The sequence below is a fragment of the Diceros bicornis genome, chromosome 2, assembly GCF_020826845.1.
Source record: "Diceros bicornis minor isolate mBicDic1 chromosome 2, mDicBic1.mat.cur, whole genome shotgun sequence".
Lineage (NCBI taxonomy): Eukaryota > Metazoa > Chordata > Mammalia > Perissodactyla > Rhinocerotidae > Diceros > Diceros bicornis.
Window position 1 is genome coordinate 7,972,674 of NC_080741.1, and position 72,089 is coordinate 8,044,762.

At 36.8% G+C, this 72,089-nt stretch overlaps 2 protein-coding genes and 1 long non-coding RNA gene across 3 annotated transcripts in view; 2 read left to right on the forward strand and 1 right to left on the reverse strand.

Moving 5' to 3' along the window:
• The first annotated feature begins 7,810 nt into the window (after positions 1-7,810).
• On the forward strand, positions 7,811-24,866 carry PLSCR5 (phospholipid scramblase family member 5). The gene is made up of 7 exons (XM_058551267.1): positions 7,811-8,147; positions 12,998-13,161; positions 17,604-17,646; positions 18,609-18,829; positions 20,611-20,772; positions 22,391-22,552; positions 24,784-24,866. The coding sequence occupies exons 1-7, from the start codon at positions 8,135-8,137 to the stop codon at positions 24,820-24,822; spliced, it is 804 nt and encodes a 267-aa protein (XP_058407250.1). The 5' UTR covers positions 7,811-8,134; the 3' UTR covers positions 24,823-24,866.
• Positions 16,809-57,950, reverse strand: LOC131411978 (uncharacterized). The gene is made up of 3 exons (XR_009221681.1): positions 57,589-57,950; positions 19,549-19,641; positions 16,809-17,209 (listed from the first exon to the last, which is right to left on the reverse strand). It is a non-coding gene; the product is annotated as an uncharacterized LOC131411978 (long non-coding RNA).
• A 5,066-nt stretch (positions 57,951-63,016) lies between these two features.
• Positions 63,017-72,089, forward strand: part of LOC131411984 (phospholipid scramblase 1-like) — a 24,734-nt gene continuing 15,661 nt past the window's right edge. Inside the window, exons 1-4 of the mRNA XM_058551288.1 lie at positions 63,017-63,443; positions 64,545-64,571; positions 67,237-67,299; positions 71,569-71,834. Coding sequence (XP_058407271.1) covers positions 64,559-64,571; positions 67,237-67,299; positions 71,569-71,834 — 342 coding nt within the window. The 5' untranslated portion in view covers positions 63,017-63,443; positions 64,545-64,558. The remainder of the gene's footprint in view (positions 63,444-64,544; positions 64,572-67,236; positions 67,300-71,568; positions 71,835-72,089) is intronic.

Here is a 72,089-nt window from a genome sequence, read left to right on the forward strand (position 1 = left end):
TTTTAAAAGTAGGCTGAGGTTGAATAGGAAACAGGGTCACTGGAGGAAAGTAAAAAGGCATGGCATTGTTGGGATCATTTATGTGTATATTATATTTTCCAAGAGTTATGATAAAAGTAGCATTGGAAAAGGTGACAGAGAGCCAAGGTCTAAAATTATTGAGAAGTGAAAGCAATGTCAGTAGATACCAACAAGTGAGTAAACTTTGTTCTGTTCTTCTCTTTCTAATAAATACTTCTGCCACTATGTATACAGGTTAATGTGTGGACATCAAGTAAATGATTTCTAATAGCTGTGTGCTCTTCCGCAGCAGCACCCACACTTTGCTTCTCCATTGCCCCAGTTATGCACACCTAAGTTGCCTACAACTCTTCCCTACCATTAACTATCACGAGTGTCCTTTATGGATCTGCGGAAGAACTTCACTGAGGTATGTACCCTCTCTGCCAGATTACTCTCCAGAGTGGCAGCACCGATCTACACACCACATCAGTTATAAATTAGAACGTTGCCAGGACCTAAGGATTCACTTGTAGGTCCCTACCCATTCACATATTTTCCTCTCCTCCCTAAAGGTAACTACCAATCTGATATTCCCTTTATTTAAAAAAAAAAGTAAAGGTTTAGTATCTATGTATGCCTTTGGTTTAGCCTATTTCAGACTTCCTAGATATGGAATCACTCTATATAAGCATTATTCTGCAACTTGCTTCTCTCATTCAATATCATGATTGTAAGAAATACCCATACTGCATACAGGTTGTAGTTTATTTATGTTCATTTATGTGTAGTATTTCATTATATAAGTATGCAACTGTTTATCAAACTTTTTGTGAGTGGATATTTTGGTTGTGTTGGAGGAGGTAATCAAGAGGATGTGTCCACCGGTTGACCCGCGAGCTAGATCAGAGCAATCGGAGGCTCCTCCCCTGTCCTGTCCTTGGAACGTGCAGTCCGCTTGCCTTCCTGGCACTAGGAACTGCCCCAAGGACACAGCTTTAAGATAGCCAGGCATTATTGAGACCATCTGGAGGGCAATATGTGACTGAACCCAGTTGAGGCCTCTCTATGAACTTTTAAGATTCTGGCGGGCAGGTTCAGAGATCTAGTCTTGCGGCGCCCAAGACAAGCCTCCTAAGTAAGTCCTCTTGCTTACTAAAACTATCACCTCCCAATCTGGAGTGTCTGCCTCTTTCTTCAGGCTCTCCTTGCCCTCTGTGTAGCGGTCAGTTTGCAAACCAACAGGTTGTTTCCTATTTTGGGTTATACTGATCAATGCTTCTATGAGTATTCTAACATATTTCTCATGGTGGAGACATGCAAGTGTTTCTTTAGGGTATATACCTAAAAGTGGAATTGCTAGGGCATTGAGTATGTGTCTCTTCAAATATACTAATTAATGCCAAACTGTTTTCAACATTATTATAGCAATACACACACTCACCAGCAGTGTATAAGAGCTAACATTGCTCCATGTCCTGCCAACACTTGGTATTGTCAGTCCTTTTAATTTTTCCCAGTCTAGTAAGTGTGTAATTGCATCTCATTTAATTTTTCTTTGTTTAATCTTGAAGCGGAGCACAGTACAGGTCTGTTTCTATAAGATTTCATATGAGTAGAAATTCTAAATATATATTCTCATATTATAAGTATATTTTTTGACCTGAAAATATATACATGAGAGCTCACTAGTTATTTTGGAGAAAAGGAACTGGTGTTGGGGAGAAGATAATCTTTTACTTTTCATTTATCATTTTCAGTATAATTTCTGTTCATTTTCTATACCAGTGTGTTACTTTTATTTAAAAAAATATAAATTAAAAATTGAAGTGCAAAACGATTTTAAAGCACATATATATTTAAACAAACACATAAGATTAACAAACAACTTTTAATCTGCAACCAGCCAAGTCTTCTGCTGGATAAATACACTGGGATTTTCATGCCCAATACAGCAGCCACCAGCCACACGTGGATATTGAGCACTTGAAAACTGGCTAGTGCCACATGTTGAAATTATAATATGTTTGCAATAGTTGGTTGAATAAAATATATTATTTAAATTAATTTCACCTGTTTCTTATAGTTTACCGTGGCTCCTAGAAAGTTTTAAGTTATGTATGTGGCTCCTCAAAATATATTTCTATTGACAACACTGCGCTAGAATCTATTTAGTAACTTGAGAAAACATGACTAAGGACATTTCAAAAGAAGAAATAAAACTTTCCAAAACATAAATATACCTCACTTTAAGCAAACAAAGAATTATTTCTAGTTATGCCAAAATTATGCCAAAAACATAATAGCATACTTGTATACATCTTATTCAAATCACAATTAACTATAATTTTAAGTCAGGAGCAAGATCATAATTCTCATGCATTTTTCACAGTTCATACATTTGCTTATAGGCAAAATAACGAAAAGAAAACCCAAACAAGAAACAACGCTTTTGGTGACATCCATTCCGTCATTATTTCAGTTACCACCTCACGAAGGGCTCCAATGGTCATGACATGCATTAGGCAACAACAAGGAAAAGAATTTACAGAGATAACAACCACAGGCCTTCCTCTTCCATTCCCATTCAGTGAAGCCACGTTCTCCATGGCGTATGGGACACGTCCCACTCTTGCAGGCACCGCTTTGCAAAGCATGCATTCAAATGCAGTAACGTTTTCTGGATGATCTAGCCTATAAACAGCACCAAAGGAAAACACTAAACATGCACAATTAAGCATAAATTCACTCTAATGTACTTTGTCTATATGTTTAATGTATATTTGTTACAATAATTATCTCAATTTCTTGGGAACTTGGCTCGTGGGGGATCCAAGCTTGGAGACGCTTATTTTCAATGCCAGAAATGTGAAGAAAATGTGCTGCAGCAAACAATTGGTGTGCTCGGGCTGCACGAGTGCAGCTGCACCACCGCGCGTGCTATGGCTGCTGCCAAGGAGAGCAGCTGTCTGCAGAGCACTGCTGGGCTGTCGGCTGCAGCTACCCAGGGCTGGCGCAGTATTTTGGTGATGTCTGAAGATGCAGGCAGATGTTGGGAAGACAGAGTGACCACACTGAGCAAGCCACAAGGTAAGTATATTTAAAATAATGGTAGAAACAAAGAGATTTTCAAAACGGTAAAGTAGTTCTTGGTGGGGAGCATTGGAGTCTCTGAAGATTTTTAACGTCTTCTTAATTCTCCCTCTCCATTACTTAGTAGCTCCAATTTCATTTCTCTCTCTCTGTCTCTCATTCTCTCTCTCTCTCTCTCTCTCTCTCCCTGTCTCTCAGATACACACATAAACATACACCCTGAAGGACATCTAAATAAATAGTTGTTGATATGTCATATGCTTGTAGAGTACAGTTTTCTGCTTGTGATTTCCATTTCTTTTTCTAGTAATATAGCCTGGAATGAGCCAGAGCCTCTCAGAATATTCCCTCTACTTTTAGCATTTTTAAAGGAAAATACCATTACAAACTATTAAAATTTGCATTACACATAACAGATCAGGCAAACACCAGAAGACAAAGCACAATAAAAACAGATTACTTCAAAGAATTCCATTCAACCTGTTTGTCTTACCTGAAAAAAATGCATAAGGCTGAAAATTAAAAAGAACTTCTATACACAAACTAAACTTTAGCTTCTGCCTTGGGCTTTACAATCTACTGAGTATGGGATACCATTTGTCCCGTGGAGTCTGTGCACAGGACTGTAAATTAGGAGGGTTTTCCATGTCATCTTGGTGAATGGGGGCCCCTCTAAACATATTTGCTCCAGAATCAGCTTTTTCTTAGTGTCAGATAGATTCTTTTCTGTATGTTTGATTCTTTTCCTTTATTTCTAGTCCTTTGGATCAATATCTTTTTAAGTAGGCAGAAAGAGAGAGGGTAAGAAATCCATCTTTTATAAGCAGCTAAGAAACGTGATCCAGTTTACTATCCTTTCATTATTTAAGAAAGACTGTCTCAACAGTTATTATTTTCCTGTTTTAAAAGAACAGAAGAAAGGAAAATTAGACATATATGTATGAAACAAAGAACTGGTCATTTGAATGATGCATTACTAATTCTAATTAGTTTTGCTTTTCAGAGAAGAGATGAGTTACATCACCTTATTTTCAGAAGGGGTAACTTACTCAGTTTTAAAAAATAAAAAGAATATTGCATCCCTGCATTGTGATGTTCCACTGCAGCTCACACTCCCCCAGAGTGGAGGCCATATCATTACATCTCAGTAGGGTGTATAATGCTATGCACAGAGTAAAAAGTTAATAAATGGTTACTGAATGAATGAATGAAGCACTGTATCAAAAGGGCAGGTTTGAATAAGACAGTAAAGAAATGCACTTTGATAGGAGGTTTGCAAAGTGTGGATAAATGGCTGCTGAAATAGGAGTTGCACATTACCAGGGAAACATCCAAGTTTCTATTAAGGGATTAGACATTTTACATTTAATAGTCTGGTTATAAATCAAATGACTCTGGAAAAAACATTATAATAGTGATATTTCTCCCCATATTTGTATTATTTCCTTTATTAATTTATTTATACACATTCTGCCTTGGTCCACAACAAATTTTAGTATGGGAAATTATAAATCCAGGGATAAGATTTATGCATAGAAATGCATGCTTTAAGTGCCCCATGGTTGCTAGAAGTGGATTCACATTTCAGCAGATTCATGCCATGAGACTCGCTGAATGAAAGGAGCTACTTTATCATTAAATTATAGTCCATTTATACAAGATTGCCCACCTGTCACAGTCACTTTTATAACCAGCTATTCATAAGATTTGCTATCAATTGTTCTTACATGATACAGTATGATAGGAACAGCTGAAAGCATAAATACACAAAGGTATTGACATTACTCAGATTATAATGTAATTAAGACCTCTGGATGCTGCCATCTCATAAGTTAATATTTAGGAGTCCCCTAATTAATTCCTCACTCTACTGACAAAGCCAGTGTTGGAAGGGATATGAGGAAATGGGAACTCTTACCCATTACTATTGGGACTGTAAATTGGTATAAGCACACTGGAGATCAATTCAGTGACACCTAGTAAAGATGAAGGTCTTCATATCCCATAAGTCAGCATTTCCATTTCTGGATGTATACTTTCAAAGGACTGCTACACCTGTGCATAAGAATGCAATGCCTTACATAATGGAACCAATCAAAATGCCTATTAAAAGGGCAATGACCAAAAATTGTATTCATTATATTCATAAAATATAATAATATACATTGGCTGAAAACAAATGTAATTTTATGCACTGTCATGAATTTAAAAAAAACAATTTTAAGTGAATAATATGTGTTTTAGAATTATATTTGAAATAATATTTGTATAAATCAATAAAAATGAATAATTCTCTCTCATTCCATATAAATATATATTTGATTATATATATACATATGTATATGTTTATATATGTGTCTATATAATTTTTAGGGACACATACTTTTGTAGTAAAACCAGAGGCAGACTAAGCATAAAGCTAATGAAATATTCCCAAAGCCAGTCCATCCCAGTCCTTGGTCCTTAGTCCTGCCCCAGACCTGTAGGCTTACATCTCACTCTATCTCCCATTTACAGACATGCCGTCTGGAGCACATTGCTGTTTCTCTGTTTTGTTTTGTTTTATAACAGGTAGCATTTCTTTTCTGTCACTTTATAGATTTAAATCAATTGGCAGTCTCCACCTTTGTACTGAGAGAGACTATTTTGGTGAACCTTTCCAGTAATGAAAATTTGAGTCAAATATCTAACCATTAATAATTAAATAACAGAGAAAGTTCTCAACAATGATGTAAAACTGAATGAACGACCTTCCAAAACAGCTGTGATATGTCCTGTCTAAAGGCCGTGGGAAGGGGTGACTGTACCGAGATTAGGATGCAATTTTTTTCGATTTCCTTTTGGCTGAAACTGAAGACAGGGGATATAGAGGCTGTTCTTTCAGGGGGTGAAGGAGAAGCGAGACAGAGCATCCTGAGCACGTGAGCGTGCCCAAGCAGCAGAGCAGCAGAGCAGAGGCTCAGGAGAGAGAGGGCTAGTAGGGAGTTTCCTGGGAAGGGACAGGGCCATTGACCCTAGGTTTTCTGATATTCATTTTTAAGCCTCCTTCTTTGTACTGCAATCCCACTATGTAATCATCAGGCCTTGGGTTATGTCTGTTAGACACACCCACTTTCTATTGTCTGTATTTCATGGAATCAAGGAGTGGACCAGAAAACTGCAGCCTGATGGCAAAGTGAAACTGATGCTGCTTGAAAAAGTCCAGGGCTTCGTAGCACAGGGCTGAGAAGATAGTGTGACCATTTTGAGTAATAAATGGGGGTCCTGGTTCTTCCGTAGAGGCAGCAGGTGTTAGGAGAGGCAACTGAGAGTACTGTGAAGGTGGGGTCGAATGGTAGCAGCAACAGCAGCAGGAGAGGAGGTGAGGCCAGCTAGTGGAGCAAGACCACCTGGCTGCATAGGCTCCTGTAATAGGACACTTGAAACATCAGAGAGGTCCATTAAGGAGGGTTTGTGAGCATCTCCTTGAGAAAGGCTGCGGAACAGAAAGGAGTAGAGAGAAGGTGAGACTTCAGGTTGGTATCTGCTGGGCCTTTAAAAAGAAAAAACAATGTTGGTGCTGTCTTTGGCAGGACAGAGGAAGATGTGAAGGAAGAAATGGGCAGTACCTACACTTCACCAGGTCAGATGGCCTGGAAAGTCTCTGTTGCAGGTTAAATGTTGGAAGATTCCATCAGTCATATGGCCATGTCCAAATACCTCAATGGTTGGCCTTGTATAGACCAAAGTATATGTTTAATTCACTTAGATTTGTATATTTTATTTCAAAATTGGTGCTCTCTTGAAAGTAAAAATTAACTGGTCCATTATGACCATAATTTAAAATACCATGTTTGATAGTGTTAATAACAATTTTGTTTCTTTGGATTAAAGTTTTTCCAAAGGCCCATGACAAACATTAAGAAATTTAGAACACATACAATTTAATTTTAAAATACTAACAATATTTACACCTTTTCCGCCAAATGACAATTCAAATAACTGCAGCTCTTTTTAATCTCGAACATTTCAAAACAACAACGAGAAAAAGAAAGCTCTCCTTGCCAAATAAGGAGAACTCAAATTTTTGGCTATGTATAACTTGTGAGCTGACTTTATAACTTTTCATCATTATCTACGTCTTCTCAGGCCCCTGAACTATTTCAGTGTTGCTGATAATGCAGTATATCCTGCAAGTTCAACCTTTGCAAATCATGCCATCCAGGGCAACCGACTTGGTGAGCAAAATCTCCGTGGTCACCCGGTCAGCTCCACTGAGAAAAATGAGCTGTCTAGTCAAGGTTATGGTGCTTTCTTTTGCCCAGAGTGTAAATGAAGTTAAATATAACCTGTACGTTTCGATTAACTTGGTGAGGTTATTGAAGGTTTATATTTTCAAATGCCTCTGATTAATCAAATTTACTTAAAAATGAAAATAAAGATTTATTTATGTGTATAAATCGTGGGGAATACATCCTCTTCTTGTTTGTTTGTTAGAGGGAGAGACAGTGGGGAGAAATCTTGAAATAAAAATAAGAATATTGATGTTCAAACATTTTCAAAATATAAGAAAATTGTATTTGGAACTGTCAGAAACTTACACATGATAGAATGTTTTATCACAGTCTCTGACACAGGAGAGTCCTAGAAATTAGAATAATAGAATATTTCTGGTGTAATAGTGAATGCGAAAGAATATATTTCAAGAAATAGTTTTTTTTAAAAACTAAGTGGAAACAAGACTCCTGAATTGAGCGTTGTATATTTTCCTTTCTGGTTTTTATTATTTGTAAATTGTTTCTTCAGCCACCAAGTGATAACAACTGTTTCTGAGCAGTGTTTACCTTGGTGATAACTTCATCTCCCCCCCGTTGTTCAAAGTGATAAAATACAGCCCTCTGGACGTGGGCAAGGTGCTCCCTTCCTGTTATTCGTAAGCTGATATGAAGTAGACAGGCACCTTCTGAAGTTTTCTGCATGCTGTGTTTTCTCTCCTCACTGCAACAAGAAAAGCCTTTTCTTTTAACCTGGCTGCCTTTGAAGAAGTGACTCAGACATCTTCATGGCCTCTAAAGGTAAGAGTAAACATAGGCAGCTAATAAATTTTTCCTTATATTATGACTAAAAATATACAGTTGTAGGGGTGTTACAATCAGTGAGGTTGATACTTTAAAACCTGTCATTTATTGCTTTTGAACATCGGAATTTTTAAATTTTAACTCCAAGGAGCATGCTGCATTAAACGAAAAATAAACACTATCTGATAGAATGTAAAAGTTAAGATGTAAACAATGTTTTAGTTATCATGAGTAGAAACATAGTGAATTAATAAGAAAAGCGGCAGAGCAAAATTTAGAGAGGGAATATTTAATGCCAAACACAAGGAGAAGTTGATATTCCAAAATTTGAAGAAAACTTTTCACACATAAGCTAAAAAGTGTTAAAGTATGGTTCAATATTTTTTAATTCCCCACTAGTAGTTTAAAACATGTGATATAGCCATTTATTATAAAGAATTCAGCATGTATTATTAGTAAATCCTAGTAAATTTATTGGACTATAAGTAAATATTTCTGAACTATGAAGTAAAAATCCTTCAAAATTTCTTTGATAGTAAATTATATATAAAAAAGCAAACAGAAAATAACTAATTTAAGCAAGCAGATTAATTAAAGACTTTGGTGGGGGAACTGGTAAGTTTTTCCTCAAATCCCTAAAACTGTATAAATATCATCAGCGCTGTCTCGCTTTAAAGATCTTCTCAAAAGACAAGGGATGTGGTTGTTTTCTAAGGTAATGAGTTGCAATCTCACTAAAAACACTTGTGAAATTATATTAAAAAAATAAAATTATAATGTGTTTTTATTCCATTATCAGAGCAAACCATTAAACTCTAGGCTATAATGGAAAGTTTTAGCATGAAGAATTATGATTAGTATAATTGGTGGAAACCTTTTAACCTAATTACAAATAGGATAATAGAGTCCACCAATTTAAAATATCTTGAATTAAATTAATGACCCATTCAAAGAAACGTGTATGCTCATTTGCTTTCTTTATCAAAATACACTTTTGGACGTCATTTAATATGGAAAAATGAGGTAATCTTTTCATTTTTCATCAACACCTTATGTACACCAGTCCCTGAGTATCATTGGGAAAGCTCAAACAAATTGTAAAATACAGACGTGAAACATCAAAATCATGAATTTTAATATATGTGTGCTTCATTTTTATATTTGAAGACAAACAAAAAAACCTTGACAAGTCTTTTCTTTCATTTAAGACTGAGCTAACACCTAGTCCAAAACACTTCATCACTTTATAAAACAGGAGTTACAGCAACAACTGTAGCCTGTTAGGTAAAGAGTTGCAGAGAACGTGAAATATTTATAAGCTACTTATACATTTTTAAAAGAGTAGATAGAAATTCAAAGCCAGATAGAAATTCAAAGGAGTTCCTTCTTCATCAAGTGGTCTGAGTCTTTGAAGAAACTTGTGACTAGAAAGCAATATTATGATCAAAATATGATTAATGTACCAAAGAAGCAGTGATGTTCAGTAATGATAAGGATTCAAGACTAAACTTAGAGGTAAAACTTCAAGTGGAAAACTAACACTCCTGCAACCTACTCAAAATATTTAACAGACAACGTGGGTAAAACGTCTCCAAAAGAACTAGGCCACTTAAAAGAAGTGAAAATAAAGTTTCCTTTTGAATTAGAAATCTGGTGTGAGGGGGCAAGTCGGGTTACCTAAAACATTTTTGTGGGCAGTTTTCTTCAAATATATTTAAAGACATGATTTATAACATCATGATGTTCTCTGGCCCTGAAACTGTTGGCGACTAGCATTTTCCGGGGGAATAGAGGCTGTCTGGACGTTTCACACATTTGGAAGGCAGTTCAATCAGCACCACTGAACCAAAGCACAGTCTGAACACTGGATGCCATTAGAACTGAAGAAATATTTGTGTGGGCTGGAGGGCCCTGTTTGTATAAATAAACACAATTTAAGAACAGGTTGTTCTCCAACTTTGTTTGAAGTTTGAGAAAAATGAGACTTTCCAGGATTGAACAGGAGTGATTTCCAAAGGCTGCTCCAATGTGAACTGAAATCCCAGAAAAGGAAGCAAGTAACCTCAGAATGTGAGTCCAACAGTCTCTGACTGCGACTCTACGCCTGAAAGACATTGGACATGACCTGCTCTGGCCCCAAGTGCATGAATGCCTCTGTACCTGCTGTGAGTCTAGGGACCTAAAGGCCTGAGTCAGGAATGTAGAGCCACTTGCCAGACACTCAGTAATCTACTGCATTTTGCGAGAGCAAATACAGTTTACAAGATAAAATTGGAGTAATTTGCTAATCTTTTTAACAATAAAATTGACGAGAGAGAATCTAATAATCTTTTACCAGCTCTTATTTGAAATTGATCTCTACATGAGTTTTTTTTAAGTGAAGGATAACATGTGTACAGTAAAGTGCAGAAAGAGCACCAAACTTAAGCTCCATGATTTTTTAAATCAGGATTCACTTGTGTAACCCACCAAGATCAAGATATGGAACATTTCTGGCACCTCATAAAGTTCCCTTTATGGTCAATAGCCATGCACCTTCACCCCCCAGATGAACCCCTATTCTGAATTTTATCATTATGAACTAGTTTTCCCTAGATCACGATTTTGCCTCTATGTTTCTCTGAAAGTCAATGACAACAGGGCTTTTGGCACTCATACTGAAGAAAGGATGTTAGCTGCATTTTATTACATTCAAGTTGATGTTGCTATATTGGCCATTAGTTCCTCTCCCAAATCTGAAATAGTGTTACATAGCCTTCCTCAGTTTACTGCCTGGGGTCCCCCATTCGGGCCCCCTCTCAAGAACAAGAAGAGTTGTAAAGGCTGTGTGCCTGCTCAGATCTGAGAGAGGTTCAGGACGGGGTCCTTGTGGGAAGCAAACTGCTATCATATTGTCAATATGGAGCTCTGTTTTAGCGGGGTCAAATGACAAGTTTGTTTCCATGTGGTCCTAACCCTAAAGCATGTCCAAATTCTAAATGTCACAGACCAGAATAAACTTAGGAATCCATCTCGGTCCATTCCTACAGCCTTAGGGTTAAATAAATTAATGAATCATCTGGCAATTAGCACCACATGTACACCAACCTTAATAATCCTGTCAGTACTACAAACAGTTTATGTCAGAGTCCAAAGGACCACTCCTTCAAAGCCTATGTTCCCTCACCAGCTTTTTTTTAAATCCATCTCTAGGTGCTCATCCAGGCTATGTTTGAATACTCTTAATGATGGGGCACTTACTATCTCTAAAGGAAATTCAGTTCTTTTCTCAAATTTATTTTTTTAGAGATTTAAAAGATTCAGAAGAATAACCTACACACACACACACTTGACATAAATATGGGTGTCAGCGCTGGAGAGATACCATTCTAATCTATTGTGAATTACATGGATGCATATGTTCAAGGAGTACTTTGTGCAGCTGTTGTAAATGTCTTCCTTACATTAATCCAGAACCAGTTTCCTTGTCCTTCCCATTCATTTGTCTTTGGAACAGTCTGAATTATTTGTCCTCACAATGGCCCCTTTATTATTTGAAAATGCCTGTCACAAACCTTGCTCCACACCTACACTCCATCTAAAACAGCATAGAGGTAGTCAACTAAATGAATGCACGTATGACAACTCTGATAATTTATGGATTAACAAAGATCAGAAGTAAAAACACTGATAGTCTTTGAGAAAAATATTGATATCTAATGAAAGAGATATTGAAATGGCAGTCATGTGGGAAGAAAAAGGAAAATAATAGTAGAAAGGCTATAAATTTATATTTTTAACAAGAAGGTTTTGCATGCACCACTTATTAGGGCTTATGCGTAATATTACACAGGCTCCAGACTAATGCAGGGTAAATAGCAAATCTTCAAATTTCAATCTAAGAGATAACTGAGATAGTAACATTTTTACCTAGCAAGATTATAGAAAACAAGTGATTCTCTAAAAAAATCAAAGCCAAATATAGAATTCTGTAATTATTTTATCTTTTGTAATATTGGGTGAGCTACAAAGGGACTCATACTTGCAAAAACTTTTGGATGTTTTTATATAAAATACTGAGAAATCAAAGCTAAATGAGATATTATACTGCCCTTAAAAAGCCCATAAATTTGTTGTGAATATTCTCATAGTATACAGAATTAAATCATTAGTTCTCAAAGTATATCCTCAGACCAACAGCATTGGCTTACCCGGGAACTTATTAGAAACGCAAATTCGCAAGCCCCACTCCAACCCCAATTACTGAATCAGAAACTCTGGAGTGGGGCCCAGCAATCTGTGTTTCAACAACCCCTCCAGGTGGTTCTGATGCAGGGTAAAGTACAAGAACCATTGAATTAAACCTAGCCATAGCAGTACGATTGACAAAAAGAGACAAAATATTCTTGGAAATTATAAGGCACCCTCATAATATTTGGGGAAGGGAGAATATGCCTTGAAAGTCATAACTGTGATTCAAAACCTACGTCTAAGGTTATCCTGTTACGAGAAGAGAATATCTAGTTCCTTTTACCATTTATTTTCCTTTTCTAATTTATAATTTTTCAGCTTTTAAAACAGAAGTTTTACTTGCCTTCAAAAAATATGTTTTCTCAAATCATTTATTTTGCCCAAATTATCCAACTTTTTCTGACAACTGCTACTAGCAGTCTTCCACATTCCTTTTTCTCTGGCTTAGGGATCCAGTGGTGATGACTGTGAGTAGGGAAAATGAAAGATAGGGCACTAACGTGAGGGGCAGCAGGAGATACTCTACCCTCTGAATTAAGAAGTGACAAATCTTATAAGACAAACTACAGGCAATGCCCTAAATTTAAATACGGGCTGGGATTTTCATTCTCTTGCAGATGCACAGAACCAAAGAAGCAGAGGTCTGCCTGGTTTTCTTCCTGGAGCTCCAGACCCAGACCACAGCCTTCAGGTCTCACCTCCCAATCCAGGGCACCGAGCGTGGCAGCCGGGTCTCCGTCCGCCAGGCAGTCTCCCTCCTGGTCTAGAACATTTAAGCCAGGTGTTTTTCTCTCTCTAGTTCTACAAAAGTTTTCCACTTAAGATGAATACAAACTTGGCGTCTTGCTTTTCAACCAAGGTTGAAGGATTTCAATGAATAACTTACTGAAATAAGAAAAGCATTATAAATCATGAAATTATAAAATTTGTCTTTTATTTACTTCTTTATTACTTGGGAAGAAATTTATTTCTATTATAATCATTTCTATTTTCCTTATTTATATGACAGAGTGATGAGACTAAACATTTTTGATTGAGCCATTTAGCACATTTATCCTCCTTCTGCTCATTACTCACGGTGTCAGCAAATTCATCCTCGAGGAATTGAATAATATGTCTAGTCACCTACAGCTATTGAATTAAAGAATATTTATTGAGTACTTGCTATAATCAAGGCATATAAAAAGCATAAAACTTAGTCCCTCTCACTCAAACATTCTGCAACCTAATTGGCAAAGACAAAAAATGTTGACGAAAAGTGCAAGGCTGTGTACTAAAGACAGATAAGCACTCAATTTAAATTTGTGCAGGTGTACAGAGGAGAGAAAGGGTGTTAAGGATCAAAGTTCTCAGGAGACACTTCCACAATGAGCCGAGAGTTCAATGTCTTCGACTGAATCTCAAAAGCCGGATAGAAATCCAAGAGGAAGCAAGTTATCAAGTTAGCATTTCTGTCCTCTGATACTGTTGCATCTCCAGGCCAGTCTGCTTGAAAGATCATATTATTATTATCAGATATAGTCACTGTTCTAGTCATTGGAGAGCAAGCGGTGATTTAAGCCTTAAAATAAATCAATCAAGAAATATCATCATCTAACTCATATGGCACATAAATAGCTATTGATATTTATGTATATTATAGTTGTTTTTGTATTTTATCTTACGAAAGATTAGAAATACACTAATATTGAGATGTCAGCACATCTGCTGCAATTTTCAGCCTGTTTGGCATTCTTTCAAAATATAAAGTCTATCTCCTTTATCAAAATCAAATCTCTGTGTTAATTCCCTTAAGGTACAAGAGATTTCTGTTATGCCTGATAGGGTTTAAGCTGCATGCAGCATATGTTCCTGGGAAAATGTTTATAATTGCAGATGCCTTCTCCAGAAACCCACTGGCAGACAAATGTACTTTAGAGACTGGAGAGCTCAGGGAGATATGTAAAAGAGCTGTAAGAGCTAACCCACCATCTTCCATCTGCAGAAAGGATCAGCTGTAATAGCTGCCTAGAGTTGATTAACTGCTGCAAGCTGTTTGGGAATGTTGTCAGACAAGGTTTTGCCAAGTATAAAAGTGATATACCAGTGCCAGAGGGCTGAGGTTTGATGATCACATATGGTCATCACATCTTCCTCTTCCATCCATGAGTGATGACACACCCGGAGCCAGATGCTTGACATGAATACATTGTTTCTGTATTCAAGAAATAGAGATATGAACCCACTGGCTTCACTTCCAAAATGAAGTCAATTCCCAAAAATATACCTTCGGTAATCTTTTTCAGAAAACAAAAATATGCCACAAATTGTTGAATATTTTACTTCAAAGGGAAAGATAATTTATACTCTCTATAGTAAAAGAACACATTTGCTTTAAAGCAGTGCACATATAATAGGACGAATGAGCATTTTAAAAGTTTTATACCATGAGTCAGTAAGAGACATATGTAAAATGAATTTTTATATGTTAACTTTTATCTAAAAAACATAAGAATTAAATAAAATTATGAATATTTGGAAATAGTACATTCTTCAACAAATAAACAGAAAAATATACAATAGAAATTCTTCTAAATTAAAAAAAGTAAAATTTTAAAAAATCATTTATTCTCTTTTAATCAAGTCCATCCAATGACTATTGAAAATCTTGTTTTCATTAACAATTTAAAAGTAAACTCCCAGGTATGTATATAAATATATATATATATACACACACATATGTATGTTTTTACAGACATAAATGTATATACATATATATGTATTATGTATATACATATGTGTTGTTTATGTAGGTTACACCTAAGAACAAAACTAATACATTCTCTTTCCAGATTGAATTAACATGTTCATAATAGTCAATAACATTTTATCGTATAGGTGTCAAAGGATAATTATTATAATTTAGTCACCTATAGTTAAGAGTAGTGAGTTAAAGCATACAAAGACACATGTAAAGATCCAATTTATTTTGAAGTACGTATATTAAATGGAATCACTGATACCTGTAAACCTGATATATTATATGTAAGAATTGATTCTTAGGCTATGGATCCAAGGCTGTCATTGGATTTCCATTCTATAGCTTTCATACTTGAGTGCTTTACCTGTCCTGGCACCTGAATATATGATTTAATCTGTTTAAAGTTTCCAACAATTCCTAGTCCATCAGTTAATAGCAAAGGATGGAAAGGGCTCTTTTGGACCATAGTTTATAAGTGGCCCAGGGCTATTTAAAAGAAACTACAAGAACAACCAAAAACAAGACCCTCAAATCCAGGAGGTTTGCCCACAGAGATAGATCATATCAAATGTTCTTACAGAGGATGGGGTGAGTATAAGACCAGAGAAAATGGGGAGGAAAGGTATTCAGAAGTCCCATGGTGTCACTTAAGAATTGTCTCTCCCAGTTCCTAAGATTAGTTTAGTGAGCCTGGTACACAGAGTAGAAAGCATGTCAAAATTGGCGGCAATATGGCCTGGGTTCCAGTCCTGGCCGAACAACTTACAAGCTCTGTGATCTTGAGCAAGCTACTTAATCTCTCTAGGATTATTTCCTCATATGTAAAATGTAATGATGTCTATCTTTCTGAGTTTTGTGAGGATTCAGTCAGACTCCATGTCAAAATATCTAGCACTAGTCACTACGTGACTACCTCACGTAGTCATTAAATAAACAACTGCGATTACTAGATATTAGAAAGGCACAACTTACCTTGTCATTGTGGAATGGATCTCAACTGAAAGTCACTAAATTTCAAGACTAAAAGTTGATCCATGACACTGATATTCAAAGTTCCTAAACGCAAACCTTGGGCTTCCCCCACGGTTCTTCTCCATCCCTAAGTTCCTTCTACATAGATCCACTGCCAAATAATCGTGGATATCCTTTTTGAGGCTGACCTCTCCTCTTCCCACAACCCTTCATTTTCCTCAAAAGAGGAGAACAGAACTAACAAAAGCACACTGGAAAAACTGATTCTAGTTTTTTTAAAGCTTTTGCCATACTTGTTAAAATAGGTTTTAGAATATCTTAAATCATAAATTGTTTTGGGAAAAATGCTTTTCGTGAATCTTAAAAAAAAGAGGCCACGTGCACTCTTTTATCATTAATAAGATTTAAATAGAGGAAATGATATTAGTTTTACCTCCACCTCAGAATATACAAGGAAAAGGAAGGAAATAATACAACTTCAAATTTCCTGGGCCTGTGATGCCAAATCAATACCACATATTGGTCATGAATACATCGGTTTAACAGTTCCCAGTAAGTTTAGTACTGTGACGGGAGAACAATGTGAAGAAAACTTTGAGGGGAAACAGAATGAAGCGTTAGAAAAGACAATGATCGCACTGTATTCAGTGCTCATGACTTGACCTGAGTGGATCTTCGAGTACTGAATACCAAATTTAAAATATACACAGAGAAAATTCATTCTAAGAACACATTTTTAATATTTCCTTTACAAAAACAATTTGCGATGTATACTTTTTGATACAGTCATTTCTCAACTATCTGTGGATACTTTATCTCTGTAAATTAACTTTATTTTTAATTCTATAAAGCAAATTTTATGATGTCATGCATTTAGTGGCATAACTCTTATTCTGCTTAAACTGGTATTTTGTTGGCATCAGCAGGATTTCTGGGGTTTTTTTCTAGTCCAAAGGAAGGTGTGAATGGGAAAAACTTATAGAATAACCTCTTTGAGCTTCAACAAAGACATTCCATCACGGTGAGGAGTGAGTTGCAGCACTGTCGACAAGTGAAAGGGGAGTTAGGCTGGGCTAAGAGGACAGGCCAGGCACTCAGGTCATTGTTGTTTTGTTTCCTTTCGTAAAAAAATAAAATGAGCATTTTAAAACCTCTTAGGCATTATTATTCAGAGATTGTTTAAAAATCTTCTCCAAGTCTTGTTTCTGGGTGCTACATTTTTATCCCATTACCACAGAAAGAACACAGAGTTCACCACAAATCCTATTATTATTCTGGGAATTCTACTTTGGAATTTTTAGGGTTTTTGTCCTTTTTAATATTTACTTGAATAAAAAAACATGTCATCATCTTTTTCATATAAAATGTGAGCTGTTTTCAACCCTAATAGAGAACATGGAAATCACCTAATTGCACATGATCTAGTAAACAGGTCCATACTAATATTTCCAAAGGTGTTCCAAGAGCTGTGATGTAATACTTTTTCTTTCCTTTTTCTCATCCTTTAACAGTTAGACCTGATAATTATACATCAGCAAGTGGAGCTTCTTGGAAGTAAGTATATGATATTCTGTACTTAATAAAACTGTTGAAAATACTTTAGGTTCAGCAGTTTCTCTACATCTAGATATTTTATCAACAATAAAGTTAAATGTTTAGGATAGAATTAGATCAAAAAGAGCACTAGGTCTATTTTTTTAAATAAATGTTCAAAGTAAAATTATTAGTCTGATATAAATAAACCCAAAAGTATACAACTCTCCAAGTCTTTGAGGATATTGTCATTAGGAATCTAACATTATTTTTAATCTTGAAATAATAAAAGATATTTGATCATTTCCATGGTTGATAATAATTTAAATTTTCTTAATAATTGCAGAAATGGAAATCAAGGCTGAGACTAAAAACCTAAAACCCGTCAAAACAAAATTCCACTGTTTTATCATTTCATCAACGATTTATCAGACAGGCAAATTATTTAACAATACACAAATTTACAATGATGACTAACTGAAGACAAATTACTTGAGTACTTTTTGTCCTTAATATTCTATTTTATTCCTAAAGTGTCAAAATTGCAATAAATAGATAGCAGGATAGCATGCAGCTGTAGCTACATTACCAGATAGAGACTTTGGACAGAATCATTACTATCAGTGTGAGTTGTCCCAGGAAATCCCATAACAATGACAGAATTATTCTTTGAGGGCTAGATTCCTCTTTACAGCATTGCCTCCTTGGTTGAAAAGTAGTTATACATGTTTCCAAGTAGGCCATATACCTGGAATCAACATTTATTAATCTCACAGCTTTGTTCTCAGAATTTGTTTTGATTTCTATGGCCAAGCTCTCAAATTTTAGAGCACAGAAGTAGATTTGTGTAAAGAGGAGACCATATAATTAATAATTAATCAGTCACTCTGTTTTCTTTTAATAACACTACCCCTTTTAGTTATTTAAAGGTTTTGGTACTAAGCAACAGCATTATTTTGATGAATTTTTTTTTGTGCCATTAGTGATACTTGGGACTGAGACCTCCAACAAATATGAGATCAAAAACAGCTTGGGACAAAGAATTTACTTTGCAGTGGAAGAAAGCATCTGCTTCAATCGTACTTTCTGCTCCACACTGCGCGCTTGCTCTCTGAAGGTCACAGACAACTCTGGTCGGGAGGTGATGACAGTAAACAGGCCCCTGAGGTGTAGCAGCTGCTGGTGCCCTTGCTCCCTACAAGAGGTCCGTCATTGCTTTGAGTCTGCTTTTTTCCCCACATTGGAAATGATTAGCAATGATTTCTTTAATAAATAGCATTCCTCTGAATCTGTGGGGCAATTAACCTTTCAATTGTTTGAATTAGTACATTGCTCCTTTAGAATCAGAATAGCTTGAGGATTCAGTGAGTCACTAAGTTTTTTTCCTTTCCAACCAAAAACTATAGTGGCTTCCCTGATGTTAACTGGTGAAGACAGCTCATTCATCATGCAAATGAGGCACATCCTCCTGAATCTCTATGTTAGCCATGTAATCGTAATATCTATAGGTTCCACCATTAAGCAATTCTACCCCTCGCCTTCTCTAACTGGAGCAAAGTTCAGGAAGTGCTGAGTGATACTGAACTCTTCCATGGGGTTCTCTTGGTTAGTCTGTATTTTTAGTATTGAATCTCACACTCCATTCACCCATTTATGACAAACTTCAAGGTTTGGCAAAGACAATGCTATTGTCCTAGAGGAAATCATTCAATTATATTATTTTAATACATAATAGATTTTCATGACTGTTTAATGGACCTATAACAATGACTTACACAGACATAATGCAGTTAAGTTGATACAGAACGTTTACTTACTTTGATGTCTTTGACATCATGGCATCTCTATGAGCTAGAAAGAATAGGTTCTACTCTACCCATTTTGCAAGAGGAAACTGGAGCTTAGAGAGTGGAAGCAACTTACCTGTGATCACACATCCAGGAAACGCCAAAAATGGGACTTGATCCAGGTGTCCTTAATACAGCCCTACTGAGTGCCCATGTAGAAGTCCTCTCCCTAGCACAATGGGAAATAAATGTTAATATGGAAGGAGGTTAATTTAAATCAATCATTTTCAAAGTGATCACAGAACAAATCTATATAATTCTAAGCAGTCTTATTGAAACCACCTTTGCCTATCCAAGAACACTCCAGACATGCCCTTAAGACTATGAACTTAATACATAAAATAAATAAGAAAAGACAAAATAAGATCAGATGATGGAGAGTTGGATTGATTTAAAAGCAAACAATTTTCATTATTTGCACCCACCTCCAGCTTATTTTACAAAGCATTTGATTTGACTACATAAATTCGTTGAAATACAATATGATGGAAAATAAATAAATTAGGAGAATGAAGGATAGTGGGGTAAAATCTAAAGTAAAGCCTGAAAATGCAATTGCTAGTTGTTAACACTTTGGAAGAAGTGAACCAGAAATCACACTAGTGTGTAATAACTGTAACTCTGCAAGAAGTATTTGTTTTTAATTGAACACACAGAAGCTGGAAGTCGACAATCCGAAGAGAAAAAAATTCATGAATACTTAATAATTGGTAAATGAGGCTTAAAAATAGATGTGTGTTGGTGGCAACAACTGAGAGAGTAGATATGAGGTCCCTGAAGAGAAGCAGCTTCAAGGCTTGACCAACTGTCGTACTTGGAACAAAAATGGCAGAGGCCAGTGCCCCAGGGTCAGAGAGGAGTTCTGGGATGGGTTCTCTGGAGGGAAATAAGATCGAAGACATGGACTTTTACTGTGTAGAGCCAAACATATATCTATACAGTGAATTTCTTTGTTTCTATAAAATATGAAAAAAAAAAACCACTGCGTTTCTTCCTTAGAAGCATATATTTAGAATGATTTGTAGAATACGGAAATAATTTCATAACAGTATGCTACTTAGAAGTAAATTGTCATTATAGTAAAATTAAAATATAATAACCTTAGAAAATCTTATTTTATTATTATCTCTTCTTATAGTTACAAATCCAAGCTCCTCCTGGTACTATAGTTGGTTATGTTACACAGAAGTGGGATCCCTTTCTGCCTAAATTCACAATCCAAAATGCAAACAAAGAAGATATTTTGAAAATTGTTGGTCCTTGTGCAACATGTGGCTGTTTTGGTGATGTGGATTTTGAGGTATGATTAACAACATTAAGGTAGTTTTCACGTAGGTCCTGACTTTTTGCAACATAATTCAGTTTTTTAAATGTGCAAATGAAATATCTCTGAAATAAATTTAGAAAATAATATATTTGTGAAGTAATGTAATAAGCCCATATTGTACATGCCAATAATAACTCATAATTCCAGAGATAACAAAGTCCAAGAACTTTTTTAAAAACCTACTACAAAAATTTGATGTATGTGGAATTACAACACCCATGGTATAAAGCAAACATATATACTTTAGAATTACCTAAATTATTTCTTCTTTCCTACAGCCCTGATGGTAATATATCCCAGTTCAGATCTCATCTCAGAAGCACACTCCATTAAAATATCACTAATTTAAAAGCTATGTTCACAGGACTTGGTAACTTTGTTTTGTAAAACAATCTGCTCTCATATAAACATATTTGTATAAATTGAACGCCAAAAAAAAAATAGGTAGTTGCAAATTCAATCTGTATCAATATGAACTATCTCAACAGCTTTTCATAGAAATACATCTTAGACAGAGGAGATGGTCTAATTTAAAGTGTATATTTATTTTTCATTCATTCATGTATATCCCACCTAAGACATTCAGTTTGTGGGAGTTTAGGGAACACTATTCACATAAAACACAACATAAATTTTGCAAAATGAGCTGTCCTAACTCCACCCCACTCGGAAAGGACTTGGCCTGGCTTTCCTAAGAGTAAAGTATGAAAATATGCCCTATGATTGAGGAGAACTTAAACATAAGAATTTTAGTATTCATTGTATAGGGATGTCCCAAGTAACTTTCTCTGTTTTCTATATTCTACTGCCATACGTAAAGTGAAAGTTTACATTGAATCACTTTCAGCCTTTGAATGGGAAACAGGTCAAGCAAATGAATAGTTGATAAAGTTTACCTATAGACTCCTAGCTGAGAAGGACTATAGACTTTTGATGTCAAATTAGTCTGAATTTCCTGTGTGGTGCATTAGGGCTTTTTTAATACAAAAATAGGATTTAGGTTTAGTTATAAAGAAATGATCTAGTAAATGTCTGAGTATAATATAAAAATGAGATTAAGCAATGGCTGATAATATTTAAATTTTTTTGTAATTATAAAATCTTAGCAATAAAAATTTAAAAGTTAACAAATTGTACCTAGAAATGAAGTTAATTCCTTCTAAAATCTTTCTCAAACATATTTTCTTTTTCTTTTTCTTTTTTTCAATCAAGAATTCAGGTTTAAAATCTGGAGCTCAGGTAAAGGAATTACCTTCATGATTAGACCGTATAATTGAAACTATGTACCTGCTGCCATCTTGTGGTAGCCTGGCCTTAATTATTTATTGCTATTATATTTTCCTTCTGCATACAAAAAGCAAAGAAAAAAAAGGAATTATGTTGGATTACAAAAGTGTCAGAAAAGCAAAATTCCTGAAGAGTGAACTGGAAAGTTAAATCTACAAACCTGTGTTTACATACAGGAATGAATAACACTGAATTGTCATTTAGAGATGATGAATAAAATAATTCGTCTCTCTCATGAAGTCAACATACAAAGAAATGTAAAACCATCTGTTTCACCTTCAAATGTAACATTTTCTTGTCGAAGGTGAAGACCATTAATGAGAAGCTCACAATCGGGAAGATTTCAAAGTACTGGTCAGGATTTGTAAACAACGTCTTCACCAACGCTGACAACTTTGGAATTCACGTTCCTGTGGATCTGGATGTGACGGTCAAAGCCGCCATGATTGGTGCTTGTTTCCTCTTTGTAAGTAGGGTCTTAAGAAGCGTAGGGGATTTACGTCTCTCCTTTTTGTTTGTCAATTACTACAGCACCAACTCCATTTTACACAGCGTTTACCCCAAAGAGTAAGTTTTATGCGTAGAAGGCTGGTTGGGGACCAACAGTCTTCAGAAGTCAGAATGTAGGAGCTTGCATTTCCATCAGGCAGCCGTTCTCCAGTGGTCCTCATACCCCCTCTTCCGCAGGGATTGATGCCACATCCTACACATCGTTTCTTCAAAATCTGAGCTACCCTTCTCTTTCAACTTCCATTTAGATTTTTGGCTTATTTTCACTTTCACTGAAAAATATGTAAACATAAATATCACATTATTTATCCTGGGTAAAGTTCAGGACTGTTTCATTGTTTAACAAAGAGCTAGGCAATATTCAGAGTGTGAGAAGTGCAGTTTTCTTGCCCTTCCAAATGTGCAATGAGTGGGATGAGTTAATATGTACCAGTTTCTATTATTACAAAGATATTATGTCTTCGTTTTTTCTTTCCAACTTACAATTGCATTAAAAACAGTTTTTTCTTGGTGCAGAGATTGGTGATACAATAGAAGTTAGGTAATACTTGTGCCAAATGCTCGGCCATCTCCTTCCTGTTCCTGATGTCCCCCCAGTATCTCCCTTACTGCTTATCATTCTCAATGCACTCCACAAAAACCCATGGAATTTTAAAACAAACCTACATTCTACCTCTCATATTTTGTAGTTCTTCAGGGCCTTAGAATGCAATCTTATGGTTATATTAGTGTGTGCTGCTGTGGGGGGAAGAAATTGGCCCTATTTATTCAGTCTCATCTAAAGACACTTGGGAAATATATTAACTAAAAATAATTCCCTGGTCACATCACTGACGGATACTTAGAGTTTAAATAAAAATATACATATTAGGATTATTTCTCCAGGAGCTTTAGAGGAATTATTTTAATGTATTGATTTCCTATCATTGGCGGGAGGTAGAATTAATATATGTAGAGTGCTAGGTTTTTATACTTACTAAGTTGTCACTTACCCTCAATTCCCATTTTCATCTACAAATCTAACCAAGTCTGGTCAGTCTTGCTGGTCACCTAATATTTCTTCACTTCCCTATTCTCCTCTATCCAGTTGACGGGCTTTTAATTTGCTGCCTCCTGCTCCGTTTTTCCATTTTTGATCATTCTGCACTTCAACACTAATCCCTCCAAACATGCACTTACACACAGCCTTTTCCCAAAAGCTGAATTTGGCCCTTCTGATTAAGCCCCATACTCAATGTTTATATTAAAAAACAGATTATCTTTCATCTGCTCTACTCACCTGTTTTTTGTAACAGGCCGATGGCAAAAATGTACTGTCAACAATTCCCTACGCACTGTAAATCGGAGAAGCACTGATCTAGGTAACACCCAATCATCTGTTAAAAGAAAACTCTTTAATGCCCATGTCTGAGGGAGAAATATACTCACTGAGAATATCTAATGACTCCCATCCGTTTCATTTTTTTCCTTTTCACCATAATATTATAAAACATTGGCACTTTTTTTTTGCAAATATAGCTTTTAAAACAATTCCTCACATGTATTACCATGATAAATTACTTACTTCTATATATAATTTGATAGGAAGAATTATGTTTTTAATTTTTAAATACTCTCCATTTTATTACCTCGTGGTGAGAGACCTTCAGAAAGGTGCCAGTGTGAGGATGTTCCTCCATCCAAACAGCAAAATTCCCAAGTACAGCCTAAGTTTTGGTCTCCTCTGTTTCCAGGCCACCACTCCACAACCCCAGCTCTAATCCCCTCCCAAGTTCTCTCTGGTACAGTTCTCAGTACTTACTTGGAGGACTACCTGATACTGACCACATGGTCCATTATGATATATCTAACGCCTGTTCAAAGGTCATTGTCCATTACGACTTCCTGCACTGACCCAGAATGCCCTACAATCTAACTCGGCAAAGTCTTGATCATGCAAAATTTTGACTGATGATACCATGCTGATTCAGACAAGGTTTTCAAGTTATGTGTGCTCTGAAAATTAGACATGTAAGTGTCATGAAGCTTAAAACCTTTTGATTTTTCTCCTAGTGATACATCACATCTTGCTGGAATACCACTGGGAAAAATTAATTGCTTCATATAACCAAAGCTTACATGTGAGACTCTCGATCTGACTTGTTGCCTTGTTGTAAATTCACTCATGTTCGGTTTATTTATTTGTAGGATTTTATGTTCTTTGAACATTCACTGGCTGGACTATAACAAGCAAGATGACAAAAACCATAAAATATGCAGAACACATTTCAGTAAGTAAAAGGCGAGTTTAAATGATCTCTTCCCCTTTGAAGATGTCTATATTTGATGCTGTCTAATTCTTTTTCATTTTCTTCTAGAAATCCCTTGGGCTCTGGATTTCATTTCTGAATGGTTTGAGTATTTGCTTTTTTGTAACAAAATGTTAATTATTATATTTATTAAAGCATAATGTAATGAAGCAGTTATCCGGTTGTGAATGCATAATAGTGAAAGACAAGATTACTGGCCCAGCACAACGTTGCTTTGAGAGATTACCATTCTCTCTTCTTATCCTTTTGAAGTTATTGCATGGGTAAGCATGAAAGATGAGACTAAGGCTTGCAGCATCAGTGATGAAAATTCAATGTTTAGAGAGCACTTTGAAGTTTTTCTGGTACTAAGCCTGGTTACTAATCAAAAGGACTGGATTTCTAAAATATTTTTTCGTAAGTAGTCTTTTTTAATTTGTTTATTAATCTTCTTATTGTAGTGAGACATTTTTACTTTACATTAGAAAAGCTAAAAGTTGGGTAAATAATACGTTTAAAGATGAAAAGGAAGATAGATCAAATTAATTCGTTCTAGTGGCAAAAGGCAGACTTAGATTCCATAAGAAAGCTAATATTTACAAACCAAAGTATGCTTTAAATGCATACCCATGCTAGAGATTTAAATAAGCATAAAAATAGGATTCTAAGTTAGTAAAATCGGTGGTATAGAGCAGAAACTTTTATCTATTTGCAGAGAAAATTCAGTCAAAAAATGAATCTAATGTTATAAGCCAATATGACCTCAATAAAATAATGGGGAAAAAAAGGAATCTAAGGCTCTGAAAAATGGACCATTCCAGGACCTAGAAACAAGCAAACAAAAACAAATAACAAAGCCTTAATCCCTGAGGCAAACGCAGAAGCCAGGGAGCACAGTCAAGTCAATTCATTAATGCCTTCCACTTTAATGTTTTCTGAGACCTCCAGATTACTACGTCTAGTTATCCACACTTTTCCAAGGCCCGCACAAGAGGAACATTTCTTTTTTATGAATGACAACAGTTCTTCTCCCCTTTTCAAAATGAGGAAACAAATTTGTTTTAAGCAAAGCACCACGTGGCCATTTAGGCTCTCCTTTAGAATTACACAAACACTTTCCAAATTTCCACGCACACGTCAAGGTGTTTAGAGGAACTCCAGTCCATCCCCCACCTAGTAAAAGGAATGCATTCCAAGCATCTGTTACTAAGTGCATTGTTTGGAGTTAGGAATCCATCATCTAGAAATAACATTATATGTGGTAGTTAGGTTCCCCAAATAGCCCACAAATATCACTTTAGTTTTGGTTCTGGGTAAGAGCTTTAGATTGCATTAGATGGAAAGGAAAAGGGTCTCCTTTTCTGAGAGCCCCCTCCTTTGGCAGGCAGCAACTATGCATTGCCTCAATAAACCATCAAAGATCTACTGGTGGGGCAGAACAGTTTAAGCACTAACCACCAAAAAATAACCATGTTTGAAAAGCACACACTACCAGGGCTGGCCCAGTGGCTTAGCGGTTAAGTGTGCATGCTCCGCTGTGGCGACCCGTGGTTGTAGGTTGAGATCCCGATCATGCACCAATGCACCGCTTGTCAAGCCATGCTGTGGCGGCATCCCACATCAAGTAGAGGAAGATGGGCACAGATGTTAGCCCAGGGTCAATCTTCCTCAGTAAAAAGAGGAGGATTGGCAACAGATGTTAGCTCAGGGCTGATCTTCCTCACAAAAAAAAAAAAAATCACACACTACCTTTCTCCTAGTTATCTCATCCATTCCTTCAGTGTAGCCAGTATCACCTGCGTTTTGGGAGCAGGGCAGTCACGGCAGGGAAGAAAAGTCCTGTGTGTGACAGACATCACCTTGAGTCTAGCCTGCAGTGCGCTAGCCATGCAGCTGTACACCTACCATGGAGTCTTCCTGAACCTCCTCAGGTTGCCCATTTGTCATCTGGCAAGCTGCTAAGTAAGGTAGGGGTATTTGATTTGGTCAGAGGGTGAAGGAGTGGTGGTGGATTTAATATATGAAGAATAAGTAGGAGCAGAAGGAAGAATGTTTTAGGCTGAGGTACTAACATTCACAGAAGTTCTGTGATGGAGGAAGAGGAGGACATGACAATCTCAAGTGACAATCTTCAAGAAGACTAGTGACTAAAATTCAGACAGTGAGATGGAAGATGGTACAAGATGAGGATGAATGGGGCCTGTAGTCCATGTTAAAGATTTTAGATCCTGTCCTATTAGCAAAGCATCTGATAAAAGTTTATAAGGAAAGAGTTGGCTGATTAAAGATTAGATTGGTGAGAGGGCTGGAGAGGATGCTCATGAACCAATTAGTAGGTTACTAAAGTAGTTTAGGCGACAGCTAATGGTATCTTGGATTAATGTGGCACTCATGTAAAGGGAGAGAAGTGAGCAGATTCAAAATGTGTTTAGGAGGTAACATCACCATTACTTGACGCTGGGTTGAAAACGGAGATTCAAGGGAGAAGGGGGATTTCTGGCCTGTGCCATTTACTAACAGAGAGAACATTAGAAGGGGATCTGGCTTGGGAGTAAAGAGCATGGATTCGGTTTTAAACATATAGAATTTATGACACCTTTGAATCTTCCAAAAGGAGACATCAAATAGGCAGCTGGGTGTCTTCTCATCTAGCGTATTTCTGAAGAAAGATGAGTTTACGAGAACCATACGGACCCACAGAAATCTGAATAATCTCTGGTTTACTTCAAGGACGTCCCTAGCAAATACAAAACATGCATGGACAGTGAATTCATTCATTCATTTATTTAACTAATATTTCATGTAATTACTTCTAGGTACCAGGCACTATTTTAGGCAGTGAGGATATTATGCTAAGTGGCAATTATTCCTACTCTAAAAGATGCATTCAACAAATATTTGTGACGTTCATATGTGCTAGGTGCCTCTGTCAGCATGAAGTCCCATCAGTGAACAAAGCAGCAAGGGACCTGCCCTCTTGGAGCTTACATTCTAATACAGATGGATGATAAACAAACAGGTAACAAAGATATCCTGTAATCACAGGTGATCATAAATACTGATAAAGAGTCTGTTATTCAATATCTAAAATAATAAGCTGAATTTACTGCTTGCTCAGGCAAGCGAGATCTGAGCTTGTAAGTTTATAAGCAAAAAAGAGAGTTCATACAGGGTTTTGGAAAAGTGTGGAGTTTAGAAGCTGGCATGTTGACTTTAGCTATGGAAACATGCTGAGCCGAGTAAGACTGTTGCTGACTGGCTGACTCTCCGAAATCTGTTCCCTGGACTGAAGCTGCTGCTGCTGATCCAGTTTTCTAGAGTTGATGGCAGGGGTGTTACTGATTTTCCTTCAGAAGTGCCTGCACTTTTGTCATCAATCACTGAGTGATTAAACACATTTAATCCTGGTTTTGATTGTGACTCACTGCTATGATGAACGAACCACCGGTTTTTTCCTAGGAGAGTGAGAACTTTATATTCCCAAAACCATGAAGAAAATAATTCAGAATAAGGAAATAGACAGAAAGGAAGCTGCTGTTGCGTTTGAGCAGAGAAAGGAAAAAAGGCAGCAATTCATCAGAATTTGGGGGGAAAGAGAGTTCCAGGCGGATAGAAAAGCAAGAGCAGGGGCTCTGCGTGAGGAGCCTGCTGGGCAAGTCTGAGAAACAAAAGAAGCCTGTGCAACTGGAGTCCAGTAAACAAGAGGGAGAGAGGTGTGAGACGCAGTGGGAAGAGCGGCCGGGGCCTAGATCATAGTCTTGCGTGGCAAGGTCTGGAAGAGAATTGACGAAACCTGGTATTTGGTTGGATGTGGGATATAAGGGATATTAAGAACTCAAGGGTAAAGCCCCAGTTTCTGTCCAGCCCGTTTCCATTGTGGGAAACTGAAGGTATGGCCGTGCCACTCATCAAAACAGGTGCAATTCAGTGTCACAGGTGCTGTGATAAAAGAATGTACCTGAAGGCACAAAAAGAGGAAGCATTTAGGGTGGGAGATTAGAACCTTAGAGAGTAAAATAACACATGAGATGAGATTGTGTCCTTGCAGCCAGGTGGGGTCAAAGCCAGGACATGTAGGCCTGGGAGAACATTCCAAGCCAAGAGCACAGCACAAAGGCATTGAAGTGAGAACCATGATAGTTTTCACCGAGAATGAAGAGGCCTCAGGAGTATAGGATGCGCCTAGTGAGTGCAGACTTCTCTTGGGCAACGAGGCTGTGCCTTCCCACTCCACTGTGCGCGGGTGTCCTCCAAGGTGCAGTGCCAAATCGTGATTCAAAGCAGAGCTTCTTCTCTTGGCCATATGGACTTGCTCTGTACTTGACTAACGTATCCCCTGAGGGCTTTGGAAATTATTTAGAAACTAGATTGAACTCAGAAACTGAGTCTGAGTGAACCCACAGATACTAGGGGAAAAAAAACAAAAAAAAACCCTTGAATATCATTCTCTATCCACACTGTTCTGGAGGAAAGATACTAAAACTCATTTGGTAAATCACCTATATTTCCCTACAAAAGAGAGGTTTTGAGAGGTGATTTGAAGAATCAGAGCATAGCCCAGAAAGCAGATGCAGCAGTTCACTAAAAGCTAAAATTTGTATTCATTTGAACCTTAATTAGAGGTTTATATACATTTATTTTAGATTTGTTGTTTTTTATCAAAATGAGAATAAACCTAGAAAATAAAATTTTAATACTTCAGAATTTACTCTTATCTTATTTTTACAGTTCTGTCATAGTTTCTTTAATTGTTAAAAGTAGAGTGAAAAGATATTACTGTTTATAATATTTTGAGCTCTCAAATTGAGCAATTTTTCCTTCATATAAACTTTGATTTTTTTCCCTTTATTCTAATATTTTGTTTTGGAAACTGTGGATTATCTTAAAAAGAAAAAGAATTTTTAATGAAAATTCTCTAAATCCAAATGCATTTTGTCTATTTCTTATATTACGACATTTTTTGCCATAAAAACAAACGAGCATTGTACTTAGTGACACTAAGTTCTATAGTTCATACAATTGGCCAGATTGGATGTTAAATTTAGGCATCACAGATTTAAATAATTTAAATTAAATAATTTAAGGAATATATGATTTATTTTAAAAAGAAAAAGTAATTAAAATCTTGTTAAAGAAAAGGAGAAAACCACACCAGGATTAGCTGACCAAGCCAGTATTTTATGACTCTTGGCCAAATGTTATTATCAAAATAATTGAAAGTGCATTTTTCTGAGCATTTTCCACTTAATTATAAATATCTGTTTTTTAAAGATCAATTCCAATAAAAATATAAGAGATTTCAAATATGAAAATTTGGTATTTTGCCTGAAACAAAACTAAACATGATGAAATGATTTGTTTCCTGAATCTATACAAGCTAGCATTCATGAGCGTTTTAGACATTGTGATAGACTTCTCACAACAATTCTCATCTAATTTCAATGCAACAAAACAAAGTGATGATTATAAGCCCAAAAGCACAGATGAAGAAATCAATGCTCAGGAAAGTTAGGTAACTTGCAAAATTTTACAGAGCTATTAGCTTTTGTCTGCCTTCTCTGATGAGAATATGAGTGGACGAGAAATGGCAAAAGGAGAACTTTTAAAATACATAGAATGAGAATCCAGAAACCTAGGAGAGAAGTGTTGCCATCTCTTTAAGACCTGAATAAGTAATATTCTCATCAATGCTCTGTGCTATCTCTGTTTGAAAAAGCAACATATAAACAACAACTTAAAATCTTGTTTTCACATTTTAAGACCACTGACAGTCTATCTCTGGTGTCATTTTTGTGGATACCTATGAGGTTACTATTCCACATAGCAGATTAAGTAGGTGATGGATAAACATGAAAAAAAATCTCTTTGAGAAAAAGTTTAAATTATATTGGAGTGATTTTTTTAAAACTTTGTCAAATAAAGATTTAGATATTTCCTGGTAGCAATAAATCATAAAGGCTATTTTAGTCTATCATTTAACTGCTTTTTCAAAATTAATTTCAGCACAATCAAATAATCAATATGTATAATCTTGGTATTCATTTCGGCATCTATATCATATTCACAAGTACTTTGAATATTTAAAAATGTATTACATTTTTAAGTATGTTGAAAACTAGCAGTAGAAAATACATAGAAAGGCTAATAGAGAAATTAGACAGTTCTTGCTTTTTTAAATAAGCAAGTTGTTCAAAACCCAGTCATATACAAACAGGTAATATATACTTTTAATAAGTCTTTCATGCTGCAGATGGCAGCAACTCTTCACATTACCAGCTCTGCTTAGCTATACCAGCAGACTGATGGAAATACAAATTTCTATTAAGTATTCATTTTGTTCTTTCTGTAATCTGGGAAAGAAACATGCTGATTTTGTATGTAAGAGAGTGAAATTTGATGTTATTTTTCTTATCAAACAAGCAACATCCATTTTTATGGATGCATTATGCATAACATGAAAGTTTAGTAATTACTGTTTTTGATGAACAGACTGAATACAATTTCAGTCAGTTTAATGAATAGCATTTATTCCTATTTTTCCAAGGAGACTGAGTAACTCTCTCTTATCCAATAGTTAAATAAAAGCAACTGTAAAGATTAAACATATGATGGGAGGTAGATTCTCAAATCTGTTTTGCTATTCCTCACTTAAGAGCTAAACAATCATTACAGAAAATCTAAAATTATTTAGAATCATGCAGGAAATCTCTTCACTTGGGCATTTGTTTGTTGCATCTTGATCATCTTCGCAGGAAACGTACATGCAAAAAGCCCCAGCACGTATGTGGAGCCAAATCTCTTGCAGATTTGGTGATTCAGTGTCATCAAGCAAGGGTGAGTTGGTCTGATCATGGATGGGAATGCCCCACCATCTTTAAATAGGCTTTTAAGATAATAAAGTGATAGGAACACACAAAACCATAATGAATATTCTATCTAGAATGGTGGGAGGAGGGGGAGAAGAAGCAGGGAACATGCAATGTAAAATATAGAGAAATCAACTTTATCCTGTATGGGTGATTTTCACTCCAGGCTGAATGTTCAAATCATATATTTTTAAATACCAGTGGGGAGAGATTTTTTTAAAATACCAATGCCCAGGCCTTGTTCCAGACCGATTAAGTCAAAATCTTAGGAGTATCTTCTGAGCCACTGAATTCTTTATTAAAAATCTGCCCCATAATACTAATATGCAACCAGTGTTGCAAACAACTTCCTACTCAATGCTGACAAAATAGTATACATTTTATTTTTAAGTCCAATTGCCAAATTAGATATTCAAAAGCTTCAGTGATCTGGCTCTGGTTTATCTATATAGACTGCCCAGTAGTCTAAGCCCTTTGTAGTACAGTCATGTCCCTCTGGGATTCCTATGCTATCCCTAGTCTATTCTCTTTAACCTATATTTCCAATGTACTGAATGATGGCAAAATCACTGTAACAGTGTGCTGTCATCTATATATTGGTAGAATTCTTGAAAGTATTTCAAAGCACTTCCACACATATGAATGACCTGAGCAGGGCCTCACAAGAAAACAGAGGGTTTCAACTGTGCAAACAGTGGAGATGACCAGGTACAACCTCCATATATTGAAGTCATAGGAAATGAGAAATAGAAAAATTAAATTACTTTCTTCTACTTTATGTCCATAGATCTTTTTACCAAAGCAGAGTTTATGTAAAAAGACTATTAATAAATATGTAAAATGCTCAACAATGGTTAATAGACTAATAAATTATGGTTCACATATAGAATGGAATTCCTTTTCCTTAAAATTAGATTGTAAGTCAGATAGATGATAGACACAATACATAGATACATAAACAGGGTGGAAAATATCTATATTATAGTAAGTAAAGGATAAGTAGAAGTATGCAAAATTATGATCACCTTTTTTAAAATCAAAAATAATTACATGTGGGGGTGTGCATAAAAAGAGAGAAGACAGAGAAGTGCAAAAGGTTAAAGTTCTTATTTGCTATAACAGAAGCACAGGTATGAAATCATAAAAGCCATATAAAATATTTTTAGATATATGTTTAAAAGTATGAAGCCAGAATGTAGATCTATATACAGACTCACTTCTATTCTAAAACTAATTGTTTTCTCAGCTTCTTGTATCTAGAGGTCCCATGTAACTCAGGTCTGTCAATGAAACATAACCAGAAGTCTACTGGGGTTTCCAGTAAAGCATTTACTTTACTTTTCTGTTTAAAAGGGCAGATGTGGCTGGCTGTATTTTTCTACCCACTTCTTCCTCCTTGGAACACGATGAAATACCTGGAAATACAGCAGCAATCTTGTGACAATGAGTGAGCAAGGCAATAATGTAAGGATGGCAACACAAATAGTAGAAGGAATATGGGTCTTTGAAGACATGATGGAGCTGTCATGCTTGTCCTGGACTACCTATCTCCAAAATTCTTAAGAGAAATCATTAATGTGCTTAAGAGATCATTTAGTGCTTAAGCCACTAGTATTCAGGTAGACTGTAACATGAAGCTGAAAATATTGCTATCTGATATATCATTTAGAAAAATTAAAATATGATTTAAAGCCACAAAAAAACAGAAATTTAGATATAAAAATAAAACCATAAAATTCTAGAAGATTAAAATTTTCTGCTATGCAAAACACAACATGAACTAAGACAAAGGGAAAAAAAGTTGTGACATAAAAAAGACAATGCTTATTCATAATGAGGAAAGAGCTTCTACTAATATATGAGGCAAATATTTTAAAAGGAAACAGGCATATCAATGAACATAAAATTCATTAAAAAGAAAATATTCATGGCCAGTACAAATAAAATTATGTCCAAATTGTCTATTAAATAAATGAATCAGATTAGAAAAGATTCAAAAGTTTGAATTATACATTGTTATCACAGGCTCAAGAAAGCAGCACTTTTTATACATTCTTAGTGGAAGAATAAATTGATATTAATCAAGAGGAAAATTTGTCATCAAGTGCAAAAAATTTTAAATGTACATATTAGTTGAGCAAGCAACTTTGTTTTCTTGGAATTCACTCTATAGATTTATGTTGCTTATTTGAGATTGAAAAAAGCTAAAATTTTTTTTTAATATAGGTGTTTATTACTATGAACTTCCCTCTTGGAACTGCTGTTGCTGCATCCAATAGGTTTTGGTATGTTGTATTTCCATTTTCATTTGTCTCAAGATATTATTTGAGTTCTCTTTTGATTTCTTCTCTGACCCATTGGTTGTTCAGTAGCATGTTGTTCCTGTGTATTCACAACTGCCAATGGCAAACTAATTAGTCATTAAATACTATAAATTCTGTCTTCTTTTTACCTCTTCTCTCTCTTCATCTCCATTTCTACTGTCACTATCTTATATCTGACCCTGCTTACGTATGTCCCTGGCATCAGCCTCTCCTTCCTACAATCCATTCTCCATATAATTGATAGGTTAATTTTTTAAAACAAGTGTCTCAAACCTAAATTTACATCTCAAGAAAACAGAAAAATAAGAACATACTAAGTAGAGGGGAGGAAGAGGGAAGAGGGAAGGAAATAAGAAAGATAAGAGCAGAAATAAATGAAACGGAGAATTTAAAAAACAATAAAAACAGTCAAAGGAACTAACAGCTGGATTTTTGAAAATATAAACAAAATTGACAAGCCTTCAGCTAGACTCACCAAGAAAAAAAGCAAGAAAATTCAAATAAATAAAATCATAAATCAAAGAGGAAACATTACAACTGAACCACAGAAATACAAAGGATCATAATAGATTATTATGAACATTTATATGACAACAAATTGGATAATCTAAAAGAAATGGAAAATTCCTAGAAACATACAACCTGTCAAGACTGAATCATGAAGAAATGGAAATCTGAACAGACCAATAATAAGTAAGGAGAGTGAATCAGTAATCAAAAACCTCCCAACAAAGAAAAGTCCAGGATGAGATAGCTTCACTGGTGAATTCTACCAAATATTTAAAGAAGAATGAATACATATCCTTCTCAAACTCTTCTAAAAAATAGAAGAGGAAGGAACACTTCCAAACTCATTTTACAAGGCCAGCATTACCCTGATACCAAAACCAGACAAGGACACTACACACCAATATCCTTGATGAACATAGATGCAAAAATCCTCAATAAAATATTAGCCAACTGGGGATGGCCCAGTGACATAGTGGCTAAGTTCACGCACTCCACTTTGGTGGCCCAGGGTTCACAGGTTCGGATCCCAGGTGCAGACTTATGCACCACTCATCAAACTATGCTGTGGTGGCATCCCATATACAAAGTAGAGGAAGACTGGTGCGGATGCTAGCTCAGGGACAATCTTCCTCAAGCAAAAAGAGGAAGATTGGCAACAGATGTTAGCTCAGGGCCAATCTTCCTCACCAAAAAAAAAATATATATATATATATATATATATATATGTATATATATTTTAGCCAACTGAATTCAACAATACAGTCAAAGATTTATACAACATGATCAAGTGGGATTTATTTCAGAAATGCAAGAATGGTTCAACATTTGCAAATCAATCAATGTGATACATCATATTAACAAAATGAAGAATAAAAATCATATGATCATTTCAATAGGTGCAGAAAAAGCATCTGACAAAATTTAACATTGCTTCATGATAGAAACTCTCAACAAAGGGGATATAGAGGGAAAGTATCTCAATGGAATAAAGGCCATATATAACAAGCCCACAGCTAACATCATACTCAATGGTGAAAAACTGAAAGTTTTTCCTCTAAGATCAAGAACAAGGCAAGGATGCCCACTCTCACCACTTTTAGTCAACCTAGTATGCAAGTTAGCCAGAATAATCAGGCAAGGAAAAGAAATAAAAGGCATCCAAATCAGAAAGGAAGAAATAAAACTCTCTTTTTGCAGATGACATGACATATACAGAGAAAACCTAAAAACTCCACCAAAAAAAATGTTAGAATAACTAAATGAATTTAATAAAGTTGCAGGATACAAAATCAATATACAAAAATCAGTTGCATTTCTATATACTAATAATGAACTATCGGAAAGAGAAATTAAGAAAACAATCCCATTTACGTTGCATCAAAAAGAATAAAACTTCTAAGAATAAATTTAACCAAGGAGGTGAAAGACTTATACACTGAAAAGTATAAGATATTGATGAAAGAAATTAAAGACACAAATAAACAGAAAGATATTCCCTGCTCACGGATTGGAAGAATGAATGTTGTTAAAATTTCCATACTACCCAATACGAACTACACATTCAAAATTCAAATGGCATTTTTCACAGACCTAGAAAAAATAATCCTAAAATTTGTTTGGAACCACATAAGGCCCTGAATAGCCAAAGCAATCTTGAGAAGGCACAAAGCTGGAGGCATTAAGCTTACTGATTTCACACTATATTACAAAGCTATAGTAATCAAAAAGTATGGTATTGGCATAAAATTGGACACACAGATCAATGGAACAGAATAGAGAACACAGAAATAAACCCACACATATATGGTCAATTAATTTACCACAAAGGAGCAAACAATATACAATGGGGAAAGGATAATCTCTTTAATAAATAGTACTGGGAAACCTGGACAGCCACATGCAAAAGAATGAAACTGGACTATACACCATACACAAAAACAATTCAATATGAATTAAAGACTTGAACATAAGACATGAAATCATAAAACTCCTAGAAGAAAATGTAGGCAGTAAATTCCTTGACATTGGTCTTGATGATGACTTTTTGGTTTTGACAGCAAAAGCAATGCAACAAAAGCAAAAATAAACAAGTGGGACTACATCAAACTAAAAAGCTTCTGCACAGCAAAGGAAACTATCAACGAAATGAAAAGGCAACCTACCTAAAGGGAGAAAATATTTGCAAATCATATGTCTGATAAGGGGTTAATATCTAAAATACATAAAGAATTCATGCAACTCAATATCAAAAAAACAATCTGATTAAAAAATGGGCAGAGGATCTGAATAGACATTTTTCTTAAGAAGAAATACAAATGGCCAAAAGGTACATGAAAAGATGCTCAACACCACTAATCATCAGAGAAATGCAAATCAAAGCCACAATGAGATGTCACCTCACACCTGTCAGAAAGGCTGTTTTCAAAAAGACAAGAGATAACAAGTGTTGGTGAAGACGTGGAGAAAAAGGAACACTTGGGCACTCTTGGTGGGAGTGTAAATTGGTGCAGCCACTATGGAAAACAGTCTGCAGTTTCCTCAAAAAATTAAAAATAGAACTACCATATGATCCAGCAATCCCTATCTGGATATTTATCTGAAGGAAATGAAATCACTATCTCGAAAAGATATTTGATCCCCCACATTCATTGCAGTATTATTTACAATTGTCAAGACATGGAAACAACCTAAGTGTCTATCAGCAGATAAGTGGATAGAGAAAATGTGGTGTATATATACAATTGAATATTATTCAGCCCTTAAAAACAAGGAATTCCTGCCATTTGCAACAATATGGATGGACCTCGAGGGCATTATGCTAAATGAAGTGTCAGACTCAAAAGACAAATACCGTATGATCTCATTTATATGCGGAACCTAAAAAAACCCTGAACTTACAGATATAGAGAAGAGATTGATGGTTGCCAGAGGCTGGAGTTGAAGGGGCGGGCTAAATGGGTGAAAGTGGTCAAAAGATACAAACTTCCAGTTATAAGATAAGTAAGTCCTGACATGTAATACACAGCGTGGTGACTATAGTGAACAATACTATATTGTATATTTGAAAGTTGCTAAGAGAGTAAATGTTAAAAGTTCTCTTCACAAGAAAAAAAAAACATTTGTAACTAGGTGTGGTGGTGGATGTTAACTAAACTTATTGTGATAATCGTTTGCAATGTATACATATATCAAATCACTATGTTGTACACCTAAAACTAATACAATGTTATATGCCAATTATATCTCAATTTAAAAAGAAGATGAAGATTGTGGAAAGCATGTGCTATGGAGAATGACTAGTGGTATACAGCCTCAAGAAGGAAAAATGTGGGTGCTGAAATATGGAAGTGGGGATAAGCTTATTCTAAATTGCTCTGTAATACCTCAGATTTCTCATCTGTAAAACTGATACAATAATTATACATTTCTCATAGGGTTATCGTGAGGCTTAAGTAAGCCACTGCATGTTAAACACTTAGAATAGTTCCTGGCACATAGCAAGCACTATAAAAATGTTAGCTACTGTTATCATTATTATTCCTCCAAAGTGTTTAACAAGGACTAATGATACACAAGCAGATGTTTCTTCTGTATAAGAAAGAGCTTCATCATAATTAGAACTTTCCAACCTCTCTAAATAGTGAAATTGTTCAACTGTCAACTTAAATGCCTCTAAGTCAGAAACTTAGAATATTCCAGTCTTGAGAAGTCAGACTGCATAACCTCCCAGACTGTAAATAGAGAACACTGATGAGCTGAACACAGCTGTAACCGTAAAATGGCAAAGTGTCTTGGAAAGTCACCAGTGAGTACTCTGGACATATTTGCAGGACAGTCAAGAGCATTGTGCGTTCCCCGCCCATGGGGCTGAGCTGGAATTACTTATGCATTCAGTCAGTAACGTCTTCACGCCGCTAAGTATGGGTGCATGGTGAGATTTATGGTCCTATTATACAACACTAAAATTAGGACTCTTTAGACATAAAGAACATGAGGGCACAGATCTAGAAGAAAGCCACAGGAAAACCATCAGGCATTGACAAAGTGCCCACTTCGCAACTTTGTCTAAAATACACCCCTTTTGTAGATGCTAAGCAAAGGCGCTAGGTGGGGAATACGTCAGTGAAAGCATAACGTCTCTAATCTTCCTCGAATGTTCTGATCATCCATAGGAGAAAGCCAACCAGAGTACCTAAGAATATTTTATTTCCACCTAGAAAATCTACAGAGGGATATAGAGGACTGGCTATGTGCTGCTGCACTTCATTTTGTGTGTGTGTGTGTATTTGGGTTAGTAAGAAGAACTACACAGATAATATGTCAACTTTCATATTAAAATACTTATATTAAAAGGAATAACATAAGAGGCACCAGGATTCTATACAGCACTGAGAAAGTGAGCCTGAATAATTCTTTTTTTTTTTTTAAAGATTTTATTTATTTATTTTTTCCCCCCAAAGCCCCAGTAGATAGCCGCATGTCATAGCTGCACATCCCTCCAGTTGCTGTACGTGGGACGCGGCCCCAGCATGGCCGGAGAAGTGGTGGGCGCCGGGGATCCAAACCCGGGCTGCCAGCAGCGGAGCGTGTGCACCCAACCGCCAAGCCATGGGGCCGGCCCCTGAATAATTCGTAATAAAGGAAATAGTCCATGTCATAAACTCAGTAGTTACACTAACATTAATTCCAACTCAAGTTACCCTAAATTCTACTGTCTCAAACTAATCAATTACTTACACTTGGAAAGATGTCAAACCCTTTCTCTCACATCCTACATTTGGCAGACACCGTAACTTCTTAACCCAATTGTTAGTCTCTACATGTAACACCTGTAAATTTCACCTAATTAAACAACATCTACTGTATATTGAGTAATGTAGCAGAATTCTTGAGCGCTAAAAACAAAACCCACTCTGGGCAGTTGAAGCATTATACAAACTTTATTAGAGGATATGAGGTAGTTTGCAGGGTCTCGGGGAGAGCCAAAGAATCTGACACACAGTAAGAAACAATGTCCAAACTCTTTGAGGAACTCTCCAAAATGTGTGGTATTCTGGAAGAAGGAGAAAGGCAGGAAGGCAGAAATTAGGAATTCATGAAAAAGATGAAAAAAAGGAGCAGATTTGTTAGAGAAGACATTAGGCATCAATGTTGTGGAAAATGCAAGCTCTTATCATTTTTGATTCTTCCATAGTTTTCATTCATAAACTCAACTGGTAGGGTTGGTGTCTTTAGGAGTAATTAAATTGAAAGTAAAATGTGAATATGAAACAGTAAAAGCGAAATCTAAAGAGAAGCCACAGCTCCAAGAACGCAGACACAGCTACACTGCAACAGTGTCTGGAGACTCCCAGGCTCAATTCGCTCCAGAGGTAATCAGAGATGGAGGTGAACAGAGTCCATTTGTTTGGGTTGTAATTATGGTTTTTATTGGAGTTTAAATGATCTGAGCAATATAGAGACTGTAGAATTGTCGCTGTCATTGTAACTGAGAGACTGACACACCCACTGTGAACCATGACTCACGTGTTGGGCTCGAGGCCTTTAGGATGAGGCTGAGTCAACGCCCTAGAAGTATGGATGATACATAAAAGAGACAGCACAGAGCTAATCCTCCTTCCGTCACATAACGATAACGAGGGAAGTCATATCATTATTACCTTCCATTATCAGTTTCCCAATTTTCTACAGAAGCTATGTAAAGCCAAAAATAAATCAATGTTGGGATAAAATTAAAATCTTAGCATCTGAATTCTTCCATTAGAAACCATGAGTCTTATTTGCCATATGATATTTGCTGAAAACAGGGATAAATTCCCTTTTATAAAGAGAAAACTGAACATTCTTTCAAAAATAGTGTTGGTGATAACTGATAACTTGATACGTTTCGTGTTTTGGTTAAAATATTTTTTAAATAAAAGTAGGTATATGATGAAGAAAGTGTTTATTAGAAGAGGAAAACAGTCTATCTTGCAGACTGTGTCAAGAATTCTATGGGAAAAAGGAAAAAGTCCTATTGTCCACCACCTAATTTCCTTAGTACACAATAGTACTTGCTTATGCCAAACTTCATTACATGAGAAAAGACAGGAGTCCTATGTTTGGAAATAATTTGAATTTTCCATTATTAATGTAAATAATAATCAAGTAATATGTTATCATTTCAGAGAATTATAATTTAGATTCTCTCACCGAGGTAATATTTCCCAAGGAAGTAATTTTAGAAATTATAAAAATCTACAGGAAAGAATCATACATAATTGTAAAACACTGGAAATATACATGTCTCTTAAAGTTAAGAATAAAATATGTATGCACCTTCAATTACTGATATTATCCAACCATGTTTTTGAAGTTCTAATCAGTGAATAAAGCATAAAAAATTTAATAAACTAATGAATACTAGAAAGAAAAGAAAAAAATATCGGAATTTCAAGAGTATATTATTTTTAGAAAATACTAATCAACTAAAAAACAATAAAGTACTAATAAATTATCAATTATTTTCCTATAACCAGCAATAACAAATTTTAAAACTCAATGGCAAAAGATCCCATTTAAAATTAACCACAAATACTGTAAAATGCCCAGGAATGAATACAAAAATAAAGGTGAAAGAGCTAAACTTCAAAAAAAATTATAAAACTTGGCTGAGGATCATAAAAGAAGACATGGATAAATGGAGAGATGTTTTAATGTATTTTCCACTTGATAAGCTGATTCTAAAGTTTTTCTGTAGGAATATATATGAAAAAATATATAACATTAAAAAAAACAGTAAGGGAGAATTATTCTAGGTATCAAAACATACTATAAAGCTAAATCCTTAATTCAGACTAGTACCATACATAGTGGTTGAGGAAAAAGGTAAATAAAAATCAATGGGTCAAACTAGAGAATCCATATACATATGGAGTCACACAGAAGATAAAATTGGCACCTTAAAGCAGTTGAGAAGAGTTAACTACTTTTAAAAGGATATTAGGATAATTAGACAACATTTGGAAAAAGAAAGAAAAAGCTAGAACCCTCCTATGTGTTATATACAAAATTAGATATCAGATGAAATGAAAAAGACAAAAGGAAAAACAAAACCATAAAAAGATTAGAAAAACCAGAGAAGAATACTTTTATAATCATTGCTTTGAGGAAGGTGTCCCAAGGAAAAACTCAGGAAAATATTTTCAAATTTTAACCACTTAAAAATTTAGAATCTTTATATTATTGGGTGTAAAAGTCCTAAAATAAAAATAATGTCTCAAATAAAATATTAATATCAATGAGCTATTTAAAGTTCCTAGATATCTATAAAAATTAAATACAATAAGCCAAAGTAAATGAACAGGAAAAATAGTATAATAACAGTATAAAATAGTATGCAGTATACTAGTATATATATGATAGTATATAATAATAATTTGAGCATAATAATCACAAGTAGCCAGTGCATCTAGAAATAGACATTCAATCTCAACAGAAATCTAAATCATAAAGATGAAGAATTTGGGCTGTTGGAAGTCAACACTCATATATATCCTTTATTTCAAGCTCAAGTGTTAAAAGAGGCTGTTTCTTTTAGATTTTTCAGCAATGGAAGTTTTATCTACCTATTTAAGTACCTTAACTGTCTGCTTTTGCAAAAATACAATCATTTTGAAAACTTGTAAGTTTTAAAAAGCATTAAAAACTCAAATCACAATATATTTACACCATTTCAAACCTCTAAAAATATAGGTACTTTAGAATGCTAAATTGCTCATATTTAAAAACAAACAAGAAACAAAAAGAATAACTTACATACAGTTTTAAAAAGCTACTGAGAGTTTAAAATGGTAGTATACGTACAGTCAGCATAGATGTACAACTTGTTCATCCCCACAACCAGACTCTGCGCTACTTTCAGACAAGCACAGGCTTTTTCAATTTTTATTCCCTAGTGCATAGCACAGTTCTTGATATCGTAGAAGAAGCCCGATAAATATTTGCTGAATGAAAGCCAATCTTAACCCACTTCCCAGAATATATCTGCCAATTTTTTCTTTATATTTACCCCCTATGAATATAAATGGAGTAAATCCCACACATAGATTTATTTGACTTATTTAATAGTGAATATATACATTTTGTAATCTTCATCTGACTCTGAATACTTGTGAGTAAATTCTGATATTATGATTTAACAGAGCTGCACCTATTAGGAGTTATGGATCTATTATCTCAAGTTCATTCTTCAGGACTTCACTTAACAGAGAGGGGCAATTTGGAAAATTTCTAGGCTGTTGGACTTGCTTGATTCAACTTGGTACATTTCCTAGCAATTGATTTCTAAAGCACAGTAACAATAAAACATAAATAAGTGAATGAATGAATGAAATGTGTTCATGTTTATCTTTTACATTGGCTAGATTTAATAAATTCAATAAATCAAGGAAGAAAACCTAGAAGGCACAGACAGTAACTAAACAGAAAAAGATAACCAAAAATCCAGCTGACTTCAGCCATAAGTGTCCCAAACCTTTTAGGTTTTTAGCTGGTAGAAATGAATAAACATTTCTCCATTGTAGGGGCTGGCCCAGTGACGTAGTGGTTGAGGTCGCACCCTCTGCTTCAGCAGCCCAGGGTTTGCAGGTTCGGATCCCAGGCATAGACTTACACAGGGTTCATCAAGCCATGCTGTGGCAGGCGTCCCACATATGAAATAGAGGGAGATTGGCACAGATGTTAGCTTGGCAACAATCCTCCTCAAGCAAAAAGAGGAAAATTGGCAACAAATGTTAGCTCAGGACCAATTTCCCTCATCAAAAAAAATATATATATATTTCTCCACTGTAAATATGATACTTTGAGCTATAAAAAGATTGCAGGTAGTATAATTTAAATTAAATGTAAGGAAAGGTTAGTTAGTGCATTGTGTTCATCCTTTCACAGTGATAAATTCACCTCCTAGTTTGTCTAGTTAGCTGCACTTCCACCATTGATACACACTGCTCATTTATCTGGCAAAACTTATTCCGCAACATGGCTTTAATGAAAACTGTGTGTGTGTGTGTATCTATGTACGTATGGGGTCATCAACTTAGAGAGGTTTTTCTTTTTGGAAATGAGGTTGGAGGAGCGCTAATGATGCTGTCTAGTTGCTCTGGGCCATCACAGAGATTAAGGCCTCCACTGACTGATCTGATCTACCTTTTCCTTCCCTTTTCTGTGTGACATGCCCCATGTGGCTAAGAAAGGGCAAAGCAGCTGTGCCAAGATGATAGACTACATTTACCTCACACAGAAATTATTTTCCCTGATCGGCATCACGAAAGAGGACTTCTTTTTATATTTTGTTACCGAATGAACCTTTCAAACGAATACATCCTGAGTCTCAATTAAATCAAGAATTTTATATGTTGGAATCATGGCTACTTTCCTTAGTAAAACAAGGGGAAAGTTGAGTTGCTAAGCCTCATAAATGGATATACTGATGTCATCGGAGCCAAGAAGTAACATATCATAATGCCTAAGAATACTGGCCCTGGAGGAAGACCGCTTGGCTTCTAATCTGTCAGCTGTGGTCACATTCTTAAGTGTGCAAACATTCTTCATCCATAAAATCAGGATAAAATTTAACCTTAAACACAGAGAATTAAATGAGTGTATAGATACTCAATATAGCACTCAAATCAAAGCTTGGCATACAAGACATACTCAACTGCTGTTTTATTTATAAAAATATGCCTAATTGTTCCTTTATGGTATTTCTAATCTCTTAACCTTTGTATGGACTCTGACTGCTCAGTAAGCTGGACCCAAGAACCTACTACGTCTGGCAATTTATAAGAGGCAAACATTAATGGAAAAAGACGAAGTGGTATATTATTTCTATTTGTGTCTGTTATTAAGATTGCAAGTTTATCCTGAAATAAAATTTAAACCCTGAAAGAGAATCTGTAAATTCAGATAGTTTGATATCTAGTTGATACCTAAGATTGAATAGCATATATTTACAATTAACTATTTTACTAAAATAAAAATATACTTGTATTGCATTTTTTTTTCAATTTGGGGATTATAGAGAAGACATCTCCAGGTATGGATTTTAATTAACATTTACATCAAGGAACTCCTTAGAAATATTGCTTAGGAAATCTGAGTTGTATTGGAAAACAAATGTAAAATATTTTAAAACTAATCCAGTGGGTTCAGTGTATCTCTTTTCTCTTTACGAGTAATATACATAAAAAAGGATTTTCAAAGAACAATTGCCTACAAATGTCAAATATTTAACATATCTGTAATTACAATTAATTCTGATTAAATACATCACATAATGCACAGTTCATAATGTTCATACGTATACGAACATATACATATATAGTATGATATAAAAAGAATAGGAGAATTCACAAAAAGAACCAAAGATTCCAGATCCAGGTGAGATGGAGTAAACACACTGCACCCTGTCTGTTCCATTTAATGTAGCTATAAAACCTGGACTGGACATAGAGCAGCTATTTAAGGACTCTGAAAATGTCATAATAGAAGGCAGATTAAGCAGAAACTCCAAAGATCTTTTGCTTATGTGGGTTTTATCTACTGATATTTACTGTATTGGAAATTAAAACTAAGAAACTGTTAAAACAAAAAACACAAGCTCACATTTCATTAGCTGTCAGAGTGATGATGTCATCACCACATATCACAAGCCTCTAGAAATTTCCACCGTGCACTCATATGAGAAAGTGAAAGAGGCAAATAACATCTTAATAATATAGTAAATTGTTTTGCCCACACTTTGAGAACCACTGCCCTGTGTGCAACAAATAAAGGGTAAGTATTGTTTTGATGCACACATGAAATATTCACCAAATTGTAAAACAAAGTATCTTTGGACAAATAGTTTAAAAACTAATTTCATACTGAAAATAAAGCAAAAAAAAAATACTCTAACAAAAGACTAGAAAAAAATGTTTAGGAATTGAAAAGACATTTTTAAGTTATACAGACACATGTGGTTTGATGTCTTTTCCTCAGCCCTGGTTCCCACCATTACTTGCTTACGGCTCTCCAGTCACAGAGCATCGTGGCAGAGTTAAGAAGGATACCAGATTCATGCTCTAGCCCTACTCTTTTACACTTGGGCTTACATTGCCATTGAGAAAGAACTCACTTTAATAATTTAGGTATTACATATAAATATATGTAAGAGAATCTTTACATCAAACTCACCTAATTTTTGGACCAAATTCAACCCTAGCAAGGCCATACCTGGGGTAGTGGATGTGACCAGCGTCAGTACTCAAATCTTCCAGAGTTCCAGAGAGAAAGCCTCTGTTAAATTTCTTGTTACCCAAGGAATACTTGGGTAACAAGTATCTGAACAAGATAAATCGTTCAGCATTTGCTAAGGAACATCTGTGAGAAGTTATCAGATATTATATCTACTAAAAATGATGGGCTTATGATGATCTATCTAGAGCAATATTTTCGAAACCTATAGGAAAAAATATACAGATTACCTTTGATTTTATAAGGCAGCATTAATTTCTAATATTTAAAAGACTTGCCAGTAAAAATAATTTTCCTTACTTGGCTTTAAAAATGTCAGGGGCTGGGAATTTACAACATTCAAATAACAAGTACGACGTTTTCAAAGAAACTTTTACTTCAATAGAAAAATATATAAACTGTAGTTTTAGAATTTTAGAACATATAAACAAATATAACACACACAAAAGAACATAAAATAAGTTTGGGCAATACAAAAATGTGATTTTTAATTTGTGACTTAAAGATATCATAAGATATTTTAGGCCTGGCCATGGACTCTGGCACCAAGAGATAAATTAGTCTCCCCAGTAAATGATGCTGGGAAAATTGGATATCCACATGTGAAAGAATGAAATTGGACCCTTATCTTACACCATACATGAAAGTCAACTCAGAAATGATAAAAAAATTACACATAAGACCTAAACCCATAAAATTCCTAGAAGAAAACTTAGGGGAAAATCTTCTTGAGGTTGATCTTGGCAATGACTTCTTGGATATGACATAAGAAGCACAGAAAACAAAAGCAAAAATACACGTAGGACTACATTAAACTAAAAAAGCTTCTGCACAGCAAAGGAAACATCAACAAAATGAAAAGGCAATCTACAGAATGGGAGAAAATAATTGCAAAACATATATCTGATAAAGGGTTAATACCCAAAATATATAAAGAACTCCTACAATTCAATAGAAAAGAAAACCAAACAATCCAATTAAAAAATGATCAGAGGATGGGGTGGGCCCGGTGGCTCAGCAGTTAAGATTGTGCATTCTGCTGGGGCGGCCCATGGCTCACAGGTTCCATCCCAGGCGCACACAGATGCACCACTTGTCAAGCCACGCTGTGGCGGCATCCCATATAAAATGGAGGAAGATGGGCATGAATGTTAGCCCAGGGCCATTCTTCCTCAGCAAAAAGAGGAGGATTGGCAACAAATGTTAGCTCAGGGCTAATCTTCCTTACAAAGAAAAAAAAATGATCAGAGAAACTGAATAGATATTTGTCCAAATAAGATACACAGTTGGCCAATGGGTACAAGACAATATGCTCAACAACACTAATCATCAAGGAAATGCAAATCAAACCACAACAAAATATCACCTCACATCTGTTAGAATGGCTATTATCAAAAAAATAAGAGATAACAAGTGTTGGTAAGGATGTGGAGAAAATTTTGCAAACCACTATGCAATAAAGGGTTAATATCCAAAATACACAAGAAATTTATACAACTTAATAGCACAAAAACAAATAATCCAATTACATACATATATACACATACACATATATACACACATACATATATACACATATATATACATACATAAAATTAGGCAGGAAACTCTTTTCTATAAGTCCTCTAGATTCTTCCTTAGTCAAATCTGGGTAATATGCCCACATGTACACCAATCACAGGGAAGGGAGCTGGTGTCACTATGATTGTGTACTAATATAAATTCATCCTTTGGATTAAGACCCTCCTTCCATGAGCACATTGCTCCCCAAGACCCAAACAAAATAGGAGTCCCTCACCAAGTGGTTCTTAAAGTGAGATTCATGGAACAGCATCAACAGCATCACATGGGAACTTGTTAGAAAAGCAAATTCTCCAGCCTGTTCTTGACCTACTGATTCAGAAAAACTGAAGGTAAGGCTTCACAAATTGAGTTTTAACAGAATTTGAGGGGATTGTGATGCACACTAAAATTTGAGAGCCACTATTTTACCATGTAAAAGCAGATACTGAGTTTTGGGTAGGCAGCTAATAGTTTGTCTCATACCTAAATATTTTCTAATTAAAGATGGTGCTTTTCTTCAGAGCTCAGAATAAAATAAACATGAAAACAGTTAAAATAAAACAAACAAAAAACACAAAATCTGTAAAAACCACAAGGACAAAAAAAAGATGATAATGTACAGAAGGGAAAGAGATTTCAACAAATTTGAGAAAACGACAAGAGGCAGATGTTGTAACTATTTTGTAAGACACGGGAAGTTATAACATGTATAAAGAAGATGTAAGAATAAAGAGATCCAATATACCTCCATAGAATCCCTAAAAGACTGAGGGCAGTGAGGCCAAATGAAGGGGAGGATAAAGTTGAAAATTAGAAATTAAAATCAAGAATGTTTGAAAGCCTGTATTCAGAACCCTATTCACCATCCTCACTCATTAACCCATGGAGAGAATGCAGCAATGCTATACACCACCCTAAGCAAGGCTAGATTTCTTCTGTTTAAAACAGAACAGGATATCAAAAATGATATCCATTGGGGAGCTTGAAAAATAACATTATAAATGGAAGCCACTGGATGTCTACAGTTTTCCTGCCCCTTCTGCATCAGGTCAGCAGTCAGGAAGCTAAACGCCAACCAGAAGCTTCTGCAGGCACTGGAGACCTTGGGCATCTACTTTGACTACTGCATAAGTGTTAAAACCAAAGATAAATTTCAGGCCTCATCAAGAAGGAACAGCTAATAGATGACCTCTACCGAAATCTGGGCTCCGATCCGGTATCAAGGTGGCACTGTAGGCGGACTCTGAACTCACCTCATCCCACAGATGCAACAAATTTACAGCTAATCTTGGAACAATTACCCCCAAGACAGAATGGAAAACTGGATAAAAAAGAACTCCCACAACAAGGGGCAGTGCTAACTGAGGTGGAAGAAGCAGAAATTCCTTTCTGGAGAGGAAAAAGCCACCTTCTAGCCATGGTGCTTCACAGCCAGCCAGGAGCAATCTCAAGGTATGAAGCCTTTCCTGGAGGAGCAGGGGATCTGAGCAGGAGAATTTTACTACAATAAGCAACTTTTGGACTCAGCACAACTGAGACAAGTGTCATAATATCTGGCTTTGCTGGCCATTCCAACAATGAGAAATACGCTCAGAAAAGCTATCAGACATAAGGGGGAAAAAGCCTGCTCTTAAAGGGCCCACATACAAATTCACCCATCTTAGAAAGCAACCTAAAATCACCAGAAAGAAAGGTGCACAGTCCTCTCGTAGAAAGAGACTCACTTGATAGGCTCTGGGCACATCTTGGTGAGAAGTGAGACCTCTCCAGGCTGGGATCACCTCCCCAGGGACTGAGACATTGGCAACAGCCATTATTGTGACCTAGTACAGGTGTGCTGACACAGACGCTGGCAGATGCCATTGGAGTTCTTCCCCTGGCTTGTTAGCACAGGGGCCTGCCCCACCCACTAAGCACCGATTTAAGCTAGCTCAGCCAGGGCAGGCAGCCTGTCCTAGGGACTGGCCCCAAACAATGGCAAGCCCTCAGGTAATTTGGCATGTGACCTCTGCAGCAGGGTGAGTAAGTCCACCTCTGCAGGGCAGGGCATGCACGAGGGACTGGCCTGCATTGGCAGAGTGTGTGGGGTCTCTGCAGCAGGGTGAGTGGGTCTGCTTCAGTGGGCCTGGGCATGTGCATGGGGCAGGACTGTGTTGATAGGGTGTGTGGGCATGCGGGCAGTGGGGCTTGTCAGCTGCAGCAGACTTGTGCTTCTCAAACAGCCACATAGGGGATCAACCTCACCTTCCAAAGCCTGAAACAACTGGGTGCTCCCATGCCTGGGGCCAGCCCCACCCAGCTTCATCCGTGAAAGAACTGACAACAGCCTTGCGGGCCAGATACTACAGCAATTGTAAGCCCCCGAGGCTAGCAACCAGACATACTGGGGGCCTACTCACTTAAAAGAAAAACTGCAAAAGTAACGTGCTATTAGACCTTGCAGCCAACTGTGCTAGGGCTCCCCACACCCGATAAAGTGGCTGAATGGACCATAGCAGCCACATGCAGCTGAGTACTACAACCAGCCAGCCATGGGGACAGCCTACCCTCCCCGGGCACCTGCAGCAACAGCAATCCTGCCACAGCAGAAGGACACACGTAGCCCACACAGGGGACATTCCTGGAACATTTGGAACTGGGGATGAGAGGGAAGCACACTGCTAGGCCTCATAAGGCATCTCTTACATAAGGCCACCCCTCCAAGATCAAGACACATAGCTGAGCTACATAATACATAGATATAAGCACAGAGAAAGAGGCAAAATGAGAAGACAAAAGAATACATTCCAAATAAGGGAACAGCACAAATCCTCAGAAAAATAAATGAAACAGAGATAAACAATCTATCTGATAAAGAGTACAAACTAATACTCATAAGGATGCTCACTGATCTTGGGAGAAGAATGGATGAACTCAGTGAGAACTTCAACAAAGAATTGGAAAATATAAAAAATAACCAATCAGAAATGAAGAATACAATACTGGAAATGAAAAATTCACTAGAGGGACTCAAACCCAGAGTAGATGATACAGAAGAACAGATCAGCAAGCTGGATGAAATACTAGAGGAAATCACCCAAGGTGAACAGATGAAATAAAAAAGAATTAAAAAGAGTGTCTCAGAAGGAGAAGAGAGAGACAAAGGGGCAGACAACCTGTTTGAAGAAATAATAGCTGAAAACTTTCCTAATCTAAGGAAGGAAATAGACATCCAGGTAAGGAAGCACAGAGAGCATTAAATAAGATAAACTGAAAGAGGCCCACACCAAGACACATTATAATTAAAATGTCAAGAATTAAAGATAAAGAGAGAATCCTAAAAGTTGCAAGAGAAAGGCAACAAGTTACATACAAAGGAAACCCCAGAAGGATATCAGCTGACTTCTCAGCAGGAACCTTACAGGCTAGAAGGGAGTGGCATGATATATTTAAAGTGCTAAAAGGAAAAAACCTACAGCCAAGAATACTCTATCTGGCAAGGTTATCAGTCAGAATGGAAGGAGAGATAAAGAGTTTCCTAGATAAGCAAAAATTAAAGGAGTTTATCACCAAGAAACTAGACTTGCAAGAAATGCTAAAGGGACTTATTTAAGTGGAAAAGACAAGACCACAAATTAGGAATAAGAAAATTATGAAAAAAACAAACAATATAATCACTGGTAAAGGCAAATATATAATAAACGTAGCAGATCAATCACCTATGAAGCTAATATGAAGGTCACAAGTCAAAAGTACTAAAATTAACTATTTCCATGATAAGAGGGTAATGGATACGCATGCACAAAAAAAAAGATCAGATATGTTATCAAAAACATAAAATGTGGGAGGAGGGGAGTAAAAGAGTAGAGCTTTTAGCAAGAGGTCAAATTTAATAGACCATCAACTTAATATAGATCGTTATATATGTAGGTTATTATATATGAACCACACAGTAATCACAAACCAGAAACCTATAATAAATACACAAAAAATTAAGAGAAAGGAACTCCAACATAATATTAAAGAAAGCCATCAAACCACAAGGGAAGAGAGCAAGAGAAAAAGAAAGGAACAGAGAAGAATTACTAAAACACCCAGAAAAAAGTAACAAAATGGCAATAAGTACATTCTTATCAATAGCTACTTTAAATGTCTATGGACTAAATGCTCCAATCAAAAGGCATAGGGTGGCCAATTGGATAAAAAAAGAAGACCTACATATATGCTGCATACAAGAGACACACTTCAGACCTAAAGACATTCACAAACTGAAAGTGAAGGGGGAAAAAGATACTCCATGCAAATGGAAATGAAAAGAAAGCTGGGGTAGCAATAGTTATATCAGACAAAATAGACTTTAAAACAAAAACGGTAACAAGAGACAAAGAGGGGCACTACATAATGATAAAGGGAATGATCCAACAAGAGGATACAACACTTGTTAATATCTGTGTACCCAACATAGGAGCACCTAAATATATAAATAAATTATTAATAGACATAAAAGGAGAAATAGACAGGAACACAACAATAGTAGGAGACTTTAATACTCCACTTACACCAACGGATAGATCATCCAAACAAAAGATCAACAAAGAAACATTGGCCTTAAATGACACATTAGACCAGAAGGACTTAGTAGATATATACAGAATATTCTATCCAAAAACTGCAGAATACACATTCTTTTCAAATGCACATGGAACATTCTCCAGGATAGGTCACATATTAGGCCACAAAACAAATTTCAACAAATGTAAGGGGTCGGCCTGGTGGTGTAGCAGTTAAGTGTGCACATTCTGCTGCAGCAGCCCAGGGTTCGGATCCCGGGCGTGCACTGATGCACTGCTTGTCAAGCCATGCTGTGGCGGCATCCCATATAAAATGGAGGAAGATGGGCATGGATGTTAGCCCAGGGCTCGTCTTCCTCAGCAGAAAGAGGAGGATTGGCAGATGTTAGCTCAGGGCTGATCTTCCTCAAAAAAAAATAAATAAATAAAATTAAAAAATAAATTTAAGAAGATTGAAATAATACCACGCATCTTTTCTCACCACAATGGTATGAAACTGGAAATCAACTACAGGAAGAAAATCAGAAAAGCCACAAATATGTGGAGATTAAACAAAATGCTACTGAATTAACAATTGGGTCAGTGAAGAAATTAAAGGAGAAATCAAAAAATACCTAGAAACAAATGAAAATGAAAATACAACATGCCAAAATTTATGGGATACAGCAAAAGCAGCCCTAAGAGGGAAGTTTACAGCAATACAGTCCTACCTCAGCAAACAGGAAAAATCTCAAATAAACAATCTAACAGTGTACCTCAAAGAACTGGAAAAAGAAGAACAAACAATGCCCCAAATCAGTAAAAGGAATAAAATAATAAAAATCAGAGCAGAAATAAATGAAATAGAGACCACAAAAACAATAGAAAAAATCAATGAAACTAAGAGCTGGTTGTTTGAAAAGAAACAAAATTGACAAACCTTTAGCTAGACTCATTGAGAAAAAAAAAGAGAAGGCTCCAATAAATGAAATCAGAAATGAAAGAGGAGAAATTACGACGGACACCTCAGAAATACAAAAGATTATAAGAGAAGACGACAAAAAGCTATATACCAACAAATTGGATAATCTAGAAGAAATGGATAAATTCTTAGAATTATACAACCTTCCAAAACTGAATCAAGAAGAAATAGAGAATCTGAACAGACCAGTCACCAGTAAGGAGATCGAAACACTAATGAAGAACCTCCCAAAAAATAAAAGTCCAGGACCAGATGGCTTCCCTGGTGAATTCTACCAAACATTCAAAGAAGACTTAATATGTATCCTTCTCAAACTCTTCCAAAATTTGAAGAAAAGGAGAAGCTTCCTAACTCATTCTACGAAGCCAACATTACCCTGATACCAAAACCAGACAAGGACAACACAAAAAAAGAAAACTACAGTCCAATATCACTGATGAACATCTATGTGAAATTCCTCAACAAAATACTAGCAAATTGAATACAACAATACATTAAAAAGATCATACACCATGATCAAGTGGGATTTATTCCAGGCATGCAGGGATGGTTCAACATCTGCAAATCAATCAATGTGATACATCACATTAATAAAATGAAGAATAAAAACAAATGATCATCTCAATAGATGCAGAGAAAGCATTTGACAAGATACAGCATCCATTTATGATAAAAACTCTGAATAAAATGAGTAGGAAAGTATCTCAACATAATAAAGGCCATATATGACAAACACACAGATAATATTATTCTCAATGGTGAAAAACTGAAAGCTAACTCTCTAATAACAGGAAGCAGACAAGTATGCTCACTTTTACCAGTCTTATTTAACATAGTATTGGAAGTCTTAGCCAGAGCAATCAGGCAAGAAAAAGAAATAAAAGGAATCCAAATCAGAAAAGAAGAAAAACTGTCCCTATTTGCAGATGACATGATTTTATATATAGAAACCCTAAAGAATCCACCAAAAAACTTTTAGAAATAATAAATGAATATGGTAAAGTTGCAGGATACAAAATCAACATACAAAAATCAGTTGACTGTCTATACACTTACAGTGAAGTAGCAGAAAGAAAAATTAAGACTACAATCCCATTTACAATCGCAACAAAAAGAATAAAATACCTAGAAATAAATTTAACCAAAAAGGTAAAAGACCTGTACACTGAAAACTATAAAACATTGTTGCAGGAAATTGAAGAAGACACAAAGAAATGGAAAGATATTCCGTACTCTTGGATTGGAAGAATTACCATTGTTAAAATATCCATACTTCCTACAGCAATCTACAGATTCAGTGCAATCGCTATCCAAGTTCCAAGAACATTTTTCACAGAAATAGAACAAAAAATCCTAACATTTATAGGGAACAAGAAAAGACCCCGAATAGCCAAAGGAATCCTGAGAAAAAAAGAACAAAGCTAGAGGTAGCAGACTCCCTGATTTCAAAATATTCTACAAACCTATAGTAATCAAAACAGCATGGTACTGGCACAAAAACAGACATACAGATCAATGGAACAGAATCAAAAGCCCAGAAATAAACCTACATATCTATGGACAGCTAATTTTCAACAAGGGAGCCAAGAACATATAACAGAGAAAGGAAAGTCTCTTCAACAAATGGTTTTGGGAAAACTGGACAGCCACATGCAGAAGAACGAAAGCAGACCATTATCTTACCCCATACACAAGGATTAACTCAAAATAGGTTAAAGACTTGAATGTAAGACCTGAAACCATAAAACTTCTAGAAGAAAACATAGGCAGTACGCTCTTTGACATCCGTCTTAGCAGCATATTTTCAAGTACCATGTCTGACCAGGAAAGGGAAACAATAGAAAAAATAAACAAATGGGACTACATCAAACTAAAAATTTTCTGCACAGCAAAGGAAACCATCAACAAAACAAAAAGACAACCTAACCATTTGGAGAAGATATTTTAAAACCATATATCTGATAAGGGGTTAATATCCAAAATACATAAAGAACTCATACATCTCAACAACAACAAAATTGGCAAAATATCTGAACAGACATTTTTCCAAAGAAGATATACAGATGCCCAACAGACACATGAAAAGATGTTCAACATCACTATCAGCGAAATGCAAATAAAAACTACAATGAGATATCACCTCATGCCTGTCAGAATGGCTATAATTAACAAGACAAGGAATAACACGTGTTGGAGAGGATGTGGAGAGAAGGGAACTCGCATACATTGCTGGTGGGAGTGCAAACTGGTGCAGCCACTATGGAAAACAGTATGGAGATTCCTCAAAAAATCAAGGATAGAACTACCATATGATCCAGCTATTCCACTGCTGGGTATTTATCCAAAGAACGTGAAAACATGAATGTGTAAAGATATATGCACCCCTATGTTCATTGCAGCATTATCCACAATAGTCAAGACTTGGAAGCAACCCAGGTGCCCATCAAGGGATGAATGGGTAAAGAAGATGTGGTATATATACACAATGGAATATTACTTGTCTATAAAAAAGATAAAATCTTGCCATTTGCAACAACATGGATGCACCTTGAGGGTATTATGCTAAGCAAAATAAGAGGGACAAAGTCAAATACTGTATGATCTCACTCATAAGTAGAAGATAAAAACAACAACAAACAACCACATAGAGACAGAGATTGGATTGGTGGTTACCAGAGCGGAAAGGGGAAGGAGGCGGGCAAAAGAGGGGATTAGGCACATGTGTGTGGTGATGGATTGTAATTAGTCTTTGGATGGTGAATATGATGTAATCTACACAGAAATTGAAATATAATGATATAAACTTGAAATTTATATAATGTTATAAATCAATGTTACCTCAATAAAAAAATAAATTAAAAAAAAAAATCTGGGCTCGTAGAGCTACCACCTTGTAACATGAAAGAGAAGTAAACCCACCACGGAGGAGGGAAGAACACAGAGGGAACTTGCCCCTTTTGACCTAGTTGCCAGATAGGGAAAAGACATATATATTGTTGCAAAATCCTGAACTTACAAGAGCAGCACTGATGTCAGACAAAGGGAAAGCATTACTAGAAATAAAGAGGAATACTTTACAATGACAAATGCCCAATTCACCAAGATAATATAACTATCTCTAGATTTTTGCCTAATCATATAACCACAAAATATATGGGAAAAAGTCAAAACAAGAAGAAATAGACTAATCTATAATTATAGTGGGAAATTTTAATATTCCTCTGAATAACTGATAGAACAAGCAAACAAAATATCAGCCAAATAACAGCATGATTATCATATTGACCTAAGATAAAAAAAAAAATACCATACCCAGTAACTGAGGAGTACATGTATTTTTAAGTAATTATAAAATATGTACAAAAATTGTCTGCGTACTGAAGGGCCATAACGCAAGTCTCAAAAAATTTCAAATGATGAAACCATTTACAGCACGTTCTTGAACCACAATACAATTATAAATAATAAAAAGATAACTAGAAAATCCCAACTTGCTGGCAATTTGGAAGAGACAGGTGTCAAGGAAGAAATTATATGTGATGTTGTGGGGTACAGTAGGCTTTCTAAAATAAGATGCAAAGCCCAGAAGTCAAAAGTGAAAACCACAGGAAAAGATGATTAAAAATGAAAATTATGCAGACCTACACACCACTCTCAGCAGCCATGCTGTGGCGGTGTCCCACATACAAAACAGAGGAAGATGGGCACAGATGTTAGTTCAGGGCCAATCTTCCTCACTAAAAAAAAAAAAAAATGAAAACTATGTATTGTGGAAGCAACTTTAAATAAGATATAATCCAGAGACGCACTGGGCAAAAGAATTGTACCTTATTTAATAGATGAGAGATTCAATCCACAATGTATAAAGAGCACAACAAATCAGCAAGGGGAAAAAAATCCCAATCCAACAGAAAACTCTGTTGTTTTAAATAGTATCAGATATATCAGAGAACAAAATGGTAAAATGTTCAGTAATCATATGAAAAATTACACAATATCACTAACATCAGAATTAACAAAAACAATGGTAGGATAATATTTACCAATCACAGTAGCAAACACTTAGAATTGGTATTCAGGAAGTAGAGAGATATGGTAAAACAAGCATTTTCATACTTTATTGGCATAAACAGATAGGTTTTCTATAGTGTGTACAGAAAGATACGTGCAAAGATGATGAGCACAGCATAATTTGTAATTGTGAAATTGGAAACGAACTACCCCTGGATGATTCCATCAATGATACAGTTCTGTATTAAAGACAAGGAGATTGCCAAAATGCCTCGTAAAGTGAAAAGAGCATATAAGAGAACGGTTTGCGTAAAATAATCCTATTTGCGTAAAAGCCACTATATAAATGTGTATATATACATGTGTGTATATAATAATATTTATTGAGTGCTTGCTCTATGGCAGGCATCACTCTAAACTTTCTATATATTTTAACTTCCTTCATCCTCATAAAAATCCTATGCGGTAGATACTGTTACTAAATAACAGATTAAAAAACAGGCACAGAGATCATAATTGGCACAAAGTCACACAGATGAGAAGGGATTCAGACCAAAGTGGCTGGGTTTCCTCCCTCCTTTTTCCGTCTTCTTTTCTCAGTGTCGCTCTCTTTACCCATCCCTCCAGCTCTCTCCTCGCACCTACCTGTTCTCTTAGTAAATCTCCAAAGGTCTGTTAACAATGTAACGGGAGAAAAGTGGGAGGTGCAGAAGGTCCGTTTCGCTTCTTTTCTCCATACTCGGCTTTATTGTTTGGAAGATCATGTTACTTTTGTAAATAAAAATATTAAAAGAAAAAAAAATCACTGAATCCTTCAGTGGAGTTCAGCAAACATTTGTTCATCATGCCTGTTGACCAGTCGGGGGGCCAGAAAAATTAAACACTCTAAACACATCTGGGCAGTTTGACTCTTAAAAGGGGTTAGCATCGTTCGGTGGAGAGACAGAGACAGAGATAGGAAGAAAGTGGAAGAGAAAAGGGGCCGTGAAGAAAGACAAGCTCGACCCTCCTCGTTTACGAAGTGCCCACGGCTCCCGAGAGGAACAGGAAGTTCTTCGGCGCGTAGGGCTGATAACCCCTCCCCAGAGTTTAGGGCTGAAACCCCACCCCGACCTGCCCCGTTAATGACTTTCCAAGTGCCAGCCGGTGCGGACGTCCCAGTGCGTCGCTGCCCTGGACCAGAGACTGGCGGGACCTCCGCGGGGAGCAGGAGGCGGCGCGAGCGGGGCGCGCGGGGACCGGGTAGGCGAGCCCGCCTGTGCACGTAGGAGCCAGGAAACGAAACCGAGAGCCGCGGGCTTCGCCCGGGGTCGCTCGGAGGCCCCTTTTCCGGCACACTTCGGGGAAGGTCCTGTACCGAGCCTTCCAGGGGCCCAGGGGAGGAGCGCAGCCGCCCGGCGCCCGGGTTCCCGGGCCTGGTTCGCCCAGGGCGGCGCGGAGCGGCAGCCTCAGGTGCGCGGGCTGCGCTCTCGGTCCCCTCCGGCGGGCGGGGGCGCGGGACCTGCGCGGCTCCCCTGGCGTGGGCGCGGGGGGCGACTTGGGAGCGGGGGGCTCGAGGGCCGGCGGGTCGTGTTTGCGCTGGGGTTGGGGGTAGAGGGTGCGGACTGGGGTCCCAGCGGCCTCGGAGAGCGACCCTGCAAGTGGAGCCGGGACTCATCGTGGGGTCCCAGCTGGGCAGACGGTACCACTAGCCAGTCCCAGGACCTTTCCAATGACAAGGTGTATCCTGCCTGAAACCGCCTTGAAGGCTCGGCTTCCGCTTAGTACGTCTCTTCTCATCGCAGCAGAGAGCAGCGCTGAATCAGGGCAAGAACCTGGCTCAGGAGTATCTGCCAGCATATTGGGGGAATTAGAAGGGACGATTACTACAGCCTGCTAGCTGTCATCTAACAGTAAGTATTAATTAGGAGTATGGCTGGAGCACAAAACTATGCTAGGCACTGTGGAACACCAGGATTGCAAAGACAGAGTAGGTTTCTAGCAGAGAGGCTAGACCATTAGCTCGGGAGCCCACTTGCATGGGCTGATTCCTGCCTCTGCTACTATCTGTGGGGTTCAGGCCAGTTCCTTCGCATCAGTTTCTTCCACGCATCACCACTGAAATCGTGTAACGATTAGAAAGAGTTACAAGAGTTACAGTAAGACATGTATTACTGTGACGTGGTTAGAGTAGTGTCTGGCACTACAGAAAATACCCAATAAAAGTTAGTTTTTATTGCTATTTGACAAAGTCCCTTCTTCCCCAAGCACACCATCTAGTTTCCACGTGATCTGATTTATACAGTTATTACTGGAAGGCCTGGGGTGGCTACTTTCCTGTCCCAGGAACAGTCATTGTTTCTCCTAGTGTAGCAAGAGGAGGTACGGGGTTAGTACAATTGTCACTTGCTTAATAGGAAGTGTCAAGTGATTTTGGGCCCCCTTTTTCTTGAACTTTGGTCACAGCAGAACTTTCTCTTAGTGCACCTTACACAAGGGTGTATACAATACACAAGGAAGTGAAACATAAATGAAAAGAGAAGTAAGTGGATTTCCACAGTGGGGTGGAGAAGAGACAGGTAAAATGGTTGGTTACAGATTAAGCAGCCTTCGCATCTGTAAGGGAACTGTTCTTTCCAACAGAAAGGAGTGAAATAATACTGTACACACATTGTTGAATCAACAAGCACCAATTAAGTGTCTTGTCCTGGACAAGACAGGCAGTGATCTGGCCTTTGAGAGCTTAGAGTATAGGTGGAGAGCCATTAAAGGTGCAAGAACTGTCCCCTGTACCCCTCTCCAGCCCTATGTCGAGTGGTCTCTTCCTCTTTTGCTCTGTAACACACAGACCTTTCATTCCCTTGAATGAGCCAAGCTCCTTCCTGCCACAGGACTTCCACTTATGCAGTCTCCTCTGTCCCCTCTGTCTATAATGCCTCTCCCCTCCCCCGCCCCCAACACCTCCATGGTCTGGTTGGTTGATTTTAGACTTCCTTCTGCTCTGACTTTCTTGACAAGCCGCCCCCAATCTAAATGAGTGCCCTCATAACTCTTTCTTAGAGCGCCATTATGATTTTTCACAGCACTTAGAGTATTTGTAATCGTATATTGTTAATTGTCAGTCATTCTGTTCTAGTGGTTGTTACATTGCCTTACATGCTCTAGGCCTTCAATCAATATTCTTTGAAAAAAGGCACAAGCTTTATACTAAGTGAATATTTACATACATGTCTATATATGTACACATGCCTTTATATATATGTGTCTGTACTGCACTTTCTTAAATAGTGCTAAATTTAAAAAGCCAAAGCACTGCAGTTACTCAATACTAACAACTGTGCTTTTCATTTTCCAAATTTTGAATTTAATAAGCGCTTAGAAAAAACTTTTGCCTGGCCTAATAAAAACACAATGGCCACGAGTAAATTTAAAATTCCATGCTTTCTGCCTTACGTAAGATATCATAAATAGTCTTTTAACAAGTTTCCAAGAAACTTGACAATTTGAGAGAATGTCTTTTTTTTCAATGAATCAAGGACATGAATGCAAAGGGCATGAGTCCTGAGTTACTGTAATTCAGCTAGTGAGTGAGCTGTAGAACGTTGAGTGCTCATTTACTCCCTGGTTATAGTTTCCTCACTTATAAGGAGGAAAGGAAACGACTCAAACGTGTGAGGGAGCTCACTTGTCAGCAAAGGCTTTTCAGGAATAAGGAAACAGCCAGCCTAGGATAACTCACATGAAGATGCGTTTGTTTCCTTTGTCCCTGGTTTACTTGTAGACCCCTTGACACCCCTCTCTCTGTTCGTCCCAGTTGATGTAATATCTACTTTTTTCTTCAAGGTTTACAATAACATGCTATCCAAAATGGTTCTGAACACATTTGCTTTGTTTTCTTGAACCTAAAATATAGGAGTGGAGTTTTCCGGGAAGTCTCCCTGTTACCAGGCTTGCGTTTCTCCATCGGCCTCAGCCACCCCACCTCTGTCCCGTAGCTTGCATGTACCGTGGACTGGTGTGCTCGAGTTCTCACCACCATCTTGGCCCACCTATTTGTGTAAACCCATCTGTCTGTGCTCTGCTTATCTTTTACCAAAACCACAGTTCAACAGATGAAATGTTTTTGTCCTTAGATGTCAACTAAACCTTTTTAAATGCACAAAATTTACCTACAGACATAAGCTGAACCACGTGGAAATTTTCTAATTTGTGACTTACCTCAGCAAGTGTTGGGTCCTCCACTCCCTGTGCCCGGTTCCTCCCCTCCTAGTCTAGTGTCTCATTCTCACGTCTTCATGGGAAGCTAGGGACATAGAATTCTGTGATTGTTTTTAGAGCAGTAACATTTTGCTAAAATAATTCGGAACATAGATCCCCATCTTGGGACTCTGAGAAAAAAGTTAACTGATTTGTTCTTAGGCAATTAAGAAGTAAATTTGGATAAATAATCCAAATCTAGTTTATGCCTAGTTTATAGGCATAGTAGTTTTAGGATCTTCCAAAATTAGGGATGCTTCCCCCTTGGGTTTCAGATTTTATGTTAATACTTTTTGGAAGCAATAAGAGAGAAATTTCAGGAACTCAAGAGATGGGTCAAGGGTTTCACTGTAACTGATTGTGGAGCCATAATTGGATGTCACCTGCAGTGTTCCTCTGTCTTCATGGTAGTGGAGGTTTATAATCATCAAATAGCCCAGAGCAGCAGTGGGGCTTATGGTGCCTGAGGGAATAATCTTAACAGAGATATACTTATATGTATATAGCATATGATGCCTTAATCTCCTCAGAAGCTCTCATTTAACAGAGTCCATCAGATTCTAATTTGAAGTTCTGTATTTGTCCTGAAGTAATTAAGATTCCAGAGGTACAATACCTAATATGACTTTATTAGAGACGTTTTTCTTTTAGTACAGGATAAATATGATTTTCTCTTTCTTGGAAGTCTTTCCTGGATTTGTTTCTTACTAGGAGTAGTGGAAAGCATTATTTAAAAGTTACCATGTTAATTAATTCACTAATTAATTCACCCAGGGCTCAGCCCAGTCATTTCCAAAACTGAGTGATATTATGTCTTGTAATAGACCCATTAAGTTTGAGGAAATCAAAAAATCCTTAAGATAGGAAGTGAGAGAGGACAGGGATGACCCTGGTGGACATCTTTATTCCCCAAGTGCTTCCTTCCACCTGGCACATCTGCAGGTACACCTGTCACTTAACTTTTTGCACAGAGCTTATGACATACCATTTTTCATGGTTGACATACCATGTAACCACAAAAATACTAAAACCTACAGGAAAGTGAGGACCCCGATTTTGTTCTGCAGTAGTTTTGACAACAGATACTCATCTTCGCAAACCTACAGTTTCACTCAAAATAATGTAACCAAATAGGAAGGAAAAGAGCAAATATGAAGGAATGAGCCCTGTTTTAGAGTCTGTTTAGTTCTGCTTCCTTTGATTTGTGTGCGAGGGGGGAATGATCTCTGAGGCCGTGAAGGGTAAGTACTCTCGCGTGCGTAGTTGGTGCTCATTCGGCAAGGACTGGGGAACTTGTGGTGCTCCATTGCTTAAGAGCCTCCACCTGTTCCTAATATGATGCATAGATTCGTTTATGAATTCCCTCTCCTTCTGGCACATCCTTTCTTTCTGACTGGCACTGGACTTCCCAGGCTCAAACAACTAAATGTAAGAAAAAAAATGTTTTAATTAAAAATATTTTAATTTTTTTAAATTAAAAAAATTTTATTTTAATAATTTTAAAGTCCCCCCCACATGGAGGGACTTGCCTATGTTCCTCCTGTGGGTATTATTCAGGATTTATCCTTGAAATGAGTGCTTTTCTGACATATAGGCAAAGGGAGAATGATGGAAACAGTAGTCCTTTAAAATTGCCATTAAATTGGTTAAAGGCCGTAGAACATTTTTTTTAATTAAGCATAGTAAAGAGTGGTATCCTGGGAGCAACAAAAGATAGATAAACACTTCAGAGATGTTTAGTGCAGTGTGTTAATTAAGGGATACTATCTATTTCCACTGCAGAACTTCAGTCTTTTCATTTTGTGTATTTCTTAAGGTACTTTTGGCATATTTTAAGGTAATGGGTATTACTTTTAACATATAATCTTTGATCATGGAAATGTGAGGCTGACAAAAGTAATTGTGGCATTGGTATGTATGAATTTAGTCTCCTTTTATAGTTCTTTCTATGACAGACCCTAAACAGAAGTGTGGCCTATGAAAACTTTTAGCCTACTTCGGTTGCATGTGTTTATTAGCTTATTGATCATGTTATGGATTAATTACAGAAAAACATAAATTTTAATCTTTTTGCCATTCTAGCCTGAGGAGGTCCACAGCAGTTAGTTTGTAACTAGTTAATGAAAACTCAGGTTACTGTTATTCTAAGAAAATTCAAGAAATCAAATCAGTAACTCAAAATTTTTGCTTTATTCCAAGGCCAAGTAAACCCATTCTGAATTCTTCACCCATTGCTGAACTTCTTGAGTATATTTAATTAAGAGGTGACTATAATTGAATTGTTCTTAAGAGTTTTACTAGATTATGAAATTTTAAGCTTAAAGTAGGCAATAATAAAGATATAAAATTAAAAGAAAAGGCAGGACGTGGTTTTTTTCTTAGGAACACCAGATTTTAGTTAAGGATATAGAGGCATCAGTTGCCTTTTATTTACCATTTAGGATGACGCAGTTGGAGGAGTTATTAAAGGGGCAGCCAAGACTGGAGAGGGCCTGAGAGGAGCAGGGCTGATCATATTGGTGTGTGGGTCCAAGATAAAACAGTCAGGTAACAGCGTTTTTGCCTCCTATGTTAATTGTAATTAACAGGCATACAGGGGATTGGATTTAAGGTGAAGAGATAGGGAAAATAGTGACTGGGTAGTAGTGGAAAGGACTAGGATGGGATCAAGGCAACGGAAGGCAGAAGTACTGAGTACAATGTTTTTTATTATTATTTTCCTGTAGTGTATCATTTTCCTTTGTGTATGTAACCATACACAAAGTTTCTGTTGGATTGTCATGGTGCTACAACTATGACAACCCCTGAGAGTGGCTTCTCTGGCTAACAGCAGGACTTGAACCATAGAACAAAGGGTCAGGCCTCTTCAGATTTACTGTTCATGTTGGGCAGAACACTTCCACAGGACCTGGAAGCCAGAGATCTTTGCAGTAGTGTGACCTGGTAGCTAACCTCTGTATCTGTCCTGTTGAACCGTGCATGGAGCCCAGCCCTGAAGCCAGGTACTGGATCACATGCTCCGTTTAGGTTGTCTAGGTTGGAAGGCTCTGATTTTTAACTTGGTTACGATGTGGGGTCTTAGGCTAACAGTGTTTCCTTCCTGCTGTCGCGTCATTGGACCCTCTTCTCCCAAGGTTTTTAGAAATTGTCCCCCATCCTGGGCTGACCCACAACTTCTAAAGTCCTACTCAGAGCCACGGCCATGGGGAATGGGGTCAAGGCCGAAGGGTTTAAATGACCAGATTCTGGTAGACTAGGTTGAATAGAGGAATATCCTATGTGTTATTGTCAGAGTATCTTGTTTCAACAGTCAAATTTCACCTGTAAATTTGTAGACAGTCTATTAATATTGTCTTCTTTTTCAGAACTTCTTTAAATCATGGACAAACAAAGTAAGTAGTTTTCTTTAAGTGTTTACTTTCTTCATAATGTTAAGTCTGTTTTTAATGTGTTATTTGTCATAATGTTTTATTCGGTTTCTGAAAGGATATAATTTGCTTTGTGTTTATGCTCCAGGATCCAAAGTCTAGTTTACTGTTTTGATTATAGAGTAGATGTATGCAAATATCCACTACCACTAATTTTCCCTTTAAGAATAAAAAAGCCATAGATAAACCTAAGAAATTTTAGGCTTATTGTGAAATACTCGTATAATTTATACTATATTCCATCCAGATCAGTTTTCTCTTTTCTATGTGTGTTTTATATACATAATGATTATTCAAATCATATTAATTAACAGATAATAAATTTAATGTCAGTCTGTTGTAATAAAATCCTCAGATACAACCCCGATATATATTTCATAACATATACACGTGAATAGATTTAAATCAATACCAATTATTATGTTCTGACTTTTTCTCTCTCAAGAAAATTCTAAATAAGATAGGTATTGACCAAGTATGTAATAAAAGACTTTGTCTTTCTCAGAGATCCTGAAGAGAAAAACAATACATATCGGGGAAAATATGAAAAACAAAGTCCTATTTTCTGAAGGATTTATATTCTCTGTTTTTCTTTGTTTAGATGGCCACAGAGATGTTTCTCTCTCACCGCAGTGTCAGCCTTGCTAGATACCTCACATACTTTTTAGGACCAGAAACATCGGCTGTCTTTCATGAAGTTTCATGTCTTCTCTTAATGTTTGCTATATTAATTGAATTTTATTTACAAAACTCAAAGCTTTTTAAATGTAAATTTGTATAGTATTAAACTGTTTTATTTGCTACAAGCTTTAGGATGCTTCACATCACTTTAGAAAAGATTCCTTTGGCTACGGTCACCTTTTAACTCTTCAGCATCATGTATATAATGGTGTGTGTGTGTGTGTGAGCATAAATAGAAATAAATAAAATGTATGTATATATGTAAATATACATATATAGAGAAGTAAAAGTAAAATAGCTTTAAGGCAATGTGATTTTTGTAAGTTATTTCAAGTTGCATTTCACACATGCAGAAACCCATCCATAATTCGTATACTCTTTGGTCTACTTGACCCCTTGCCCATTCACTTATTTTCTCTTTGTATGAATTTCCCTGAATTCCTAAAACCAGGATCATTGCTCTGGTACCAAAACTCCAGAGATTATGAGCTCTTAATTTCTTGAATCTGTCAGCTCCTGTATATGTGTGTGTATTTGTTCAAACAACGGTACTGTTAAGAGATACCAAAATACGACGTATCAATTCAGGGTAGGTCTTTAAGTCTGACTTGCAGTGTGTTTCCTTGAGATCTGTTGAGTCTGATCTTGTAGTTTCCAGCTTGGGTTGGGAGTGGGGGCCGTGAGCAGAGCCTTGAGAGCTAGAGAACTAGGAGCTAGGCCACGACCTGAAGACCAGAAACAGAAGGGAATGGCTGGGATGAAATGACTTGTGGCATTTCAGAGATCTGTGGTAATTCGGGGTATGTCGCAGTGTCTGTTCAGAGAACAGCGCTGATTGAAGTAGAGGATTCTCTGTTGCCTGAATGTGCAGAGTCTCCATGGACTCCATTCTGCTGAAGTTATTATGAAGCTAAGTGAATGGAGGAGAAAGGGGGCCCACAATTCAGCCTTCCTGCTGAAACCACATGTCGAGTGGTCTTTGAAGGCTCTTGATAGAGAAATATATAGAAAATGTATCAGATTGAAAGTTTCACCAACATTTTCTTCTGTATTGATGCCATGTCCCCTTGATTCCAAAAGAAATTATTTTGAATCTACAGTTAGTAAGCCATAAGGAAAGAGAAGAGAACACAGTATAAGTGTAATGTTCACTACACCATAAGTTCCGTGGAGGCAGAGCCAGTGTAGCCCCAAAGCCTAACTCAGAAGTGACAGAGGAGAATCTCAGTAAATATGTATTGTCTGGCTGGAGTGACTGCTAACTGAGTGATTGGAGAAACACAAATGTGAAGACTAGGGGAGTGAACCATTTGCACATGTATTAAGATTATTCATCCCACACTGATTAGCAGATAAAGTTTAATATGTTAGTTTATAGTAATTGTCAGTTATGATTTTTGTAGGTCAAAATTAGTCAAATATTGGGAATTTCCTGTGTTTCAACCTGATTGGAGTAGTTCTAGAGTAAGCATAAAAAGGATATTTAAATACTGAAATGTATGCACTATTTTAACTATTTAAAAAATAATTCATATAGCAATGATTATAGATATCTTTGTAATCATCCATAATCATCCTTCCACTACCATCCTCATCTCCAACTAGTTTCATTTATCTCCTTCACAGTGTATATGTTGTTTGAAAACAATCTTTTTTTCCTGGTACTAACAAAATCATAGTGTGGAAGTGAATGCTCATTGGGCATATCTGAAAACTAGAAATTCAGCCCTAGGAACTCTGCTGCCTCATTTATCCGAAAGAGAGTTTATTTGAAACAGGATTCTACTGCAGAATAACTCTGATGACAGGCGGAGCTTTTGTTAAGTGAAGACTTTACTCTGTCTATTTCAATACAGCATAAGAGCATGCAGATTAAAGTTATCTAAGGACAATGCATTTTTCTTTCTATATATTTCCTTATATGTGTTTCCTTCTCATTGAATTGCAGATGTGCCAGAAACAAATTTACCAGCTGGGCATCTCCCTCAATATCCCTCAGCAGCATTCCAAGGTAAAACATTTGTTTAAAGAATAAAAAACCAAAATCAATTATTGATATTCTCCAAAGAGCATCTGTCTGTCTGTCTCTGTGTGTACTTATTTTAGTAGGGCCTTTTATTAAAAGTGCAATAATGAAATTGCCAGCCTAATGGTTCTTGATTTTCTTAACTATGTATTACCATAAATGTAACTTTTATTTATACAGGATAGTAAACATGTAGAGTTCATAAAAACAATAGAGAGTTTACATTTAGCAAATGAAATATAAGGTTGCACATAAATTAAACCCTAGAATACACGTATTAAATAAAATATTTTATTGATTCTCCATCTGTTCTGAATGTTGTGATCATGTAATGACAGTTAGGAGATTTATCCCTGGGTGTTTTCAGTCACGTGTTAGCTGAGGTTAATTGTGTCAGTGAGAGTCACCAAAAAGAGACAACCGCTTAACCCTGGCAGCTGTCAGCAGTAGAAATGTAGCTACCCGGGGAGGATTCTCATTTTCATCTGGTGACATATATGAGCTTTACTTCTGTATACATGCTGAATCATGCCTTGCATTTCTAAGAAAAATAATCACTACATACCGGGAGGACATTTTTTCCTTTGAACCAAAGCATAGAGGACTCCAGAGATTTTCATTTAGACAAATAGAGTTATCAAAATTACTAGAACTTTACTAAGTGGCAAAGTTCATGGTGCACCCAGATTTGTAAGTAGGCGGGCTACCCACATCTTGAGAGACCATCCTGGGGACTTAGGATCAAAAGGAATCAGGTTTGGGCAGAAGAGTGTAGGCATTTTGCATTCTACTCTGAGCAGACAAATCTGCTTGGGAGCTGAATGGCTGGTTTAATTGTCTAGCCAGAAGCCACCCGGTGGGGCCTGGATCTCATCCAGATGTTTGCAGTGAAAAGAATGTGAGCTAGAAAAACTCCAAGGCTCTAAGCTGATAGTTCTCAAGGGTGCCTGCCCTTAAGTATTATGTGGAAGCTCTTAAAAACGCTCGCACCGGCACACTGTCCCAGGACACTTAAAGCAGCAGCTCAGGCAGCGGGACCCAGGGATTGTTCATTTTTTAATTCGCCACATGATGCTAATGTGCAACCAGGCCCAGAACCGCTGCTCTACGTTCTTATAGGGTTGGCATTTGGAGAATTATTAGCAAGTCTATAATATTCACCCAAGGCACTTGGAGAATTATTTAATCCACCCATAGCTAATTAACAGTAGGTGATACATAATTAAATTTGGTTATAATCAGACTTGAGAGTTTGTGAGAAAAATAGCTCAACTGTCTATCTCAAGTCCAAGGCCACATATAGCATAGGTCTTTATATGACAATGATGCTAACAATAGTGATGGCTTCAGATTGAGAGCACTTTGTGTAATGTGGATTAACTCATTTAATTCTCAGACACTCTTCTGGATAAATACTATTAATTATCCCCATTATGCAAGTGAGAAAACAGGTGTAGAGAGGCCAGATCAAGCTCTAAATTCTGACTTCTGTACTTAATAGTTGCATAGTGGTTTTAAACAAGTTGCTGTACCTCCAAGCCTCAGTTCTTATCTATAAAATGGGGGTAATATTATCCAGTTCAGGTTGGTTTAGAGACTAAATGAGAGTATATGTAAAACACCTAGCACAATGCTTTACCAATAATAAATGACAAATATTTGCTATTATATTAATAATATGTTACATCAATTGGGCTTTACATAAATGAAAATATTATCCAAATTTCAGGTAATTCTATATGCTTAATCCATTGATTTGGGAAATAATCAACTATCCTCTCTATCAAAGAGTCTTGAGAAGATTAAAATAATGCTATTAATGTAACCAATGAACTCAGATATCCTCATCCCCACTGGCTTGCCTGTGGTCTGATCTCTGCACTGTAGCCCGTGATCTTTAAAAATGCAAATCTCTCCATATTACAGACAGTATTCAGTGGGTACATCACTGGCTTCCCTTTGCTTTTCGGATAAAGGCCAAAATGTTTAATTTGATCCACCAGACCCAAGGGGCTCCCCTGCCTTCTCTTTAACTGCCTCTTAAGCCTGGCTCTCTACTGTTCAGGTAGACTGGCCTGTTTTCAGATTTTTTAAGGCCCTATGCTTGTCACTATCCCACGGCTTCTCTCTGAAATGTTCTTTCTATGCCGCTGGCCTCCTCAACTCCTTTGTATCCTTTAGGTCTCAGTTGAAAGGTGGTCCTCAGTAAAGCTGCCCCAACTCCTTCCCTTTCTCTCTCCACATCCAAACACCTTCCTCTGGCATATGTAGTCCTGAAACCCTGGTCCCTTCCTTGCCATCACTGGTCTCCGATTCTACTTAATCACTTCATCACACTGCTGTTACCCCTCCCTGGAGTAAGGGATAAAGTCTAAAGTTCTCTCTGACATTAGGCAGGGAGGGCAGGGATTGCATCTGCATTTCTCATTTTAAATCCCAGTGCTCGGCACTCCTAAAGACTGTGTAAGATATAAATCAGATCGTGGCACTCACTTTTCTCCTTCAAATCCTCTGAGGCCTGTCAATCATACTTGGAATAAAACCCAAGCTCCCTATTAACGGGCTCCCTAGATGAACTGCTCCTGTGTCTTTACCGACAGCCGTTGCTGTTCTTCCTCTCCCTGTTGGTGTCCCTCTCTTTCTCAGACATGCCAAATTCATTCCGAAAGTCAAGGATTTTGCATTTGGGTTTCCTTCCTCCTGGAACATTTCCCACCAGATCTTCACACAGAGTTTTTCCCTTCTCATCTTTGAGGTCTCCACATAAATTTTGTCTATCCAAAGTAACCGCGTGATACCTTGCCCTCTCTCCCGTGTATTTTCTCCGTCAGATTAATCTGAAATCTTTTTTTAAAAATTTATTTTCTGTCTCCCAGAAGTTGCCTGTAAGCTCCCTGAGAGCAGGTTGCCTTGTTGATAACTGTCTCCTTTGATTCTGGAACAGAGCCAGTTACGTCAGAGATCATCTGTAAATATTTATTCATTTTAATAAGGAATGAATTATAAAAGCTATATTTAAAAGACATTGAGGTTTAGTGTCTTTTGTAAGTCTTACTTTTTAATGATGTATGTATTTTTGTCATCAGTGTTTCATTAAAAGTATTTCTAAATTGCCATTCTAGGTATTAAATTTTGCATGGCCTTTACTATTAAAATATTATGAAACACAGTCTTTTGAAACTGTATTCCATTCCTATAGAATTACTACTCTGTGGACTGTTCTTTTAAGCTTATGAAGCTTCGTTGTAATCACAAATTCACGTGGAATACAGTATACACTTGTTAAATTTCTTTCTCTACTGTGCTTATTAAATACTAAGGACAATTTTTCCCAATATAACTTTTTACCTTCCTTGGTTCTCAAATTGCATTGTCCCATCCAGAGAGCTGAAGGTGCTAAATTGTGAAATTTAAATTTGTAACCTAAGTATTGTAATGGAATTTTTTTTTGTTTTTCACGTAGAGGGTCTTAGGAATGGAATAAACTATGGATTAGAACTTCAGGCAAACTGTTAACCCAGAGCAGTATCTGGACAGGACTGGAAGGAGTGACATGCTTTTACCTCTACACCAGGGTTTCTCAACAGCTGCACTATGATATTTTGGGATGGATAAATTCTTTTTGTCCAGGCTGCTGTTCTCGTCATTTTAGGATAGTTAGCAGCATCCACGGCCACTATCCACCAGATGCCAGAATCACACTCCGCTGCAGTTATGACAGCCACAAATGTCTCCAGACCTTGCCAAATATGCCTCGAGGGGGCGAAACCACCCCCAGTTCTATACAAAACAGAGATGTCATTTGTTAGAATTCCAGAATTATCATTTTTTACGGAGTGCTTCCGTCCTAGAAATGCTGGCTCAAAGCCGTTATTTTAGGCCTTCTCCTCAATGTCATCTCTCTTTTCCATGAAAGCATTCCAGAATCTTTATGTAGGTGACTCTAAATCATTGTTGATTTTCTTTCGCTTTCTTAGATTTTAAGCATATTTTTATCTGAGTTTTGAATGATAAGGTTAAGGTTGTGGCCCAACTCTATACACAGCCCAAAACCTTCAAAATATAAGTGGATATTAAAACCACAGATAGTTCATTGAAAAATTGCTGAAAGATAAAAACACAAACTTTAAGTTTCATAAAAACAGGATTTCTGAGCTGAAGTTTTACCTTGTAGGTAACTAGGGTAATCCTAAAAGAGTTGATGTGTCCATTTTTCTGTGCAGTTACAAATTATTTCACTTGTTCCTATTTTAGGACCTCCAGGAAATACTGGGTACCCTGGCCCCCAGGCTGGCTATCCCGGCCCCCAGGCTGGCTATCCCGGCCCCCAGGCTGGCTTCCCTGGCCCCCAGGCTGGCTACTCAGTCCCCCCAGCTGATTATCCAGGTGCTGGCCCAGGGGGCTTTGCTGCCCATCAGCAGCCGGTGTACAATCAGCCAGGTAGACCTGCAGGGATACCATGGATGCCAACACCACCACCTCCATCAAACTGTCCACCTGGGTTGGAATATTTAAGTCAGGTAATTTCAAACACACAAAACAGTCATAAAAAAATAAAACTGTGCTTCCAGTTTACTTAATGAGATTAACAAATGACTAATCGACAAAAGTCCAAAATGGTAAAACAACATTTTTTGCTAACAAATTACTCTCATTCTTCTAGGTCTAGGTTTAGTTTTAAAGCAAAATATGAATGTCTTAGAAAATTGTGGTTTCTGGGATCTTGAACATAATCTGTCATAATAGCCAATAGCAAACCTTTATTAAGCACTATT

Coding starts and splice junctions, on each gene's coding strand:
- PLSCR5 (XM_058551267.1), top strand. Junction 18,830..20,610: donor GCCCTTGCTCCCTACAAGAG/GTCCGTCATTGC, acceptor CTCTTCTTATAG/TTACAAATCCAAGCTCCTCC. Junction 20,773..22,390: donor TTGGTGATGTGGATTTTGAG/GTATGATTAACA, acceptor TTCTTGTCGAAG/GTGAAGACCATTAATGAGAA.